Below are 72,089 nucleotides of genomic sequence, written 5' to 3'. Positions count from 1 at the left end.
TATAGTTCCTGGTTGTTAAGTCTCTGTTCTGTTTCTGTCCTAGTTCTCAGGTTTTATATTTTGAGCTCCTTCTGTGTCTCTGTGCCTGTCCTACGTCTCTGTGTTCCCTCTCTGTTGCCATGTCTGTGCATACCTGTTGCATTTCCGGTTTTACTTTGATAGTCCCTGTCCTGTGTGTGTATAGTGTGTGTAGTTTTGTTTCCCCTTGTCTCGGCGATCGTGGCTCAGGAGTTGGGAGTTTGCCTTGTAATCGGAAGGTTGCCTGTTCGAGCCCCGGCTCGGACAGTCTCGGTCGTTGTGTCCTAGGGCAAGACACTTCACCCGTTGCCTACTGGTGGTGGTCAGAGGGCCCGGTGGCGCCAGTGTCCGGCAGCCTCGCCTCTGTCAGTGCGCCCCAGGGTGGCTGTGGCTACAATGTAGCTTGCCATCACCAGTGTGTGAATGGGTGGATGACTGGTTGTGTAAAGCGCTTTGGGGTCCTTAGGGACTAGAAAAGCGCTATACAAATACAGGCCATTTACCATTGTCTTGTCTCGTTTTCCCAGCTGTGTTTCCCTCCCATTCCCTGATTGCTCCTGTGTGCCCTATGTTTTCTCCTGTTTGTGATTGGTACGTTTGTGTAACCTTCGTAAGTTTCTCCCTGCATGTCATTCTGTGAGTTGTGGTTTCGGATTCGTTTGTAGGTTTTCCCAGTTTAAGTTTTCCCATCGCCACTTCAGTCTGTATCCTCACCTTGTGAAAATAAAGTTTGCTCACATCCAAGCCAGTACCTGCGTTTGGGTCCTTCTCTCACAAACTCCACACGTCTGCTACTGCAGCTGTGACAAAATGTGTATTTAGTCATTAAATAATTCTGCCTCTTAATTGTGTAGCACTTCTAATCCTATAGATATTGTTTCTTTTAATAAAAAACACACACATCACGTTTGGTGGAACCCAAAATGCAGACTCACATAATGAAGTGAACAGACAAGAAACAAATCTTTATTTTTGGTGAAAAATTCATCGAAAAGTGGCAGAAACAATATCTAAAAAAATCAAACAGAAAAAACCACAAAGGAAACATGCAGTACAACACAATGATCAACGCATGCAAACAGAGTTTAAATATTGTGGAGACTAATGTGGGGAAAACAACACAGCTGGGGCAAAAGAAGAATTGGTGAAACTACCTAAATGATAACTAGACAGGGGAAATAAAACTTAATACCAAACCCAGGATACAACTATCTAGCAAAGTAAAAACAGAAATGAGTAACAATAACTAAACATGGAACACAGGCACAAAACTAAACTTGACAGAAGGAAGACACGGAAGGAAACAGCAGTGAAGACTAAACAACAGGGACCACAATGGAGAAAGGATTGAATAAAAGTCAGAGAATAAACTATAAAGATAACTACAAACAGAAACAAGAATGCAAAAGGTGATGAAACTAAAACTAAGATACCCTAAAAGTTGTTCTCTATCATATCGAGACTATCTCTCCACTGGGTTACATATTCCATATGTACGGGGTATGACGCCCCCCTTGGTCGTGGCGTGTGGATATTTCTTTAAGACACTCTGGCTAGCCCGGCCACACCCGACAGCTTACGTATAAAACAGCCGTGCAAACATGACACCGGTGATCGTTTGATCTCCACTTGAGTTGAGCGTGTGTGATGTACTGGTACCAACGTATGGCACCGTGTGTCTGGGGTTGTGTGTGCGTTGTGGCAGTGTGTCCATTAGGAGCTTGTTTTGGCAGCCTCCCTGGACGCTGCTTCTCCCCTAGCCCTGATCTCCCTTAGAAAGCTAGTGTCTGTGCTCGAGTGGCTTTGTAGGCTGTGTCGCCCTGGCGTATTGCCTGCATTCGCCAGCTTACATGCCAGTCGGACTTCGCTGTGCTGCTTCTTCATCCGGCAAGTGAAAGTTCTCCAGCCTATTTTAGCCGGGATTTCTGTCTGGCGTATTGCCCGCAGCGCGGGTTAACACGGCCAGCAGGACCCCACTCGTAGCTCAGCGGCTAGAGTGACGTTTAGTGACAACAAGCACATAGTTTCATCTATCAGCACTGTGGACATAAACAGTGAAGGGGGAATTAAGGTGGCAGCTCGTGCCGGCTTACCTGTTAGCTGTTTCCTGGTTAGCACATGGCCCCGCCCCCCTGCTTGGCCAGACGTATGGCAGCCCATACATCCCAAACTTGCTTGGAGTGTGGCATTTCCATGCCGTTAGAAGATGGGCATGAGCAGTGTGTGCTATGCCTGGGCCCGTATCATGCTTTGTTGGCCAGAGAAGCCCGTGACGCTTGGATGAACTGCTTTATCTTGCCAGCACGGACTGCACGGAGAGGCCCATGCTCGTTTTTTTGCATCCAAACGGGACGCCCATCCCCCATCTCATGTTTCTGAGCCCAAAATGAGGAAAATGGCTGCCACCACAGTGGAGGCAGGACATGCAGGCCCATGGGCTGGGTCCCCTCCCATTTCCTGATTTGCCAGGCCCCTCACACAGTGTTCCTTCCCATGGCCCCGCCTCTGAGCTTAAACCAGTGGAGGCTGATTAACAGGGGGAAGACGTTGATGAAGTGTTCGTCCTCTCCTCTGTTGACTGTCCCCTGGACTGCTCCCAGCTGGTTCCCCAGGCACGGTGTCAGGCCAGGTGGGTTTCTATCAGCTCATAGAAAAGGCATCCCGGGTACTTGAGATGCCCCTCCCCGAGGTTCCTGTCTCAGTACCCCCGAGGTTTGATGATGTCATGCAGCCTCAGCGCCTCCTATCGCAGGTGCCGCTGCTGCCTGGTTTTCAGGTGTGCAGGCAATTTGAGGCCCCTGCCGACCTGCTTTGTTGGTCCCCTGCCTGTAAAAAATCTGATGCTATGCATGGCCGGGAGCAGATTGCTGTGGCCCCCTTCCCCCTCCTGGGGAGGGCTGCATGCCCTAACAGGGACATGAGGATGATGGATGCCCAGTTGGCTAAGTTGCACAGGGCTATGGCAACGCAGGCCTGCCTCTCCAATTCTACAGCCATTTTGTCGCTTCATGTACAACACTTGGCCCGTCAGTTGCAGGCGAGCTCGGGGGACCTAGATGGTGTAGGGGAGCTGCTGTCTGCCTCCTCTCTCCTTAGCCTCGTTCTAGGTAGCACATCGCCACCTCTGGCTGTCTCAATCCCAGCTCCAGATGGATGACCACCTGCCTTATGAGGCTGCCGGTTGACCCTACAGCCATGTTGGGCCCAGGAGCGACCCAGCTCCAGCTGCCCCCCTCCCTCCTGACATCTCTTGGAGGCAGGTCACCCAGCCCCCCTCCCTATCTACAGACCAGTGCAGGGTGGCTTGGTCAGCCGTGGGGGTGGATCCTTGGGTTATCACCTGGTTATCGCCACCATGACCCAGGGTTATCACCTGCAGTTTTGCCGCAGATCCCCTGTAACTACCGTCCCGACTTTCACCTCTGTGAGCGACCCAGAGCAGGCCCTGGTGCTGCGGGAGAAACTGGTGACGCTTCTGGCAAAGGGAGCCATACGGGAGGTAGACACTGGGGACAGCCAAGCGGGGTTTTTCTCCCACTGCTTCCTGGTCCCCAAGCAGGACGGGGGTCTTCGTCCCATTCTGGACCTCAGGGGCCTCAGTGGTTATCTCTGGCCCCTGAAGTGCAAGATGCTGATGGTCCCCAAGTGCGTCAGGCCATCAATGCGGGGGATTGGTTTGCCACGATTGATCTGAAGGACGCCTACTTCCAGATCCCTATCTGGCAGGGGCACTGCCGGTTCCTCAAATTTGGGTTTGAGGGGCAGATCTTCGAGTTCCGTGTCCTCCACTTTGGCATCTCCCTGGCACCCCAAACCTTCACCAGGTGTGTAGACGCAGCCTTTGCTGCTATGAGGCGGCGGGACCTCAGAATCTTGAATTAGCTGGTCTGCACCTCCTCAGTAGAACAGTCCCGCAGCCATATTGCCCTCCTGGTCTCCTATGTTCAGGCTCTGGGGCTCTGCCTGAATCCCAGAAAGAGCAGGTTGGAACATCTCAGAGCACCACCTTTCTAGGCATGCCCCTGGACTCCGTCAGGGCCTTAGTGTCCCTCATGCCAGAATGGCAGCGGGTCCTCAGGGTATGCCTGGACCCCTTTGGCCTCCACTCTCGGGTGAGCTGGGGCCTGTGTCTTGATATGCTAGAGAACGTACGGTTACATTGAAACAGCATTTCTGGTGGGTGGCCGCGGGTCTGGCGGCCTGCAGCTCTGGCGGCCTGCAGCTCTGGTGGCCTGCCACGAGTCCAGTGGCAGCAGCATAGCGGCTCAGGAGGCCATGAGTCTGGCAGCAGTGGCGTGCCACCTCCGGCGGCCTGCCACGGGTCCAGTGGCGGCAGTGTTGCAGCTCTGGTGGCCTGCCATGGGTCCAGTGGTGGCGGCGGCACAGCTCCAGTGGCCGCCCATCATGGGGGCGGCTGGGACTTAGGTACTGGCCGTGCTGGACGAGGGCGCCGTGCTGGACAAGGATGTGGATGACGTGCAGGCCCCTCCGGCACGCTGAACTCCTGCTCGGGCAGAGCGGGCTGCTCAGGCAGCGTGGCGACCTCCGGCTCATGCTGAGCAGGTCCGGGTGGCGCCGTAGCTGCAGGTGGTGGAGAGGATGGTGGTGTAGCAGCTGCAGGCAGGTGAGATGATGGTGGCCCAGCAGCTGCAGATGGTGAAGCAGATGACGGCTGGGGCTGTGCAGGGCAGACAGTCTGTTCCAGCCCAGGCAAACAGTCCTCTGTTGGCAGACTGAGCTCCTCTGAGTCTCCAGCAGAGGATAGAAGTGGCTGGGCTACAGGCAGGGCAGCTAACTGTGCTACAGGCTGGGCAGCTTTCCCTGCATCTGTTCCAGTTTCCCTGGTAAAGGCACTTGCCATGCCACGCCGTCTCCGGCCACCGGCCATGCCTCCCGCGGTGTTCCTTCGCCTCCGTCAGTGCCCAGTGGAGCATTGCTGGCCACACGACGGGCCTGAACTGCTCCACCTGCACTGCTTGTCACGTGGCCTCCTGAACTGCTCTGCTGGCACCGCTGGCCACTTGGATTAGTCCCTGTTTTTGGCCGCTGGTGTTAAGTCTGACCCCATGAATTACTTAGCTTCATCTGTTTTTTCCTGGTCAACCTCCCAAGTTTTCAGTTTGCGTGTCAGTCATGCCAGGGACAATGTAAAAGAGTTTTATACCTGATTTTTCTCCTCTGTCTTGCCTGACTTCCCCATTCCATCCTACTTTCATTTATATTAACATGTTACCTAAGGTCTGTGCCTCTCTGTCCTTGTCTGGATCTTGTTCTTGAGTCTACCAGTCCCTAGTTTAGCCATTCATAACAGTACAAGTACAGTCCACTAACCTACCTATTAACAATTCAACAGTAATCAGGCTATCAACTTGATTTTGTTAGGATGCCTGGGTCGTTGACCCAGAGTTTATTATATGATTTATCATTTTGGGGTTTTTTTTGAGTTCTATCTTTTGGTTTATGTCTCGGTGTGATCCTTAGTTGCTGTCTCCCCTGTCTGCTGTATCCCCACGTCCAGTCAGTGTCTGTCTGCCCTGGTCCCATGTCTCTGTTCCCTCTGGTGTAGTGCCTGCATGTGAGTCTGTGTCTTTTGTTCGGTCTGTGTTATGTGCTTCCTGTTTTACTTTGCCTTTGTTTGCCGCCGCTGAAGGGTCCGAGGGGCCCGTCCAGCCTTCTGTTCCCGCTGGGGGTTCTGGAGAACCGCACCAGCCTTTGTTCGTCTCCGCTGGAGGGTCCGAGGGGCCCGTCCAGCCTTCTGTTCCCGCTGGGGTTCTGGAGAACCGCACCAGCCTTTGTTTCCTTTTGCCTCAGCTGGAGGTCCGAGGGGCCCGTCCAGCCTTCTGTTCCCGCTGGGGTTCTGGAGAACCGCACCAGCCTTTGTTCGTCTCAGCTGGAGAGTCCGACGGGCCCGTCGAGCCTTCTGTTCCCGCTGGGGTTCTGGAGAACCGCACCAGTCTTTGTCTGTCTCCGCTGGAGGTCCGAGGGGCCCGTCCAGCCTTCTGTTCCCGCTGGGGGTTCTGGAGAACCGCACCAGCCTTCTGCCTCCGCTGGAGGGTCCGAGGGGCCCGTCCAGCCACCTGCCTCCGCTGGAGGATCCGAGGGGCCCGTCCAGCCTTCGTCGCTGCAGCGCCACCACCTGCGGCTCCCACGCCGTCGCCTGCAGCGCCACCACCTGCGGCTCCCACGCCTGGTCCGGCCTCTGAGTCTTCACCCTCGTCTGGTCCGGCTTCAGCCTCTGCGTCGCCTGGTCCGGCCTCCGTGTCTTCGGCTTCAGCTTCGCCTGGTCCAGCTTCAGCCACGGCTTCAGCTTTGCCTGGTCCTGCCTCACTCTGTCTAGCTTCGTCTGCGCCTGAGGTCTCCATGCCGTCTGGTCCTGCCCGGCCTGCTCGTCTTGCCCGGCCTGCTCGTCTTGCCCGGCCTGCTCGTCCTGTCCGGCCTGCTCATCCTGCATGTCCTGTCCGGCCTGCTCATCCTGCACGTCCTGTCCGGCCATCTTCCAGGCTGTTGGCTGGACATCGTCGTTGTCGTCGCCGGCCTCCTTCCAGGCCTCTGATTGGATGTCCTCGTCCTGTCCGGCCACTTTCCAGGCCAATGGCTGTCATCACCATCATGGACAGCCCCCTGAACTGCGTCGCCGCCGGTGCCTCCCGCCCGGCTGGCCTCCTGACCTGCTCCGTCGCCGCCGGTGCCTTCCACCCGGTCGGCCTCCTGAACTGTTTTCTGGGCTCTTGGGCCGTCAGCCTCCGGGCCGGCCCCCTGAACTTTGTGGACACTGTTTTCCCTGGCCACCTCCGCCTGTCGTGAGCCTGTTTTTGTTCTGTTGTTTTCTGGGCTCCTGTGTTTGCATTTTTTTTTTTTTTTGTTTCAGGCTCCTTGTGGTTGGTTTGTTTTGGTCCCTCCGTCCTGAACCCCCGCCGCCCACCCTGGTTGGGTTGTTTTTGTTTTGTTTTGGTGTTTCGGGTTGGCCTGTCTGGAAGCCAGCCCTTTAGGGTGGGGGTGGGGGGGTACTGTTAGGATGCCTGGGTCGTTGACCCAGTGTTTATTATATGATTTATCATTTCTGGGGTTTTTGAGTTCTATCTTTTGGTTTATGTCTCGGTGTGATCCTTAGTTGCTGTCTCCCCTGTCTGCTGTATCCCCACGTCCAGTCAGTGTCTGTCTGACCTGGTCCCATGTCTCTGTTCCCTCTGGTGTAGTGCCTGCATGTGAGTCTGTGTCTTTTGTTCGGTCTGTGTTATGTGCTTCCTGTTTTACTTTGATGGTCTTTGTCTTATCTCAGTGTGTTCAGTTTACGCTTCCTTGTCTCGTCAGTTCTGATTTGCCCCAGTTGTGTTTCCCTCCTGTTACTCATTCCCTGATTGCTCCCTCTGTGTATTTAAGCCCTGTGTTTCTCCATGTCCGTGTCGCGATCTACCGTTCATTTTGCTGTGTGTTCCGTCTGCCTGTTTCATGTAAGTTTATTTTGTATTTTCTGGGTTTTTGTTACTTTTTGCCATCCAGCATTAAAGCTGAGTTTTTTGAAATACACTTTTGCCTCCGAGCGTCTGCACTTTGGGTCCTCCTTACCACCACTCCTGCCTGCACACAGCCTTAACCTAACAGATTTTAATATTCCTACCTAATTATATTTGGTACTAATGCTGTCTTGAAAGCAATCAACAAATAAAATGTGCTTATACTTCAAGGTCACATTTTGTCTATTAAACTTTATCTATTATATTAATAGATGTTCAAATCTCTTGCATCCCCATTATTTAATTGCAAATTGCACAAAGGTAGCTAGTAATGCAAAAACAAAGAAAATCCTCTCACTGTTGCTATCTTAGCTCAATTTGAATCCGATGCCTGTAATATAATGCCAAAGTTAGGGGAAGGATAACTGTCTCTGGATACGTTGAAATGTCAAAAATCTGGTTCAGCACATATAACATGCAGCTAAATTATAGAAACACATCTCCTAAATGGAATCATTAGTTTCTGTACTGAAACAGAGCTTAACAGAGGATACAGTCATAACAGGTAAATACAGCTACCACTATTTATCCTTATCGCTGTGCTGGTCAGGTACTGCATAACCTGATTTGGTAACGGCCCATGACTATTCAGTGTTTTTAGTGTTCTTTGGGCAGTATGATGGTGGCTGTAGTTCAAAACACTACTCTGTCTCTTGACACATTCTCAGTCATCCAGGTAACATTTCATCACCCAAGTGACTTTTCAGATGACAATTTCAGATCAGTGCAGGTTTCCCCAACCTTATAAACAGTATTTGCATAATAACTTAAACTAGCACCACTGATGAACAATGGGCTGTGAGGTCAGTTTTTTGATCATTAATTTGCAAATTGTCATGACCATTGATCTGTGAAAAATGATCAATGACCATGAATACCATTTACAGAGAGTTGGGGAATGGCTGCAATCACAGCATTGTAAGATGGTGAAAGATGAACTCTTTGGCCCCCTCCTTGATTCAGAGATGGTCTTTCCCTTTTCATGTAAATAGCCTCCTTGACTCCTTTATGTAAAAACACTGTGGAGTTCTGGCCTAACAAGTTAACTCTTCTGTGTTTGCCATCCACTTAGCAAGAGGTTGTTTGGTTTCCCCCATGTATAAATCGCGGCAGTCCTCCTGGTACTTAACAGTGTACATTATATTACTCTGTCCCGGGGGACCCGATCCTTGGGGTAGTCACAGTTTTGGCGCAGCGTCTTTTGGGGGTCTGAAAGGCTATATAAATAAAATCACCCCACTGTCCAGTCTTTGTTACCCTGAAAGATACTGAAAATGGCATTTCATGTATTATTACACTCAATTTGCTCCTCTCAAAATATAAAAAAAGAAAAAAAAAATCACACTCTAGATCTGTTGTTTGATCATTTCAAACCATGAGGTGGTAATGTATTGATGTCACTGAGTTGTTCAGAGAGCGGGCTCAAGAGTGACATATAAATAAACAAAAGTAAAAAAAAAACAAAAACAGTCCTCTTTTACTTCCAGCACGGAGTGAGAAGACACTGCTGGCATGTGGACTGTCTGTCAAATATCTGAGCGAACACTAATGTCAAGGCAACACACTGATCAGTGCGTTTGCCAGTTAGGTAGTTAGCTAATGGTTACAGATAGCCAAAATGCTCACCCTTGTTTTTTTGCTCCTAATGAGGAATTTCTGATGTTTTGCATTGATTTCCTCAGTAATCGCAGTGCTAATGTAAACTTTGAAACCCTTGGTCATCTGCTTTCTGGTTGGCTGACCTTCACAAGTATTCCCTCCACCCCCACCCCCTCCGCTTCTTCTCCGCTTTTCTTGGGTCAAACACTTTGACCGCAAGAAAAGTCAAAGTGGGAAAATTTGTGTATTTGTGACCTTTTTTTTCTCACAGTTCTGAAAAAAAAATTTAAAGACGTCACCTGTTTTGTGCTTATTTTTTCCAGTGGCCCTAATCCACTTCCGGAGAGATTGAACACACCTGGTAACACAGGTGAATTATATTAGACTAATGAGATAGGGGAATCAAAACTGAACGCACACTGGACAAAAAAAGACTATCATAATATTACAGGCAACACGCAAACACAGCGACAGAGACCAAGGTTTAAAACTTACTTGACGCAGGGAAGAAGTAAATAAACACAGAGACATGATTGAAGAGACAAGACAAACTTAACATGACTACAAAGAGATAAACCGGACAGAAACAGGGATGTGACGGGAGAAACAGACAGGGACCCATGGAAACATGAGCTGCCAAAGTTAAGCAGGAAAGAGAAACGCTGACTTGACACTGAGACATAAGTAAACAAATACAGAGTGTAACTGACGCATGACGGACCCGACCACGTTTGAACACTTTTCAGCATTTTTATTTCCGGTTGTCATCTTAGCACACACACACACACACACACACACACACACACACACACACACACACACACACACACACGTTTTTCCTACATCGTGGGGTCCACTGAGTGACAGGTACCTGATGGGATCCACCCTTTCCAAAGGGTGTAAAGACATGATTTTCACTCCTAAATTCATAATAAATTCATCTAAACTTGAAAATGACTTGAAAAGTCAAAAACTCTCAAATAAATTTTAAACCTGAATTTTTGTTTTAATGGGGACCAATCATATTTTGTGTAATTCACAGTGGGGACCAGTCATAACCTATCTACTGATACTGGGGGCCAGTCATACGTCTATGAGCATACAGTCAACAACACTGAACCATGAAATTTAACCTGTGTTGGGCAGAAACCTTACTATCAGATCACATAATGACTGAGACCCTGAATTGGTGTGGATGGATTGCTTTATCAATCTCATCCTGACTGCCAGATACTTATTTAAAAAAATAACGGATTCTAAAATATTATAGTTAGGAAATTATGAAATTACACAAACACTATTTATGAACTCTTTTACTTTGTATGATTGAACATATGCAAATAAAATAATTTTAAATCAGTTCAGTTTGTCAGTTGATTTTCATCAGAGATCTCGCAAAAGTTCAAACTGGTGGGTAACAGATATCTCAGAAAATGTCAGAGCACTTTTGCAAATATGTGATGTCTTGATAAACTGAGCAGATATTTGAAGTTTACACAGCTACATTCTCACCTGAAAATATCTTAAAATTTTATTTTGTGACCCAGAAAGAGTAATATTAAAACTAAGCCTTCGAATTGGCTCGTCATCTGGCCTGGCTCGTCACCTATCCCAGAATTCATAGCGCGGCCCAGCCAATTCCAGTTTACAACAGCGGCAGCTACTTAGGTTTAATATTTCTATACTTTCTGTGTCAGTCTCTGTGACCATGTGTCGTCCTCCGCTCCTCTCTTGTGTGGTGTCCCACAGGGCTCAGTTCTAGGCCCCCTCCTCTTCTCTTTATATCTGCTTCCTCTTGGTTCTGTACTGAGAAAGCACGGCATTGCTTTCCACTTTTATGCTGATGACTGTCAGATCTATGTCCCTCTAAAGAAAAAAGGCAATTACCTTACACAGCCATTACTTCAGTGTCTCGATGACATTAAGGCTTGGATGTCTGTTAACTTTTTAAAATTCAATGAAAAAAAGACCGAGGTGATGGTTTTTGGTAGCCCCAGTATGTTAAACCAGCTGTCACAAACCTGGGGGTCAAAGTGCACTGTGATCTGAAGTTTAATAATCAAATTAAGGCAGTGGTAAAATCAAGCTTCTTTCAGCTCAGGCAGCTGGCAAAAATAAAGCCAATTCTTTCACGGCAGCACTTTGAGACAGTGATCCACGCCTTTGTTAGCACTCGGCTGGATTACTGTAATGCACTTTATATTAGGGTCAGTGCATCATATATTACCCATCTACAGAGGGTGCAAAATGCCGCAGCTTGTCTTTTAACTCGCACACGAAAGTTTGAGCACATTTCCCCTGTTTTAGCTTCACTTCACTGGCTGCCCATTTCTTTTAGGATTCATTTTAAAATTCTTTTATTTGCTTTTAAAGCTCTCCATGGCCTAGCCCCATCTTATCTCTCTGAGCTGCTACAGCCTTATACACCCACCCGCTCTCTCAGGTCAGCTGATCAGCTGCTCCTGAATGTACCCAGGACTGAGCGTAAACTTAGAGGAGATCGTGCTTTTGCTGTAGCAGCTCCAGAACTGTGGAACAAGCTCCCTTTAGAGATTAGACAGGCCACTGCAAAGGCAGAGAACAGACTTGAGCAAGGAACATGCATGACCGGATCAACAATAGATAGAGTCGGAGGCACCAGGCTAGCAATCTTGTCCAGAAAAAAGGTAACAAACTTATTGCACATAGCCTCAGAGGATGGCAAAAGGTCGTAACCCTTCATGTTAAGTACAGAATTTATAGTATTGTATAAAACACGAGCGTCAGGTGAGTTGGCCAAAATAAGTTGAGAAAAGTAGATGTTTATCGTCCGTAACTGCCCTCTGATGAGCTTCTAGGGAGACATGCAACCTATCTTTTTTCCACCGTCTTTCACATCTCCTACATTGTCTTCTAATTGCTCAGGTACGATCAGTTAACCATGGACTAGTCTTGGGATTACGTTTTCTTAGCCTCAAAGGGGCAGCAACATCAAGCACAGGTTTACAAGCAAAGTCAAAATACAAAAGTGGGTCCTCTGCGGTGGATAACTCAGGGGGATAAGACATAAATTTGTGAAATAATATGGAAAACCGTTCGGCAGTATCAGAGCCAAGGGCACGATAACATCGAACAGATACAGCCCGATTTGCCAAAGCGTTAGAATGAGCAATGTCAAATAAGATAGGCATGTGGACAAAGAATACTACATCTTCGACATGTACATTGCAAACAGATACACCATATTATAAATCCAAGTCCGATGTGTGACCACGTTCTTGAATGGCACCATTAACAGACAAAATTAAAAGAGTTCACTAAGTATATTTTGGGGGCCGATAAATAAATGCACACAACAGCGAAGGCAAGTGGGCCAGTTCACACAAACAGAGTTCAAAACTGGTGTAGTGAGACAGTGGGAACAGCTGCTTCAGGTCCAAATGAGCCTTAAAAACAGCAGCAAGCCCTCCTCTGCGACCAGAAGCTCTTGGAACATTAAAAAAGGTACAGCCAGCCGGTACTAGTTGAATGAAGCCACTTAACTCACTGGGAGGAATCCAGGTTTCAGTCAGGAAAAGCAAATGCAGAACATGGGAAAGAAAAAATTCCTTCAACATGAAAGTCTTGTTTGCCACCGACCTGGCATTTATTAGACCCAGCCTGAGAGGAGCTGGGTCCAAAACTTCCGAGGCATTAGCAACCAGATCCACTGGTTGAAGGTTTGTTTGGTCAACTCCACGCTAGCGCAAATGTCGTAAAGGAGGGAGTTTTGCAGGACTACTTTTGGGAGACCCAACAACAGGAACCAACCAGGAGTCCACCGGGTCCAAGGCACGCAAAGGCACCAAAAGTCGCGGACAAGAACGGTGAATGAAGCAGGGCTCATAGGGAAAATAAGAAATCCAGGATTTCAGCTTGACAAGACGACCGTCGCGGTTAACCCATCTCCTGCGTCGCTTCTGCAAATCCGGTGACAGTGGTAGGGAATGCCAGTACGGTGGTACGGTTCCAGATAGGAAACACTTATTTCAATAAGGCCTGGCAATAATAAGACAATATAGGACAGACATAAAGCGCAAAGTTAGCTAAAAACAATAAAACAAAACAAATAAAGGAGAGTGATAGACGGTGTGCCAAACACACAGGCGCCATCTTGAGAAGGACCACAATGTACCCCAAGTCCTCTTCTTTGATGTTCCTAAAATAGAAAAGAAAGTGACTTAATACAGTTGTAATAATTAATTTAAGATAAATTAAGACAAACTAAAAGGGTAGAAACTGCGTTTTTAGGGAAATCACTTTCAAATTTTGCACTGTTTCCTCTCAGCTGTTGAGAGTCCAGTTAAATCATGAATTTTCAGAATGTTAATAAAAGAAATCTGTCAGTGAACTGGCAAATTACACATTAGGTGCTTTATCACAGTTATCTGTGGATACATCCTAGTTCCATGAAACTGCCTACACCTTTCTATCATTTGCATCTTTTCCTTGCTTCTTAGTACCTCCCAAGTAGGATGGAGGATAAATACAAGAAAATGTAAGGAAACATCCATTTCTGACAAGTGAGGTAGCTGATCACAGCTGGATGAGTTGTTAGTCAGCTTTAACACACACACATACACACACAGACACATACACACACAGACACATACACACACAGACACACACACACACACACACCAGCTTTTCAGCAGCGTCCTGCACACAACAACAAAAACCACAACAGGAACCAGTACACACCTTTATGCAGTGGAGGCGTGATGAGCTGATGCCGCTGAGGTGTGTCTGCCTCCCCTGCAGCTACAGACCACACCCCACCACACAGAGAAACAAACTGACTAAAAACAGGGGACCCTAGACCGTGGTCAAATGAGCCGTTATTTGTGAGCCAGCTGCCTTTAATCTGCAGCATAAATTTTCTTGCGCTTCTACACCTGCGCCTGTTCTCCTTCATTCCAGATCAAAAATATAGACTCACACATTGCATTGGGACAGCCTGGTTGCATCATATTCAAAAATTAATTAAAGATCCTCCTTGATAGTTGATGTGAAACTTTGAACACACTCCTCCTCTGGTCCACCTACTCTCTGTTTCATCTCTGTTGGCTGCAATATCCAACAAAAATTAAAAGACAGTTAGAGGACTATGCTCAAATTAATTTAGTAAAAAGGACTAGATGTTACAGTCCCTGATAATGCATTGCTTTATTTCTGTAGCAATAATGGGTGTACCCAGGTACGCTAAAAGCGCTGGGTCCTGCTGGTATGAGGCGCTAACCCACACCAGCCCCGTTAGGGTCTATTCCCTCCTGTCAGCAGTCTTTCCAGGCTGTCATCTGGTCTTTCCCTGACTCTCAGCTGCCCTTTCGCAGCAGTCACTGGATCACTCCAGAGTTCTGATTCTGCTCCACCTACTGTACCTCCGGGCCAAGTTTCATCTGAAACTGCTTTCATACTCCTAAGAAATTAAAGCACAAGTCTGCTCAAATTCAAAAATGTATTAAAAATCATCTGTGATAGCTAACATGAATCTCTCAACAGATTTCTCTTCTTTGACACCCACACTACAGGGAGTGCAGAATTATTAGGCAAATGAGTATTTTGTCCACATCATCCTCTTCATGCATGTTGTCTTACTCCAAGCTGTATAGGCTCGAAAGCCTACTACCAATTAAGCATATTAGGTGATGTGCATCTCTGTAATGAGAAGGGTGTGGTCTAATGACATCAACACCCTATATCAGGTGTGCATAATTATTAGGCAACTTCCTTTCCTTTGGCAAAATGGGTCAAAAGAAGGACTTGACAGGCTCAGAAAAGTCAAAATAGTGAGATATCTTGCAGAGGGATGCAGCAGTCTTAAAATTGCAAAGCTTCTGAAGCGTGATCATCGAACAATCAAGTGTTTCATTCAAAATAGTCAACAGGGTCGCAAGAAGCGTGTGGAAAAACCAAGGCGCAAATAACTGCCCATGAACTGAGAAAAGTCAAGCGTGCAGCTGCCAAGATGCCACTTGCCACCAGTTTGGCCATATTTCAGAGCTGCAACATCACTGGAGTGCCCAAAAGCACAAGGTGTGCAATACTCAGAGACATGGCCAAGGTAAGAAAGGCTGAAAGACGACCACCACTGAACAAGACACACAAGCTGAAACGTCAAGACTGGGCCAAGAAATATCTCAAGACTGATTTTTCTAAGGTTTTATGGACTGATGAAATGAGAGTGAGTCTTGATGGGCCAGATGGATGGGCCCGTGGCTGGATTGGTAAAGGGCAGAGAGCTCCAGTCCCACTCAGACGCCAGCAAGGTGGAGGTGGAGTACTGGTTTGGGCTGGTATCATCAAAGATGAGCTTGTGGGGCCTTTTCGGGTTGAGGATGGAGTCAAGCTCAACTCCCAGTCCTACTGCCAGTTTCTGGAAGACACCTTCTTCAAGCAGTGGTACAGGAAGAAGTCTGCATCCTTCAAGAAAACATGATTTTCATGCAGGACAATGCTCCATCACACGCGTCCAAGTACTCCACAGCGTGGCTGGCAAGAAAGGGTATAAAAGAAGAAAAACTAATGACATGGCCTCCTTGTTCACCTGATCTGAACCCCATTGAGAACCTGTGGTCCATCATCAAATGTGAGATTTACAAGGAGGAAAACAGTACACCTCTCTGAACAGTGTCTGGGAGGCTGTGGTTGCTGCTGCACGCAATGTTGATGGTGAACAGATCAAAACACTGACAGAATCCATGGATGGCAGGCTTTTGAGTGTCCTTGCAAAGAAAGGTGGCTATATTGGTCGCTGATTTGTTTTTGTTTTGTTTTGAATGTCAGAAATGTATATTTGTGAATGTGGAGATGTTATGTTGGTTTCACTGGTAAAATAAATAATTGAAATGGGTATATATTTGTTTTTGTTAAGTTGCCTAATAATTATGCACAGTAATAGTCACCTGCACACACAGATATCCCCTAAAATAGCTAAAACTAAAAACAAACAAAACTACTTCCAAAACATTCAGCTTTGATATTAATGAGTTTTTGGGTTCATTGAGAACATGGTTGTTGTTCAATAATAAAATTATTCCTCAAAAATACAACTTGCCTAATAATTCTGCACTCCCTGTATAAGTGTGCAATTTCATCTCAATCCACCACAGAGTTCTGGAGAAAATAAGATTTTTCTGGTCAAATTCAACATCATCAGTTCATTATAACGTCACATAAAAAATTCATTAAAAAACATGATTTTTAACATGAAATTGTGAGCTGGATACTCCTCTACATGTGTGCCAACTTTCATCACAAAATGCTGCGAGATTCCAGTGAAATGAAAGGACATTTCAACTCAAATTCAACAACGTTATTTTAATTATTAATTACATTTCATTTAATAAATTTAATTATTATTATTTAATTTGATTGTTGACATGAAGTTCTCCACAAATTTGTCTTCTCTGCAACTCACACTACATGTCTGCAAAGTTTCAGCTCCAACCACTGCAATATTTCTCTTTTTTGCCTTTATTGGACCGTGAAGTCCAGACAGCAGGAAAGTGGTGTTGAGCACCCCAATACAGGAAGTATGGGTCGGCTGCCTGTTTATAGACTCCAAATCTCTGATCCTATCGGTCTTATCCAGCAAAAAGTGCAGAGCTTACATGAAGCCAATGTGTGACGGGACTTGGCCAATTGTAACTGCCTGAAAAGCCCTCTAGGGCTGCTTCCTCTGATACAAACCAAAATGTGAGTAGCCTTGCAGGCCCAGCATCTCCCCTGTAGCTCGGTGCACTTGGTAACTAACTGGGCTAAATTTAGTGGCTTGGAAAACAGCCCTAACAGTCTGTTTTAAAGAGCAGTAGTTCTGCAGTGTTTCATCTTTTGAGTATAATATTTCCCAGCACTTCTGAGGGTTGTTATCCATGTTTCTGGTTCTGCAGGATGTGATAAAGGACAGCGGAAGACAGAGAAAATAAATATACACTGGATAATGAGAGGAGAGGCAACAGGTGGTGAAAATTTTGATGTCAACTATCAAGAATGATATTTAATTAATTTTTGAATGCGATTTGATTGTATTGTATTGCCCGTATTCAATTTCAGCATAATTGTCCTTTTGCAGCCAATAGAGATGAAACTTAGACGTAGAGTAGGTGGACCAGAGCAGGAACGTGTTCAGAGTTTCACATCAACTATCAAGGATGATCTTTAATGAAGTTTTGAATATGATGCAACCAGGCTGTCCCAATGCAATGTGTGAGTCTAGCTAAACTCTTTCTGCACTGAAACACTGAAGATGTTCTATCGGATCAGCTGCTCTGTGCTGAAGTCTGGTGGGGAGCATCCTTGTTTCTGACAAGGATGTGGTAGAAAGATGCACACTAAAGACCTTAAAACCATCCTGAACAACTCTGATCTCTTTGTTCTCGTTGTTGTGGAACAGAAAAACCCAGTTCTTCAGTACAAATGGAGATAAGCTATGAATTTCATCTCTAAAATCTATTCTTATTCTTTTATTGTATATAAATGGTAAAGAGATTCAGAAAATTATCTGACCCCAGGCTTTACATATCAGTCATTCAGTTCACACTTACAAATGGCAGATGACAGAGGCGAGGCTGCGGACACTGAATTGACCACCTCTGGGATCGGGTAACATCTATTCTTATTCTTTTTATTGTATATAAGGCATTGTCTTGCAAATTGCTGCATGTTAGACTCCACAGTTAGATTATATGTTATGATATGTGTTGACATGAACTGGAATTTGTGGTTGGAAGCAGGAATTTTCCTTTTAATGCCATTTGGAAGTAATAGAAAAAGTAGCTCATATAGACAAAGTCAAAGGGCTTTTACTCTGAAATGCAAAATCAGACGGACTTGATATTAACAGGATACCACTGTGAGGTTGTGTGGTGTTGATATGCGCTGCAATTAGCCTGTGGAAACAGGAATCTTCCTTTTAACAGCATTCCTAAGTCACTAAAAGAGTAGGTTATATATGGGCAATTTCAAACGGCTTTTATTTTGGAAGGTAAAATCAGACTGACTTGATATTTACATGCAACCATTGTGAAGTTGTATGCTGTAAATATAGACTGCAATTATCCCGTGGAAACATTATTTTTTCTTTTAAAAGCATTCTGAAGTCTTCAAGCGATCACAGGCTAAATAACCGCTGGCGACATGAAGATAAACCTTCAGGGAGTTAAAAGATTACCAGTAAGAGTGAAGAATGCCTCAGATTGACATTCTGAGAAATACAGAGCTGCATATTACATATTGAAATAAGAAATATTGGGAAATACCATGTTAATGTTGTCACGAAAATATTGCAACTTTAATCACTAAACTAGGCCAGGATCTAGATCGCCTTCGCCCACAGGAGAGGCGCGTGGCTGTTTTTAATTTCAATAGTATTTCCACACCGGAACGTTAATGTGTGATCGTCCTTCCCGAGGGAGGAGGGGAGAAAAAGGCAGGCGCGGAGAGTGAGCCGTGAAGTGCATCATGTGAACCACCCGCATCAACACAGACGCAGTCAGACGCTTTGGGAAAGTGACTGAAACACTTGGTGCTGTATTTGCGAAGAGGACGTCCGATTTGTATCCTTCCTTTAAATGAGACATAGATGTCTTTCCTTTTAGAAACGCCGCGTAAAACCGGTTAATTCCTCCTTTTTAAAAGTTTTTTTATTATTATTTTTATTTCTGTTGTCAGGTGGCTCATCAGTGCTCTCTCGATGTGGCTCTCGACAGAAATAGCAGTTATTGCACTTCTTCTGCAGCGCTGTCCCCATGTGAGCAGATATTTAACCCCCGCCCCCACACACACCTTTTAGTTGGATTTTTAAACGCAAAATAGCAGTAATGGCAGTTTTCGTCTCTGCCTTAGGGCATATCCAGCTTTATAGCTCTTTCAGTGTGTTTACAGGTTGAAGCTGTTCGTCCTGAATGCGACCCAAACTACATTTTGCTCCAAGATGAAGTGTCCTGTTTGGAGCTGCTCAACAAGACTTCCATCAGCCAAGGACAACAACAAGGCGAGTAGCACATTTTTTTTCACTCAGCTTGAAAAAAAAACATGTACTTTTTGTTATTACTGAATACATTTGTATTTTGTAAAAGAAAGGCAGGCTATTGTGACTTCTTAAGGGTAGGCAATCTCAAGACAGTATTTTTTCTTCTGTTTATGCAAACTATTTTAGTATCTTTGCAGGAACAAATGTTTGTTCTTTCATATATTTTGCTGCCTGTAAATTTACTGAATTTATTTAGAAGATTTCTTACTGGGAATTACATGGCTTCACATTTGACTTTGCTCATAATAAACCAGAAAAAGGAGCAAAACCAAAAAGTACAAATAGCGAAAGTGAAACTGAGGCTGTTCACTCCAGTAGAATCCAAACTTCAGTTTCACAGCTAGTTTGACAGAATGGTTTAAGATTTTCTTGTTGTCATTGTAGAGGTTTTAGAGCTGAACTGAAGTCTTTTCCCCCACACTGCTTCACTAAGTACAGTCAACTTAGAAAGTAGAATTGGAGATGCTCATCATTTACATTCGAGGCAGTGGAAAGTTACATTGATGAACTAAAACTCTTCTATAACTGTGTATATAAGCAGTGTATTTTTTAATTAATTAAAACTGCCAAACCAGTGAGTATCAGGGGAGAGTAACTTCACTTTGGGCCGCGGAGCAGCCTAAGCAAGAACACCCAGACCTCCACAGCCATCTCCTCCAACTTAACTGCTGGAATACCAATGAATCCCCTGTTCGTGTCAGGGCAGGCAGATCGAGCTCAAGCGCAGACTGTGAATAAACTGAACTGTTTATAATTAAAAAGTTCTTTATTTACAGTCACCAGGTGCAATATATACAAGTGGGGCCGGGTGGGCCCAGGGATCCATGGGACAGTCCAGAGAAAACAGGTTCTTCTCACTTGCACTTCGATCACTGTTCCACACTCTCCACTTCCTGCTCACTCGTTCCGCTCAGGGAAATTCCACTTCTCACTGCCCATACATGCCAAACTGCCAAACACTCACGCTTAGATTTCCAAGATACAGGGGTTACAGGACAGGTCCAGGGAATCTATAAACAAAGAGATGAGATGATCACAACCACAAAAGCAGGAAGAAACTCAGAAAGTCACGAAGCCGGGATTTACACTGACGTGTTTTACTCAATAGTCCAGCGATGAGAAGCTCAGAGCCACGTCCTTAAGAAGTGGCCAGAAAAAGGGTGATGAGCCACAGGTAAGTGATTAGTTGCAGGTGTGTGCACCAAAGCCCGCGGTGAGCTCCGCCCAGGCAGTGATGCGAGAGAGAGAGAGTGAGAGAGAGAGAGAGAGAAAGTGAAACAAAAACAAAAACACGTGGCCTCACTGGGCCGTCCGGGCAGGCACAGGGACCATGACATGATAATTGAGAGAGAGCACCCATTCAGTGAGGGCTGGGCACTCTGAACGGTTGTTTGGCAACCTATTATCCCTACCTATTTTAATCAAGCATCTTGGGGTAAAGAGAGGTGCCATACTGGTATTGGTTACACTGGGAGATCACAGATTTAGATTAAAATGAAGCAATAAATGAATAAATAAATAAAATATATGGAAAACATAGCGACTACAGACTAATATTTTGACACAATATTTTGAGTATAAATTTTACAATATTTTTATGCATCATTTGTTATTGCAAACTAAAATTTAGGGTAATAATTATGGTCAGCCCAGATCAGGTCTACAACTATAGCCAGTGTCCTGAAGGCACAGAATAAAGCTCTGTTTTCTTTGCAACACTGTTGCAAATAAAATAGGAGATTAATGCTGCAGAAAATTGTTGATCTTTTGGTTTTTTACACAGATCTGTAAAATAAACCTTTTAATTCAAGTTAATTATTTTTCACTGAGTACGCTATTGGTGCTGTTGTATATTTAAGGCTGTACATTAGAGCTCTGAAACTTTAGGGTGGATACATTTAAACATTAAATAGTCTTGAGTCAATGAGTCAATGGCTTTAGTTTGTCAGTAGATCAAACGTAAATTAATTTTTTTTATTGAATTGATATTTGTGTTCTATGCTACAAATGTATTCTGTGAATCACATATAAAAACATTTATATATTTTCCAAATCGCCAAATTAATACATGCATATTCTTGTGACAGTGAAGTTCAGTGGTTTAATAAATAAATGAAAACTTCTGGTTACATCTCTTTTATTAGCAGCTGGTTCGTTTGTGCTGCCAGATGTTCATACAGTGCACTTAACTTCTTTATCCAGTATATATGACTCATGTCATGGTCTGGTGCTGTACAACTCTTCATCATGGTTGAGACTCTTTCTCAGATGTCTGCCACTGTGATGGTCACTGGGTCCTGCTCAGGGAGTTTGCTATGGAGGGCGCTTAGATCCACTAGACATTATACATTTTTGTCATGTGTTGCATCCTTCCATATGCTTTTCCAGTATTGCTCCCTCTCCACCCTTGGCAGTGCTGTTGCCATAACATTCCCCTCCAAATCTTTTCTACGGGTAAACTTGGTTTATAGTTAAATAATGTCAGTTAAAGGCTCCTTTACTCCGTGCAAAGACTTCAGTGAAGGAAACCTCTGTGTTTAGATCTTTAAATCAAGGCTTTCCCTATCTATTTAAAACCAAGCTTCCAATCAGCAGCAAGTTTGGAGATGAAAGAAGATTGACAGATTAGATGGTATTGCAATGCTGTATGGTGAACTGCAATGATTTTAACTGAATGTGGTAACTTGAGAAGAAACCCAGCATACTTTTTTCCCATTACTGGAGCAGGTAATAGCATGATCTGTCAGCTAACAGCATTTGCAGTACAAAAAAATCTTGTGTTGCCATGGTTTCCACTCCCAGGTTGGTTCTGGAAACGAGAGTACTGAAGAGAAATTACATTAGCTGTTCTGTTGATAGGTGGATTCATAGCATACACAAGGACATCACACATTTTTAGAGTTCCATAGGGCCAAAGGGCATCATGTAATCTCTAGTAATGAATAACAGACCCATCCTTCATGTTAAATGTTTTTAACAGTAGTCCAGCTCTGCTGTGAGATATCGAAACAAATTGGCATCCCTGGCCTATTCAAAGAATAATACTGTAAACATGGCTGAAAGTTATTTTCGGCTTCTCCGATATGCATATTGAAGTATCCTTGGACTAGCTACTGAATCCTGAGTTGCCTTTGATATGTTCAGAGTTTTTAGCATATGCATGAATGTGTAAACAAGGCAATGAGTAATAGTCTGTTTTACCATTTACCTGTTTACCATAGCAAACATCTTTATGAAAAACATAAAGATGTTTGTGACTGTGATGGGTAGACAATGTAGACAACTTAGTCAAAGCATCATAAAAACTGCAGGCCTTCTGGATGCAAGGTTATTATCGTTCGAAAACTAACAAAATACTTAAAACCAGAAGTAAAAAACATCTGAATAACTGAAAAATTAGGCTTTACAGAAATTTTTTTTTACTGAAACTATATTGAGCATTCACAAAACTAACTAAATTCAACTGAATTTATAGAGAAAATGGGTGGGGTTTTTTTGTTTGTTTGTTAGTCTTTTTTTTTTTGCGGGGGCGGGTGGGGACGGGGAGATCATATATTAATGTAGGGTGAATATGAAGTCCAGTTTTTATTTTGTTTTCTTGCTGTGCTACTTTATGCCAGCAGATGGAAAGTACGTCAGTCACGTCGTCTGTGTTGCCGATCTGTCCACATTGAATGTGGTGGTTCGATCCCAGTCTACTCCAGTCCTCATGCCAGATATCCTTGGACAAGATACTAACCCCATGTTGCTCTCCGATGCATCCATTGGAGTATGAATGCATGTGTGAATGTTAGATGGGAAGCACTTAGTAACAGCGTGGAAAAAGTGCTTGTGCAACTGGGTGTGATTGGGTAAATGAACGTTGTGTATAAGTGCTTTGAGTGCTCAGAGTAGAAAAGCGCTATATAAGAACCAGTCCATTTACTATTTTTCAGATAAAGTGTCATATAGTGGAACAAGATCAAATATGTGGGACATTTCTAAAGGGAAAAAATTCCATGAACCTTAAAGTCCACCTTAAAAGCTTGCACAAAAAGCCTAAGCTGGCTTACCTTGAGAAGATAAGGGAGCATGCCCTACCCTCATCCCCAGAAACAGAAGCTAACCCCAGGTAAGGAAGCATGATACATCCCAAGACAACCCCACAAAAACCATTTTGTAGTACTTTCAACAGCGATCCGATGGATACTGGTTAGTCACATCCCAAGTGAGAGGAATCATTGGTGAATATGTTTATTGAGACGGGGATATCTACACAACTATGTTAGCACTTCACTTGACCCAAAATTCAGAACACCCAGTGCTACAACAGTCAATAGTCTCATAGGGGCTAAGAGAGATACAGCAAAGCAAAAAACCAGAAAGAACTAATAAAAGAAGGAAGCCAACCCTTTGTGTTGATGGCTGAAGCAAAAGGGAATTAACAGGTGTGTTGGCTTGTTGTTACCACCCACCTGGAGGCCAGGCTCACCATGCCCTGCTTAACCTGCATCATTAAAGCTGTACAGCTTCTTCAGAATTGAAGGCAAGGAAAAGATACCAACGTTTCTGAGGATCAGCAAAGAGGTGCTGGGGAGGGCCAAGATGAAATGTGGATGGAATCCGAGTTGGAAAAGTCGGACACAGAGTGTGAGGAAAGTGGAGCTCTCTGTGAGTGTTGTGACAGGAGCAAATACATTGTTGTTGTTTTTTCTTTTTACTTATATAAATCAATGCATAATTCAACAGCATTTGCAGCTATAATGTCAAAGTTCCCTATTGGCTTTTCTGGTGGATATGAATATATAGAGAAGAAATCTACGGTACTTCTTCTCATTTACTGCAGCTATGTTACAGAAAACATATAGAGCGTTTTCCCCCTTCCTGATTTCCTATTTTTTGTATGTTTGTTACACTTAAATGTTTCATATCATCAAACTAATCTAACTATTAAAAACAAGAAGTAAACACAAAATGCCGTTTCTAGGTGTTTATTATTTGGAGGAAAAAACCTACCAAACCTACATGGTATATCACTGAGGTCAAACAAGATATTTAATGAGCCACCTCTGTATCACCCTGAATTTTTAAATTAAATCTGGTGTTGCATAATAACTGACATATACCAAATGTAGTGCTAGTAATAGTGTTTGACAAAACAATTAGCTGAATTATAGAAAAGTGAGATACTTAATAATAAAGCAGTTCTGATTTTGCAATGTCCATTGTTCTGCAAAGTGATGCATATATTTATATTTTACATTTATATTAGTAATTTCATGGGGAATGACACCAATTTATTATTAATAAAAATAATAATTAATATTTAGTTATTAAATGGTTTGACTGAACAGCAGCTTTGAATTTTATATGGTATAATTTGGTAAAGTGTGGAAAAAGTATGTTGTTGAGCATCACTGACCCTTATAAACAGGACACTCATTATTTGTTATTAGTAATAATTGTCCTAATTTATTCTGAGTGTCTGGCTAGAGGTAAGAGAAAGTCTTAGATAGATTTTAATTAGGCAAAAATGTCTACTTTCTGAAACATATGCTGCAAGAGAAGGAGTAGAGTTCTTGATGTATAAATCTTGGCAATCCTCCTGGTACTTAACAGTGTACACTATATTACTCTGTTTGTGCCGGGGGACCTGATTCTTGGGATGGACCAATTTTTTTCAAGTTTCAAGTTTTATTGTCATGCACAGATAAACAGTAATGACATTCTTTGGCTCGTGCTCCTCAGATTTACATGAGCATATAGAAGTGTGCAGTTAAGAAGAAAATAACAGAAAATTGCAGTAATAATAATGATAAAGAGAAAAAAAGAGAAAAAAGTATAAAATATTTAGAGAATTTAAGACAAGTTCGTATTTACATTTTGTGCAAGAGTATTTACAGGTTATGCAAAACTTGTGCAATGAGCATTTAAGTGGCATTAGCTGAAGTGACAGTGTGCAGAGTCCTGTAATTGTAGTGAGTGTGTAATGGTTTGTATAGAATGTCAGCAGTTCAAAAGCCTGATGGCTTGTGGGTAAAAACTGACTCTGTGTCTGGTAGTGCGGGTCCAGATGCTCCTGAACCGCCTGCCGGATGGCAGGAGTGTGAAAAGTCTGTGGCTGGGGTGGCTGGGATCAGAGAGGATCCGCTGCGTCTTCCTCATGCAGCGCTGTCTGTAGAGATCCTGCATGGCTGGCAGTTCAGTCCTGGTGATGCACTGTGCTGATTTCACCACCCTCTGCAGAGCTTTGTGGTCCGGAGTGTTACAGCTGCCGTACCAGGTGGTGATGCAGCCAGTCAGAATACTTTCAGTGGTGCATCTGCAGAAGTTTGTAAGTATGTGACGAACTCAGATCCTCGCTGATGTGGATGCCCAGGAATCTGAAGGAGCTGACTCTCTCCACCTCTGCTCCTTCGATGTGGATGGGGGTGTGGCGAGCTCTCTGCAGTCTCCTGTAATCCACGATGAGCTCCTTGGTTTTGCTGACGTTAAGCAGCAGGTTGTTGTTGGGGCACCATGATGTCAGGGCTCTCACCTCTGCCCTGTATGCCATCTCATCTCCATCAGAAATGCAGCCGATGATGGTGGTGTCATCTGCAAGTTTGATGATGGTGTTGGAGCTGTGTGTTGCTGTACAGTCGTGGGTGAACAGGGTGTACAGCAGGGGGCTGAGCACACATCCCTGGGGTGCACCTGTGCTGAGTGTGAGTGTGGATGAGGTGATGCTGCCGATCCAAACCACCTGAGGTCTGTCTGTCAGAAAGTCCAGGATCCAGCTGCACAGGGAGGAGCTGATGTTCAGGTCACTGAGTTTCATGACTTGTCTGGATGGTATGATGGTGTTGAAGGCGGAGCTATAGTCTATGAACAGCATCCGTACATATGTGTTTTTCTGGTCCAGGTGAGAGAGGGCAGTGTGAAGTGCAACTGCTATTGTGTTGTCTGTAGATCTGTTGGACCTGTAGGCAAACTGGAGCGGATCAAGTGAAGCAGGGAGTAAGGATGTGATGTGAGCTTTGACTATGCACTCTAAGCACTTCATGGCAATGGAGGTGAGTGCTACTGGGCGATAGTCATTTAGGCAGCTCACATTAGTTTTCTTAGGTACAGGTATGATGGTGGTCCTCTTAAAATATTTTGGGACAGCAGACTGGAGCAGGGAAAGGTTAAAAATGTCTTTGAAGACATCTGCCAACTAGGGATGGGTACTGGTATCGTTCTGACATAAATGGTAGTAACCAGACCGAAAAGCAGCGCACATTTCGGTGCTTTATTTTGGTGCTTTTTTTTTCTTGAGATGTCATACACTTTGGATTCTAGCCAATCATTTTACCTTTCCAAGGATAGTAGGCGGGCCCAGGTACGTCACACGGTTCTTTTAGAGCAGAGCTACAGATTAAAAATGCCCAAAGGCGAAGCGATCAAAAGTCTGGCTGTACTTCACAGCAAAAGATGCAAACTCAGCAGCCTGCAACAAGTGCTTTAAGCTGATACTGTGCAAAAGAGGTAACACCTCGAATCTGATGAAACACCTGGCAACGCATAGTGTTTTTTAAAAGCAGAAGGGTTATTTGATAGCTTGCTGCAAGACCTTTACACCGAGCACATCTACTGCGGGTGTGGTGCCTGTTATCGGACCCAGAGTTAGCAATATCCCCAAAAACCCGAAGAGAGAGTCCTGGCCCCTAGCCCTGTCAGTGTAGCAGAAATGATGAGGATGATGATGGCAACAGCAGCCGTTCTCCTCTGCGTGAGTAGCTTCATGTTGTTCGTGTGTAATTTACGTTGAGTAGGCTAACCACGTTATTAAATTAATGCATGTAAGGTGAACTAGCAAACACCATCGTAGTTACATGCGGCTGTCTTCTTGTTTGATAGAGTGATACCATATATGCCCTATAGCTGCAGAAAAGGCTAACATTGTTATCATTTTACAAAAAAAACAGCTAAACATGAGAGGTTTTAGGACAAAGTTTGTGTTTTCCATTGTTTAAGCACCGGTTCCAACCAAAGGAGGTGTGTTGTATCAACAGAAAAGGCTAAGTTGGTTATCATTTTGCAGAAAAAAAGAGACTGCTAAAAATAAAAACATAAGAGGTTTGTGGACAAAGTTTTTGTTCTCCATTCTTTAAGCACCGGTTCGAGCACCGTTTAAGCACCGGCACCGTTTGAAAATATGCTTTGAAAATATGACATGGAATGTTGTCTGATCCAGGAGCTTTCCGAGTGTCTACTTTCCTGAAGTGTTTACACACGACTGCCTGAGATATCTGAGGAGAGCAGCTGTCCTCTTCCAGCAAAAGCTCCTGAGTATTATGTTTATCAAAGCGTGCATAGAAGGTGTTAAGCTCATCAGGTAGAGAAGCAGTTACCGCCCTCACTCTGCCGCTGTTTCCCTTGTAGTCTATGATGGTGTTCAGACCGCTCCACATGTTCCTGGTGTTGGAGTTGCTGTAGCAGAGTTCCACCTTTTCTTTGTACTGTCCCTTGGCCGTCTTTATTGCTTTTCTGAGTGCATACAGGGAAGTTTTGTATTCATCTGGGTCTCCGGATTTAAAGGCTGCAGTCCACGCTCTGAGCACTGCGCTGACCTCTCTGTTAACCGACGGTTTCTGGTTGGGGTAGGTTCGTACAATAGCCCACGGTACGACGTGATTGATGCATTTGTGAATAAAGTCTGTTACATACTCAACATAACTGTTGATGTTGTTGTCAGTGGCAGTCCGGAAGACTTCCCAGTCTGTGGTGCTGAAGCAGTGACGCAGGGCGCTGTCTGATTGGTCGATCCAGCATTGAACTGAACGCCTCAATGGGCTGGTCGCTTTCAGCTTCTGCCCATAGGCTGGCAGCAGCAGAACCGAGGAGTGATCTGATTTGCCGAAGGTTCGTCGGGGGTGGGATTTGTAAGCATGTGCGTACAGAGTGTAAACATGGTCCAAGATGTTCTCACCAGGCGTTGGAAAGTTTACGTGCTGGTAAAACTTCGGCAGAACTTTCTTCATGTTGGCTTTATTGAAGTCGCCAGCCATGATAAAATCAGCCTCCGGGTGTAACGTTTCCTGCCAATCGATAATATAAAACAGTTCATCCAGTGCCCGTGTGGTTTCAGTGTGGGGGGGAATGTAAACAGGGGTATAGAATACCGATGTAAACTCACTGGGCAGATAAAAGGGTCTCCATCTGATCATAAGGTGTTCAAGATCAGGAGAGCACCCCGACAAAACTGTCTGTACGTCAGTGCACCACCGTTTGTTGGTCATTACCCACACGCCACCTCCCCTACATTTACTCGAGTCCTTTGTTCTGTTCCGGCGGTGAATGGAGAATTCCTCAGGGACAATGGCCGCGTCAGGGATGGAAGGGTCTAGCCATGTCTCTGTGAAAGCAAAGACGTTGCAGTTCTTAATCTCCCTTTGGAAAGTTATCCTGGCCCTTAGTTCATCCAGCTTGTTTTCCAAAGACTGGACGTTCACTAGAAGAATGCTGGGAAGGGGGGTGCGATGTTGTCTGTTTCTCAGCCTGACCAGAATCCCGGCTCTTTTTCCTGTTTTTCTCCGGCTTCCCAGAGATTCCCAGGATTCCCAGTCTTTTGGGGTTTGAATAATACTCACTCAGAATACTCAACAACTTCCACCGGATGCAGCATCAAGAGTATTCTGTCTGGATGTATGATGACCTGCTATGGCATTTTTGTGGGGGATCTCAATCTCTTTGACAGCTCTTGTTATGTGCATGATAGTTTATGCCTTAAGAACCTGTGAGAAAGTGTTTTAAAGGCAGAGCATAAAAGTGTTGCATGAATAGATGTGGCTTGAAGTAAAAGGTCCTTATGAGTGCTCAGTTAAGCAACAGACAGTAAGTACCAGTGGATTTATTTTTTTTGCCCATTCTTTAACACAAGAACCTGGATGATGTTCAGATAAGGAACAAATTTAATTAACAGGTGTCTGTACTGTACATATTACACATTTTCCTGACTATTTTTATCCATTACTATTATTATTATCTATCCCTCCATCCATCCATATACTTTTGTCCATCCCTCCAATGGTGGCTTGTGGGGGCAATTCAATTCAATTTTATTTTATTTATACAACGCCAAAGGCAACTGTTATAGTGACTTGGTGGCAGCAGCAGCCTGAGCAGAGAAGCTCAAACCTCATTCTCCCTAGGCCCCTTATCAAACGTATCCCCTGGAGCATCGAGATGTACCATGTCATCAAAGAGATACAATATCTCCATTGTACCCTACGATTACCCTGGGGCCTCCTTCCAGTAGGACACGTTTGGAATGCCTCACATAGGAGGTTCCCAGGAGGCAACCTAGTTGGATGGCCAAACTACCACAAGTGTCTCCTTGCGATGTGTAGGAGCAGTGGCTCTACTCTGAGCCCGTCTCAAATGACCTGCACTGAACTATTCACTCTTCTTTCTGTTTTCTAGAGGAAAGCCCAGCAAAACTTAGGAGAAAATTAATCTCTCCCACTTGTTTTTTGGTCACTATCCAATCCATCTGTCAGTATCCCTCTACCCTCACTCATGAACAAAACCGTGAGATACCCAAACTCCTCCACTTGGAGAAGAAACTCTTCTCTTACACGAAGTGGCTACTCCACCCTTTTCTAGCTGACTGCTATGGACTCAAATCTGCTAATTCTCATTCCCGTTCTCTCACAATAGGCTGCAAATCGCTGCAGTGTGAGCTCGATGCCCCCCGAAACCAACAGGACCACATCATCCACAAAAAAGGACACATGAGATGATGAGGTCACCAGCGTGTAAGCCTTCAGTCACTCAGCTTCACCTAGAAATTCACTGACAAATGGCACCCCACCAGAAATGAATCCCTGTTATTGTTGGCACTGCAGACAAGCTCTTGTCACATTTGTACATGGAGTGAATAGCTTGTCACAACAGGCCCCATAGTCCTTAAGCACCACCTACAGGATACCCCAAGGGATGCTGTTGAATGCCACCTCCAAGTTTACAAAACCTACATAGACTGGATGGGCAAACTCCCATAAACACTTGAAAACGTGTGAGTTTAATAAAGAGCTGGTCCAGCATGAAAACCAAATTGTTCTGTCTGGATTCGAGGTTCGACTAATGGACAAACTTTCTTTTCCTTTACCCTAGCACAAACATTCCCAGGGAGGCTGAGGAGAACCGTCTCCCTCTATTTGGAGCACACCCTCCGGTCCCCCTTCTTAAATATAGAAACTATCACTCAAGTCTCCCATTTCAAAGGCACCACCCCAGATCGCCATGCAACATTTCAGAGGTGTGTCAACAAGACAGTTCCCCCACAACCAGAGTGTTAAGGAACTCAGGGAAAATCTCATCCACTCCAGGGTTCCACCCATCAAACTACCTCAGTGACCTTGACCTCAATGATGTTTGAGTTCTTCTACAGAAAATGTGTCAGTGGGATTAAGAAGGTCATCAAAGTATTCCCTCCACTATCCAACTAGTTGAAGTCAGCAGCGCTCCACCTGCACCAGAATTTCCTCAAGCCAGACCGAAAGTCTTTTTCCATGGCCACACCAAACTCCTCCCACACCCATGTTGTGCTTCAACAATCACCTGAGCTGTAAACGAAGTGAAATTTGATTTTCTTTGAAACGTTTCAATTCATAACTGACTTCTTTCTCTTTTTTTGACAGAATGCAGGGGATGGTGGGACCATGTTAACTGTTGGCCCCATGCTGCAGTTGGAGATGTTGTGTCTCAGCCATGTCCTGGATTTCTACACACCACTGGTCAGTAGTAGGGCCATACAGCTGGAACATAATTTTAAACTGGTAGCTTGGCTATGTTAGTCACATGATCTGATATCCACGTGTTGCTGTAGTTTCTACATCATAATAATAATGTATCGCAACTATCTGAGCGCTCAGTTAGCATTAACCAAGAACTTAGCCAATGTTATTAAAAACAAACATGAACAAACTAACATGAGTTTAACATAACAGCACAACTAATTTCACAATATATTTATTAAATTGTATGAATTAATAAAGAAAATTCTTGAAATGCTTACTATTTGTACCAGAAGAGAGTTTTTTCTATAAGCAAGCACAATTTTTCCCCACATTGCACAGTAATGGCATCACAACAACAAGATTGTTAAGTTGCAATATTGATCCTGGAGCAACACTCCTGATAACAAAGGAACAACAACGACAACACGGAGATGTCAGATACGCCACAGTGGTCAGTCAGATTGCTTTTTGATCCAGACTAATATATTGGATTAAATGTTAGATGACTCTTATGGTCTTACCTTGATGTCCATGGTGAGCTGGGACGAACCTCTTGATTGCAGTTTTAGGATTGTGGTATAATTTGATTCATGCACTCATTGTCTCCAGGGGGTGAACTAGATTAACCTTTATCCTATATATTACAAAAAAACCCTACATTTCTGCTATTGTTTTTTTATGTGTTAACAGTAAAATAAATTGTATATATGTGTGCCATTTCTGTGTAGGGCAAGTTTTCAGGAACTGCACAGAGCTTGGTTGGACCGATCCCTACCCTCCACATGATATAGCATGCGAGTATGGCTTTAATGAAAGCCTTCCTCTAGAAGTAAGCCTCTTCCTTCTTCCTTTCATGCTGTATTGCAGTATTCAGTCACCCATCAAACTAATTGAATTCAGATGTTCCAATCACATCCATGACCACAGGTGTATAAAATCAAGCACATAAGCATGCAGATGACTTCTACAAACATTTGTGAAAGACATTCAGAATTTCCTTGCTAAGTAGCTATTTAGTTCTACTTTCAGAGGTATTATAACAAAGTGGCTAGGAATGACAGCAGTTCAGTCATTAAGTGGTAGAAACGTAAAATCACAGAGCGGATGCTGAGGTGAGCAAAGGTGGCCAACTTTCTGTGGTACTAGTCTGACTACACTGTGCCAAGTGTAAAGTTTGCTTTGGGGGGATTTTGGTGTAGGTTTTTGTTTCTTGGCCCCTTAGTTCCAGAGAAAATAATTCCTAATGCTTAGAGCTGTGTGATATGACCAAACTCTCATATGTCAGCATACCTTTATCATCTACTGACAGGGAGGATGACCCAAGTCATTACACATAGAGCTCAGGATCATAATGCCATCAACACAATGCACCTTGGGATCATTCATCAGGCAAGTTTGCCTGATGTTCATTATTATCAGGTCTAATAATGAACTATATGGTGATAGGTGCTGCTTTTGGGTTTGAAAGATAAATTGTGACACTAAAAATTAATCAGAATGGTGAGCTGCTGTGTTATGAAATGACACAAACACATATATGACCAGAGCTTTTTCTACAGAATGGAGAAACATTTTTGCACTTTCCATCTTGGAAGCAAAAACAAGGAGGTAAGGTCACAGAGCCAACATCATATTGCAGCCATATTTCATATGGTGTGTTCTTTCTCAGCTCTTGATGGAGGCGGTCGCATTTTCTCCTTCTCCCTGTCCCTCATCTTTCCTGCTTGGCTTCTCATGTCTTGTATTGTCTCGCTTATTCTCTAACCCTAAGAGAGTCTCCCAGACTTGTTCTCTAAAAACCTAAAGAAGAATTATGGATTTGATCAACTGGTCCCTTAACAAAATTGACAAACTCCTGGGCTGGGGAGACATTTGCTGCCGGATACGCGATGGTTGGTTGCATTGTGTGTTTGGCGACACTCTCGATGGAGGACATCTACCAATTCGGAACCACGATAACAGAGTTCTGGCTGATTGGAACTGGCTCGGACCTGGCTTATCGAAGAACAAGAAGTGGCTACAGCTGTACAAAATGCCACAAGGCTGGCCAACATGATAGACGATGGGCAGGGCTGTGAGTACTCAGACTGTGTTTATTGAACACAATATGAATAAGCTCTTGGAGAAGCTTATGGCTCTGCAATATGGATAACATCTTGGAGAAGAACAACGGGAATTGAGAGACCTGGTGGAGACCCGCGTTGACCGAAGATTGTTGACTTTTGCCCAACCGAGTGAAGGGACACTTTCTCTTGGCTGAACACGGAACACACACACGCACACATATGCATGTACACCAACACAGACCTACATTCACTTTATACACTTTATAATGCCTAACTTGTCTGATGTATACATGCTCACCAGAAACTGGTTTTGAGAAAATGTCAGGGAACTTGAGCATTTGGGGCTCGTATGAATAAGGTAATCATTCTTTATAATCATATGAATTGACCTGTCCTAAATACCACCCTCTTTCCCTTTTTGTTTGGGTTCTCTCTGTGTCGTATCACACAGTCAATCTTCTCACAGCTCATATGGGTGTTCTTGAAAATTTGTTAGCATGAAGACAGAAGTTTGAATCCAGTTCATTCTTTTGCTTTTAACTTAGTGATTTCTGTCATGTTAGTCTAAAGGCACCAGCATTTTTTAAACAGTACACATCTAAAAAAAACATACAAATAACAGCCATTGACCTAGTTTCTCTCTCTTTCGCTGGTTCCCTGTCGTTAAATCATACACATTACTGTACTAACCTACTCCAGATGAACTTTGCTTTGTACTTCTATGTTCAAATTAAAGAAATGTCTTGAAAACCAGTCTGAATGAATGCATCAGGGTGGGTTATCAAAGAAATGGAAATATTCACCAAACATGGCACAATGCAGTCGGACAAGTACTGTTCTCTGGGCAATTGCCAAACCCCGATTCATCTATCAAATTGCCAGACAAAGAAGCTTGATTCGTCACTCCAAACAACATGTTTCTATTGCTTTAGAGTTCAGTGGTGGTAGGCTTTGCCCCACTGCATCTGATGATTTGTATTGTGCTTAGCAATGTTAGGCTGGGATGCCTGCAAAGTTGGCCATCTTTATGTATTCAGGGAATATATACACACACACACACACACACATATATATATATATATATATATATATATATATATATATATATATATATATATACCCTGCACGCCTCGCCCTGGGCGGTCAATCCTTTCAAGCTTGGGTCCTCTACCAGAGGCCTGGGAGCTTGAGGGTCCTCATGCAGTATCTTGGCTGTTCCCAGGACTGCGCTCTTCTGGACAGAGATCTCCGATGTTGTTCCCGGGATCTGCTGGAGCCACTCGCCTAGCTTGGGAGTCACCGCACCTAGTGCTCCGATTACCACGGGGACCACCGTCACCTTCACCCTCCACATCCTCTCGAGCTCTTCTCTGAGCCCTTGGTATTTCTCCAGCTTCTCATGTTCCTTCTTCCTGATGTTGCTGTCATTGGGAACCGCTACATCGATCACTACGGCCATCTTCTTCTGTTTGTCTACCACCACTATGTCCGGTTGGTTAGCCACCACCATTGTGTCCGTCTGTATCTGGAAGTCCCACAGGATCTTAGCTCGGTCATTCTCCACCACCCTTGGGGGCATCTCCCATTTTGACCTCAGGACTTCCAGGTTATACTCGGCACAGATGTTTCTGTACACTACGCCGGCCACTTGGTTATGGCGCTCCATGTATGCCTTGCCTGCTAGCATCTTGCACCCTGCTGTTATGTACTGGATTGTCTCTGGGGCATCTTTACACAGCCTGCACCTGGGGTCTTGCCTGGTGTGATAGATCCCAGCCTCTATGGATCTTGTGCTCAGTGATTGTTCCTGTGCTGCCATGATTAGAGCCTCTGTGCTGTCTTTCAGTCCAGCTTTGTCCAGCCACTGGTAGGATTTCTGGGTATCAGCCACCTCCTCTATCTGCCGGTGGTACATTCTGTGCAGAGGCCTGTCCTGGACTTTCCTGGACATTGTCTCATCCTGGACTGTGGTGCTGACACTCACCAGTCCCTGGCCTCCTTCCTTCCGCTTAGCGTACAGCCTCAGGGTGCTGGACTTTGGGTGAAACGCTCCATGCATGGTAAGGAGCTTTCTTGTCTTTATGTCAGTGGCTTCTATCTCCTCCTTTGGCCAGCCTATTACCCCAGCAGGGTACCTGATCATAGGTAGGGCGTACGTGTTGATAGCCCGGATCTTGTTCTTAACGTTCAGCTGACTCCTCAGGACTTGCCTGACCCTCTGCAGGTACTTGGTGGTTGCAGCTTTCCTAGCGGCCTCTTCATGGTTCCCATTTGCCTGCGGGATCCCCAGGTACTTGTAACTGTCCTCTATGTCTACAATGTTGCCCTCTGGTAGTTCAATCCCCTCAGTTCTGACTACTTTCACTCCCTTTGTTATCATCCGACTACACTTCTCCAGTCCGAACGACATTCCGATTTCATTGCTGTATATCCTGGTGGTGTTGATCAGTGAATCGATGTCTTGTTCACTCTTGGCATACAGCTTGATGTCATCCATGTACAGGAGGTGGCTGACAACTGTTCCATTCCGTAGTTGGTATCCGTAGCCAGTCTTGTTAATGATCTCACTGAGGGGGTTCAGGCCTATGCAGAACAGCAGTGGGGACAGAGCATCTCCTTGGTAGATCCCGCACTTGATGGTGGCTTGTGCTATGGGCTTGGAGTTGGCCTCCAGTGTTGTCCGCCACATCCCCATTGAGTTCCTGATGAAGGCTCTCAGGGTCCTGTTGATCTTATATAGTTCTAGGCATTCCAGGATCCAGGTGTGGGGCATTGAGTCATAGGCCTTCTTGTAATCAATCCAGGCAGTGCACAGGTTGGTCAGCCTAGTCCTGCAGTCTCGGCTGACTGCTTGGTCTGCCAGTAGCTGGTGTTTTGCACCTCTGGTATTCTTGCCCATCCCTTCCTGTGCCCCACTCATGTATTGAGCCATGTGCCTGTTCATCTTAGCCGCTATAATGCCTGACAGGAGCTTCCACGTGGTGCTGAGGCAGGTTATTGGTCGGTAGTTGGAGGGGACCCGTCCCTTCTGGGGGTCCTTGAGGATCAGGACTGTCCGGCCTTTGGTTAACCATTCTGGGTGTCTCTCGTCAACTAGCAGCTGGTTCATTTGTGCTGCCAGGTGCTCGTGGAGTGCAGTCAGCTTCTTCAGCCAGTAGGCGTGAACCATATCAGGGCCTGGTGCTGTCCAACTCTTCATACTGGAGACCCTTTCTTGGATATCTGCCACTGTGATGGTTACTGGACCCTGTTCAGGGAGGTCGCTGTGGTCTGCCCTCAGATCCACTAGCCACTGAGCATTGCCATTATGGGTTGCGTCCTTCTCCCATATGCTCTTCCAGTATTGCTCCGTCTCCAGCCTTGGTGGTGCTGTTCTCTTATTGTTCTCTTGCCACTGAGAGTACATCTTTGCTGGTTCTGTGGAGAACAGCTGGTTTATTCTCCTGCCTTCTATCTCTCTGGTGTACCTCCTCAAGCGGCTGGCCAAGGCTGTGAGTCATTGCTCGGCAGTTTCCAAGGCCTCAGGTATGGACAGCTTCCTGTACTTCTTAGGCACCTTCTTCATCATGCCTTCCTACAACTCCGATAGTTGGCTAACCTCCCTCCGTGCTACCTTGATCTTAGCCTCTAGCCTCCTTCTCCATGGAGGGTACTGCCCCTTGTGGCTGTTCAACTTGTAGCCAAGCATCTCACTGATCACTGCTGCCATATTGTAGATCAGCTTGTTAGTCTCGGTAATCGTGGCTGTAGGTATCGTCCGTAGTGCTGGTATCTGAGGGTGTGTGTCCATAGTGCTGCATTAACATCATCTAGCAGACCTTCTGAGGGTGTATATATATACATATGTACTGAGCACAAGATCCATAGAGGCTGGGGTCTATCACACCAGGCAAGACCCCAGGTGCAGGCTGTGTAAAGATGCCCCAGAGACAATCCAGCACATAACAGCAGGGTGCAAGATGCTAGCAGGCAGGGCATACATGGAACACCATAACCAAGTGGCCGGCATAGTATACAGGAACATCTGTGCCGAGTATAACCTGGAAGTCCTGAGGTCAAAATGGGAGACGCCCCCAAGGGTGGAGAATGACCGAGCTAAGATCCTGTGGGACTTCCAGATACAGACGGACAAAATGGTGGTGGCTAACCAACCGGACATAGTGGTGGTAGACAAACAGAAGAAGATGGCTGTAGTGATCGATGTAGCGGTTCCCAATGACAGCAACATCAGGAAGAAGGAACATGAGAAGCTGGAGAAATACCAAGGGCTCAGAGAAGAGCTCGAGAGGATGTGGAGGGTGAAGGTGACGGTGGTCCCCGTGGTAATCGGAGCACTAGGTGCAGTGACTCCCAAGCTAAGTGAGTGGCTCCAGCAGATCCCGGGAACAACATCGGAGATCTCTGTCCAGAATAGCGCAGTCCTGGGAACAGCTAAGATACTGCGCAGGACCCTCAAGCTCCCAGGCCTCTGGTAGAGGACCCGAGCTTGAAGGATTGACCGCCCGCAGGGGCAAGCGGGGGATTTTTTTTTTTTTTTATGTAGGCAAATAGATCTCAAAAAGCAATACACTGTGCCAAAATCTAAAGAAAGACACAAGAAACAAAGTCATTGACATCTATCAATCTGATGACATTTACAAAACCATTTCTTAGGCTTTGGGGATTCCAGTGAACCATGGTTAGAGCCATTATCCACAAATGGAGAAAACTTGGAACAGTGGAATGTTTTGGAAAAGTTTGAGTCCTGTTACATCTGGCATAAAACTAACATAACGTTCCATAAAAGGATATCATGCGAATAGTCAAATATGGTGGTCATAGTATTAAAAAGAACGGACCATAATTTTTGTGCCCTGAAGCTCAAGCACATGCAGTAGCACAATGATCCAAATGACACCACTAAGTCCACTTCTGAATGCCTAAAAAAAATGAAAATAAATAAATAAATAAATAAATAAATAAATAAATAAGGTTTTGGAGTGGCCTTGTCAAGGTCTGTTTTGGCATGACAGGCTGTCACTGAAAACCCTCCAGTGTGGTTGTATTAAAACAATTAATTTAAGAGAGGATCTTTCTCAGTGTTCAAAATTTCCACAGTGATGTGAAAGTCTCACTGCCAGTTATTGCAAACACTTGATTCCAATTTGTGCTGCCGAGGGTGGAAAACCAGACAATTAGCGGCCAATACTTTGGGGCCAAGTAAGTTTGGATAGCTTTTGTTCTTTAATAAATAAATTCATTTATTAAGAATGAAATCACGATTGACACAAGAGACAAAGGCCTAGCAAAAATAAAAGGAAGTCACTAACACTTAGACACACTTAGGAATTCAACATGGAGTACTGTGAGTTGATTATTCTTGTGAATTTCTACTGTTGTAAATAAAATTTAAATTAATTTTGTGTCTCCCCTGCAGAAGTAACAAAGTACAAATACTTTGTACTTAAGTACAATTTTCAGGTGTATGTACTTTACCTGAGTAGCACTTTTACTCCCTACATTTTAAAATGAATATCTGTACTTTCTACTCCTTACATTTTCATAACAGGCTCGTTCCTTTTGGTTTAACACATTTGGGTCGGGTTATTATTTCGTCACTGCCAGCCTTCAAACATCAAACCAATTTGGGTCTTAGCTTGTCGACTCTGCCTTACTCTGTGGCTGTGCTGTGGTTAAACAGACACAGAGAGGAGAAAAAATACATCATCATGTATGTTTTAATATGGAACGTGTGAATGAGTGAACCCTACAGATGCAGAGTGAGGGCTGCCAGTACAGTTTTAATTAATCCTGTTTACATGGCAGTGTTATGGGGATTTTCTGATTATGATGAGAGAAAGTTATGATACCAAAAATATCCTTGCCTTTCGTCCAATGAGATAAATAGACACATAGTCATGCAAAAATCTGCTACTGCTGAACTCACTGGATGTATTCATGTTTTCCCCAGGTGCACAGCTCCCAGAGGTACTTCCTGTTTGTGAGAATCATGTACTCTGTGGGTTACAGTGTTTCCCTTGTCTTCCTCATCATGGCTGTTGCTATTCTCTCCCTTCTGAGGTCAGTGATGAGAGAATTAACAAACAACAATATCTCCGTACAACACTGTCTGTTACTTTACCAACTGTGTTATTACGAATTTTATTTGAAAATAGTTATTTGATTTATTGAACATTATAAGCACTATTAGGCCCATGACTAAGTACCCTGTAATTAAATGTAATTTTATTTGAATTTACATGAATTTTAGAAAAAGAAGATAAACTCCTTATATTGTAAGCAATTTGTAAGTAATTTAAAAACATCATATGTATTTTTAAGTGCACCGTAAGTATTGTTAATTACTTCATAATTTCATGGTCATTTCTGGAAAAACAAACAATACTTCCCCATCTTACACTGTAAGTATGCTGTACTGAGGTGCAGGCCGCATAACTTTGAGGTATTTTTCAGGAAAGGAGACACACTTGCACTGCAAGTAATTTTAAGTACAGTGTAAGTAATTTAAGTATAGTGTAAGTATTTTTAACTAATAAAATGACTTATGCTATTTGTCAGTGATGTAAGTATGCTGATTGGTTAGCACTTTTTTTGAAAAAGAGTTTTGAAAACAAGAGCATCAAGTGATTTAGGGAGATCCTTAGCAGCTAACTCTGGTCTTAATTCATCATTTAAACTATGAAGACAGCGTCTTGGAGGTTCCTCTGCTCTCATCACATTTGTCCAGCCAAAATCTAAAAGTCTACAGAAAAAAAAAAGAGAACCTGAATCTGTGGCTGATTTTTTTTCTAATTTTCAACACCACCTGTGCCCACTTTAAAGCTTTCAAGCATAAGAGCTGAACCATGAAAACAATTTTAGGATGTCTGGTATATCAACTGATTCTCATATAGCGCTTTTCTACTCTCCCAGAGAAAAGTGCTTTATACAACATGCCTCATTTACCCATTCACACAAGCACTTTTCCTATGCTTAAGTGCTTTCTATCCAACATTCACACACATTTATACTCTGATGAATGCATCTCTCCTCACCTTTTATGCAACTCACTAGTAAATGCTTCAGGCAAGGGTAGCTCCCTTTCTGGAGGCTCGGGAGGTGGAGGAGGTGAGAGGAAGGCACAGATTTCTGAAGCATTTGTAGAAAAAGAGGGAAGAATTGGCTGAGTAGTAACAGTATTTGAGTCTGCAGGCTTCAACAAACCCTTTAGCTTAGCACAATCATTACAGATCACAGTTATACAGGGTGGGTCATTTATATGGATACACCGTAATAACATGGGAATGGTTGGTGATATTAAAGTCCTGTTTGTGGCACATTAGTATATGTGAGGGGGCAAACTCCTCAAGATGGGTGGTGACCATGGTGGCCATTTAGAAGTCGGCCATCTTGGATACAACTTTTGTTTTTTCAATAGGAAGAGGGCCATGTGACACATCAAACTTATTGGTAATGTCACAAGAAAAACAATGGTGTGCTTGGTTTCAACGTAACTTTATTCTGTCATGAGTTATTTACAAGTTTCTGACCCCTTATAAAATGTGTTCAATGTGCTGCCCATTGTGTTGGATTGTCAATGCAACCCTCTTCTCCCACTCTTCACACACTGATAGCAACACCGCAGGAGAAATGCCAGCACAGGCATCCAGTATCCGTAGTTTCAGGTGCTGCACATCTCGTATCTTCACACCATAGACAATTGCCTTCAGATGACCCCAAAGATAAAAGTCTAAGGGGTCAGATCGGGAGACCAACAGGGGCCATTCAACTGGCCCACGACGACCAATCCACTTTCCAGGAAACTGTTCATCTAGGAATGCTCGGACCTGGCACCCATAATGTGGTGGTGCACCATCTTGCTGGAAAAACTCAGGGAACGTGCCAGCTTCAGTGCATAAAGAGGGAAACACATCATCATGTAGCAATTTCAAATATCCAGTGGCCTTGAGATTACCATTGATGAAGAATGGACCCACTATCACCCCAACCCATATACCACACCAAACCATCACTTTTTGTTGTTCCAACAGTCTTGGAGGGATCCATCCAATGTGGGTTAGTGTCAGACCAATAGCGGTGGACTTTTGTTTGATTTGTTAATAAATTTCACCATTCAATTGAAAAGTTTGCTTCATCACTGAACAACAAAATCATCTGGCGTGAACTGAGTTTTGGTCCTGTTCCACTGAACAAAATCTTCTTTGAACTGTTTTGCCCATTCTGCAAATTCTGTGCGCCGATCTGGGTCATCCTCGCTGAGATGCTGCAGTAGCTGGAGTTTGTAAGGGTGCCATTTGTGAGTAGCTAATATCCGCCCGAAGGATGTTCGACTAATGCCACTCTCCAGTGACATGCGGCGAGTGCTACGCTGTGGGCTCTTGCTGAATGAAGCTAGGACAGCCACTGATGTTTCTTCATTAGTGACAGTTTTCTTGCGTCCACATTTTGGCAAATCCAACACTGAACCAGTTTCACGAAACTTAGCAAGCAGTTTGCTGACTGTAGCATGGGAGATGGGTGGTCTCGTAGGGTGTCTTGCATTGAAATCTGCTACAATGACCCGGTTACTGCGTTCACCAGACATCAACACAATTTCGATCCTCACGTGTTAACCTCTTCGACATGTCAATGGCTGTGAACAAAGAGAAACTTGTAAATAACTCATGAAAGAATAAAGTTACGTTGAAACCAAGCACACCATTGTTTTTCTTGTGACATTACCAATAAGTTTGATGTGTCACATGGCCCTCTTCCTATTGAAAAAACAAAAGTTGTATCCAAGATGGCCAACTTCTAAATGGGCACCATGGTCACCACCCATCTTGAGGAGTTTGCCCCCTCACATATACCAATGTGCCACAAACAGGACTTTAATATCACCAACCATTCCCATTTATTACGGTGTATCCATATAAATGGCCCACCCTGTAGAATCATTAAGTTGTCTATATTTTACAAAAGGTTATGTACTGTAAGAATATATGGCCCAAGTGTTGATGACCCTCATTCTTCCACATTGGTTTTAAGTTCACTCTCTGAACACCTAGATTGCTCACTTGTTCTGTTGGGTTAGGGTAAGGGGTTATTGAAACCCTTCCTGTAAAATACCTGGAAGTTAGGCAAAGTTAATAATATGGCCCATCCCCCGAAAAGTGCAGCACACTTACAATGTAAGATGGGGAATTTTTTTGTGTGTTTCTGGAAATTCCCATGAAATTACATACTTAAAAATGACTTAAGGCAAACTTAAAAATACTTACAATAAAATTTGTATCTCCTTTCCTGTAAAATACCCATAATTTCAGATAAAGATCCTTACTTCCGGCGCCCCCCGTGCGTGGCAGCCTGTTACAGTTGCTCTGCTCATTCTGAGCTTCTTTTTTATCTCCTCTTTACTTTCTCGTAATTTTTAACAAATTTCCCACGTGTGGGACTAATAAAGGTTATCTTATCTTAAAGTACATTAAAATTCCAATTAACACGGGGTACAGGTTAATTTCACCCTTAATCATGGGCTGTATGACTAAGAGTGATATGTCTCGAATCAGGTTTCAAGTCTGTTAGCACGTTTAATCACTCTTAAATCATGATGACCTCAGGTGTCACATTAACCCTCTGAGCTCCGAACCCTAAACTTGACAGCATAAAAGCAAAGAACGTTTGTGGAAAAATGTAAATACTCGATAAGTGTCAGTTAATAATTGTCAATAATTACTGTTTTTTTTCTTTTGATTGTAGTAGAAGTAGAGCCCAATAGTTTACAAACAAAAATGTAACTTTCTGTTATGGTAAGGTTTACCATTGATGATGACTTAGACCTTAGAGGGTTAATTAATATATTATCAATACATAATTTATAGTTTAACATGTATATATTATCACCACTAAATATATGCATGTATATACACATATACATTATCTATGCTATACATGTTATCAAATAATATGAGCGATTATAACATTTGATCCATCTCTGTGTCCTTCAATCTTCAGGAGGCTCCACTGCACACGCAACTTTATCCATGTCCAGCTCTTCCTGTCCTTCATCTTCCGAGCCGTACTCATCTTTATTAGGGATGCAGTTCTGTTCTCAAATGAAGACAGTTTTCACTGTCATATCTATACGGTACTTTCTGTTATTGTCTTAACAAAGAGAGAGAGGGCCCATGCTATGTTGTGTCTTCTTAACGTGAGACGTTCAAAAAGACAAGACATTAAAAGTTAACATGTGGGGACAGAGCGCATTCAGATAATGCTGTGCCACTTTTTTCTTCAAGTAATGAATTATAATATTCATATTTAGGTAAATCCAGCTGAACTTTGTTGATCAATCAAATGCAATTATTGCAAGTGGGTGATACTGACAGTGAGCTTACTGCTTCACAGCATCAACTGTCGAGCCTGTGATCACTGACTGGCTGTGCCTCAGGCCACTCTGTTTGTGTCATAGATAAAAAGTGTTTAACGTAAATAGATTATAGATTCAAGCTGTGCACCAGTAGAGTGACCATTTCTGAATGGTATATCGCTGAAAAGCATTTAATATGAAATTCTTAGATACAAAAATGAAGAAGATGCCATTTTATTGATTTTTTTATGCTGACTGACCAAATATGACAAGTTGTACGGCAAAAACAAAAATACCAGTAGATAGAACAAAATCCTGGAATTTTATAAATCAGAAAATAATTTTGTTAAATCTTTGCGTGTTTTTTAATTCCAATACCTTCAATCTCAAATTTTTAGAATATTTTCTGCTGCACCATCTCTGATCTGAATAAAATTTTACAATTTTGATTATAGAGTATATAATGATTGTTTTTCATTTTAGAATGATATCTAATTGTTTTCAAGATTAAAAACATTTAACAAGGTTTGCACACTTTCACTCTATTTTTTTTAATTGAAATCTGAGGCGGTGTTTGAACATGAATTTTTCAAAAAATATTAAAGATAAATATGGATTTCATGGAGATCAGGAAGAGATCAGGAAAGAGGTACAACAGTCATCTGTAAAACATAGTGGACGCTCTGCCGCGGTTGGTTCATTTCAGTGTTGGGCAAGTTACTTTCAAATAGTAATTCAATTATAGTTACTAGTTACTTCTTCAAAAAAGTAACTGAGTTAGTAACTGAGTTACAATATTCTAAAAGTAATTAATTACTTGGAAAAGTAACTATTGCGTTACTTAAAAAAAAAACAAAAACGTTTAACCCCTGGCGTCCAGGGTATAATTAGCCATTTTTACTACTCTTGATTTTCCCTCCACATTTTACCTTTAAAAACTATTTGCTTTGCCTTGTTTGGTATCATACTTTTTAGAATAACCTCACGTGCCTGAATTTACAGTTATGTTCTCATTTTGTCATACTGTATAACCAGAATTGATCTAAAATCAGACAAAAACATAAAATCACAGTAGAAAAAGTTATTTTACTGTAACAACCACAAACATGTTTAATGAATCATATTTTATAACTTCAAATGCAAATATAAATTGTCAATTTTAAAATCCTATGCACAAGTTTTGCAAACAACAAATTTATTTGCATCCATTTACCTTTTACCCTTTTTTTTTTTAAATAACCATTTCAAACTATTTACAGAACAATCAGCTGTTCTTCAATAAGATGCCACACAAATTATTTGTGCCACTCCAAAAAAATCATTTCTGTCCACTATAAAGGAGAACATCACAGCCTGATACCTGCAGGTCTGACAGCAGCAGGTGTATCACTCCTGTTTTTGGAGACAGCAGTCTCCTCATTGTTCTGACACACAACACAAAACTATCCACAACACTACACACTAACTACACAAGACAACACATTAACTACACACTCCAAACACGCTAAACGTCACAAATCTCACATCTCAAAACTCGCTCTCTCTCTCTCTCTCTTTTCCTGCTCTCTCTCCCTCTCTCTTTCTCTCTCCCTCTTTCTCCCTCTTTCTCCCTCTCCCTCTCTCTTTCTCTCGCCGTCACTCCTAAAACTGTTTTTTTGTTTTGTTTTTTGCTCATAAGCAGAGAGTGCTTGCTAAGAAGCTAACGTGGCGAAACTATTGAGGAAAAAACGCCGCGTATATCTTGTTTATCATGACTCTGGTTTTACGTGGCCTATCAACACAATTTATAAACTAGCACCTTGTTGCTTTGTCTTTAAGTGGTCATGTGATTGACTTACCACGACTACTTTATTCTTCCTCAGTCAAACAGCAGCACTCATGCGATTGTTTTGCCCCTTAGCTCCAGGTGTTGTGCTAGTGATCGTGATTACCGTCCGCGGGAGGCGCAGCTGCTTAAAGCTGTAGCGTCCAGATTACCACAGCTACTTCCGTGCAACTGATATAAACTGCGGTAAGCTGAACACAGCTTCAACTGTTTGTTGAAAAATAGTAACGGACGCGTTACCTTGTTAGTAACTGTAACGGCGTTGTAACGATGGAATAGTAATTAGTTAGACTGTTACTGAAAAAGTGTTGGGGATCTTATTCCCATCACTGTTCATTTCAGACTGTGGTGTTGGGGATCTTGTCAAAATTTAGGGAATTAAGAACTATCCATCATGCCGTTTCCTTCATTCTTTAGCATGACAATGATCTCAAAAACACTACCAGCGCGGTAACATCATACTTGGTTAGAAAAACACACAATGAAAAAATATTATTCACGGGTTAGCCTCCCCAGAGCACAGACCTCAACATTATTGAAGCAGTGTGTGATCATGTTTAGAGAGAATGGAGCAAAAGGCAGAAACATGCAAAGAAGAGCTTTGAATGTCCTTCAAGAATGTCAGTGAGGCTGTTTCTCCCAATCACACTCCCTCCAGATCACACTATCATTTCCCATGTGGGTGTTCCCACAGACTCCCAGCAGAACAGTGGGGTCCATGGATTGGGGACTCTCCTGCACACCACAAAGCCACTCTAAGAAGGCCGGGTACTGTGAACCATCATTTGGCACAGAGGCAAAAACAACATGAGGACCCACTCCCTGACTCTGAGGTGCAGGGAAGCTACCCACTTGTCCACCAGGGAAAACCCCAATATACATGCAGCGAACCCTGGAGAGCCCACCACCTTTCACCTAGGGGATCTTCAGTGGAAATGAGTCCAATCGCTCTCCAGAAACCTTGTTCCACAGCCAGAATTATGCAGTGAGATGAGCCCAGCTATATATAGTCGGTATCTTCCGACCTCACACACCAGCTCAGGCTCCTTCCCCACCAGCGAGGTGATGCTCCATGTGCCACGGGCCAGTTTTGGAAGCTGGGCATCAGAGTGCCAGGACCTCTGCCTCTGACTGCCACCCAATCCACAGAGTATCAAACCCCTACAGCCCCTCCTGTGAGTAGTGGACCCATAGGAGGATGGACACACAGAGCCTGGTCAGGCTATACAGATTAAGGCTCAGTCACCAGATGCTCACTCTGGAGCTTCCACCCCAGGCCAAGCTCCAGGGTAGGGACCTGGTGACCCTGTCCCGGGCAGGGTACACAGTGCAATAAATCAAGCATCTTTGTCTGGCCCTGTCACAGCCAAGGTTTTTGGAGCAAAATATTAAAATAAATGACACTAAGATTAGCAGTACTGATCAGTTTTTCGCCGAGCTTTTTCCTCACCTAAAATGTTTAGAGCTGAGCATCACATATTTCTGGCATGTTTCTGAAGAACAGTTGCACACTCGCCCATCTGTATCACAAGAAAAACCTCTGACAGCAATGATTAGTGTAAGCAGGAGGAGACGAATCCTCAGGAGATGATGCAACAGCTATAACATTAGATTACAGCGGCACAAGTACATAAGTGCTGGAGGAAGAATTCAGATGCAACATATAAATAGACCAGAAGTCCAAGTATTGCAGTGAAGATGTCAGCAAGCTGTACTTCTATAATCCACTGCATATAATATAATCACTATATGTTTATATAATTCCAGCTCAGAATCACCAATTAAAACTAGCATGTATGTCTTTATACAACTGATTCATGTCACCTGTGAGAGATCTAACTGATAATGTAATTTGGGGAGTTTGAATCTGTTACACTGTATTGTATTTTGGGTCCATGTACCACCTAGCATAATGTATGTGGTGGATTAAAATGGGCAATATTCATCTTCCGCCACAGGTCAGAATTCATAATATAACAGAACTCATTTGTGGGTCATTTTTGGTAAGAATCGAGTTTTTGGCCATTTTTAGCAGTTGTTACCAAATGTGTTAATGTTTAAAATACTGTAGAAACACTAATGTATCAGTGAACAATGTTTCAACTGTCAGTTGTTGTTTTTTTAAAATCTATTTTTAGTTTAGTTTCATGTGACCATGATAACGTTGAGTTACACTGTGTGTACTGTGCCGGGCACCTGCTTACCTTCTCTCTGCTCTCTGCTGCCCCCTGAAGGTCAGTTGTAAATTTGCCACTGTGCTGTCTAACTACTGCATCATGGCCAACTACAGCTGGCTGCTGGCTGAGGGCTACTACCTGTACAAACTTGTCAGCGCCTCGTTGTTCTCTCAGAGGAAACACTTGTCGTGGTACATCATCCTTGGCTGGGGTATGACAGCTCAGTAGCAGTCACTGTCACTGTTACTATTCTTTCTTATTATTGTTTCACTCTGTTTATTTGGATGTCAGTATTTTGCTGATCTATATAGTCCTCTTATTGATAATAGCAGAACGCTAACGTTTCGCTCGTCTTCCAGGTTCTCCAGTGATTATTATGAGTGGCTGGAGTTTTGCTAAATACCTCCATGAAGATGAAGGGTGAGCTCAGCACAAACAGTACACATGGCCACATGTTTTTGGACATTAAAGGAATGCTTATAAATGTAAAATGATTACTTGCTGGGAATAAACACCCCCCTTTTCTTCTGATTCCTAGGATTTCTCTTCATTTCAAATATCAAACTATTAGTTAAAGTACAGGAGTTTATGGCCATATTAAGTGCTGTCATTAGCAACTTTGAGTGAGATGGTGATCAAATTCAGAATGAAGATTGTTACGTGACCCATCTCTCTTGTACGAAGGAATATTAGCACCACGTCAACAAAAATATTTGGTAGTACTTTCTATTACAGCTCGGTAATAAAGGGGTAATGGTAGGGTAACAAGGAGAAACAAGAATGTAATAATGTGGTAATTTCCAAGTTGTTACCATGCAATTACCAAAGTATTAACCACTTAATACCCAAGTAAAATCATGGTAGCAACAGTGGTTACAGTTGAGTAATATTACCCTGAAATGTATGTATTAGGATAATAAGAGCCCCAAAACTGGGAGCTATAATATGGAAAGGCAGCTCTGTAATAAAGAGGTAATAGTAGGATAACGTCTTGATGCATTCTCAATCATCCAGGAAAGTAAATCTCCAAAAGTTGAATCTGTTCATCTGGACGTAGCGTTTTGTGGGAGAAACGTTTCGTCACTCATCCAAGTGACTTCTTCAGTCTCAGCTGACTGCAGGTTTCCCCAAACCTTATAAACAGTACATTTGCATAGTGACTGAAACCAGCCCACTGAAGGAACAATGGGCTGTGAGGTCAGTTCCTTAATCATAATTATGCAAATTCCCATGACCATTGATCAACAATCACTGACCAAAACCCACTGATCAAAGACCACTGATCAATGGCCATGAGTCCCATTCACAGAGAGTTGGGGAATGGCTGCAATCACAGCATTGTAAGATGGTGAAAGATGTACCCATAGGCCCCCCTCCTCGATTCAGAGATGGTCTTTCCCTTTTTACGTAAATGGCCTCCTTGACTCCGGCGCTCAAACCAGCGTTCCTCCCTGTCCAGGATGTGTACATCCTCATCATTGAAAGAGTGTCCACTGGCCTGTAGGTGTTAATAGACTGCAGAGTCCTGGCCTGATGAGGTTGCTCTTCTGTGTTGTGCCATCCGCTTCGCTAGAGGTTGTTTGGTTTCCCGATGTATAAATCCTGGCAATCCTCCTGGCACTTAACAGCGTACACTATGTTACTCTGTTTGTGTCGGGGACCCGATCCTTGGGTGGACCAGTTTTTGGTGCAGCGTGTTTTGGGGTTTAAAAGCCACAGAGACCGGTGTTTAGAAAAAATGCGTCTCAACTGTTCGATACTCCTGACACATATGGGATCACTACAGGTTTTGCCTGGGCAGCGGTTGTCCTTCTCTCCTGGATCGGCTGGAGCTTTCTTTAGGTGCCTTCCCAGCTTTGACAAAAGTCCAGCTGGGATAACCACATTTACTCAGGGCCTTCTTGATGTGCTGTTCTTCTGCCTCCCTGGCTGCTGTGTCAGTGGGGATGGTGTTCGCTCTGTGTTGTAGCGTCCTGATGACACCCAGTTTATGCTCCAGTGGATGATGAGAGTCAAACCTTAGATACTGATCCGTATGTCGTAGGTTTACGGTACACGACAGCTTTAGATGTCCCCCATTACTGATGGAAATCTCACAGTCTAAGAAGGCCAACCTGCCTTTTCATTTCCTCCCTGCTGAATTTGATGTGTCGGTCCACCGAGTTAATGTGATCCGTGAAATGTAGTACGTCCTGAGATTTGATTTTCACCCAGGTGTCATCCACATATCTGAACCAATGGCTTGGTGGTGTTCCAGGGTAGGATAGCAAAGCCCTCTTTCCACTTCTTCCATGTACAAATTGGCCACGATGGGTGAAACTGGGGAGCCCATGGCACACCCATGTTTCTGCCTGTAGAACTGACCCTTGTATGTGAAGTAGGTGGAATGAAGACACAGTTCAAAAGCAAACACACTTGGTCGATGCTGAGAGTGATCCTGTTGCTGAGGTTGGTGTCATCCTGTAATCTCTTACGGACTACCTCCAACGCTTCCGTGACTGGGATGCAAGTGAAAGTAGATGTAACGTGACGAGACCATGGTTTCATCTGCCTCCATAATGACCCTCTCACCTTCTCAACAAAATCCAGGGTGTTCTGGATGTGGTGTTCAGAGCTGCCCACCAGCGGGTTGAGGATCGACGCCAGAAACTTGGAGATGTTATAGGTGACAGAGTTGATCATGCAGACAATAGGTCTTAAAGGTGCACCCTGCTTATGTATTTTCGGTAAACCATACAGACTTGGTGTAAACTCCCTGGGTACAGCCTGTGGTATGAGGGTCGGTCAATAGCCTTGTCTTGTTCCAACTGCTTCAGACAGTCTATCACCCTCTTCCTGTAACCACTTCCTGGGTCTCGTTTCAGGGGCTCATAAGTATTTTCATCACTGAGTAGTGACAAAATCTTCTCATGATAGTCTTTCTGGTTAAGCAATACTGTGCACCTACCCTTGTCTGCCGGAAGGATGATAATGTTGTTGTCATCACTAATGATGTGGTGCCTTCCTCTCCTCCATGGTGATGTTGGATGCTGGGGCTTTGCATTGCTGAGACAGGCGAAACTTTCGTCTGTAGTTGCTCTGCTTCCACTTCTGCAATATTGTTGTTGCGAATTGCTGTTTCTGTGGCTGTGATCAGCTCCACTAGAGGGATTTGTCTCGGTGTGACGGCAAAATTCAACCCTTTAGCAAGGATGTTTTTCTCTGTTTGGGTGAGCTGTCTGTCAGACAAATTCTTCACCCATTCTTCACCCACTAGTAGGATAACAAGAAGAAACAAGAATCTAATAATGTGGCAATTTCTAAGTTGTTACCACTCAGTTACCTGTGGTAGTTTCTGTGTAACAAGCAGGAAACAGAGCTGCAAAATACAAAACTGGCTGTTTTTATTTAATAACATATTAATAACATGATAATCTTTGAAAACAAACATAAAGAATACTAATAGTAAACCATCCAAAGATCCAGCTTCTCCTGCAGCAAGTAGCACCAAGCCGCCCACTTACTGAAAAATGTTAAAGCAAGCGTGATGTAATTGTAGATCTTTGAGCAACAATGTCACAGATACAGACTGTCCTATTGGAAAAATGCACCGTCATAATTTGTGTATAAAGTAAAATCATTAATTCATCTTTTCCTTTTTCTGCCCAATATAACACATTGGAATATTTCATGTCTATCATTAGAAATAAACCACTACAAAATTTACTGTGGGTGCATAGCTGTACTCTGAGTACACCAAACCTCGAACCTCCTCATCTAAACTGTTGAAAACTGGAGTGCTCAATTTTTGGGGGGAATATATATATAACTGCTAAAAGAGGAATAATTTCCCTTCTTGTTTCTAAAACTGATTATAAAGTAAAATTTTACTACCTCACAGTGTATAGCAACCATGGCAGTTTGTCTTGAAACAACTGTAATCTCTATTTTTCAACCTTTTTCTTGAAATACAATTTCAACTTTTTTCTCATAAGAGATTTTTGATTTTAATCTCAAAATTTTGAGTTAATTCTCAAAATGATCTTTTTTTTTTCTTAATGTGGCCCTAATACTCCATCGTACTTCTGAGACAGGATGTATCTGTGTCAGCAACAGAATAAATTGGAAGACCAGAAGCTTTATAAAAAAAGTGGATGAGTAGAAAAGCTTCAGTGTTTGTAAAATTATGGAAATTATCTATGACTAATTTATGGTCAGCATAGTGTACAGTGCTGGGGGAGCGGCATTGGAGCTGATGACATCAAGAGACTGAAAAAACGACTGTCTCTCGCAGTCTCATCTGCCAGATTATTACTATTATTATTATTATAGTAGTAGTAGTAGTAGTAGTAGTAGTAGTAGTAGTAGTAGTAGTAGTATTATTATTATATCCATGTAAAAGCAGGATACTTAATTTTATTCTCCACAGTTAGGGATTGGGGTTTGGGAATGTTCAGCTCTACCAAATATAGGTCGGTGGGATCGACTGTAAATATTTTGTGTCTAGATATTTTTGGCCATATAATAAATTCAGTAGCTTGAAATCCCGACCAATTACTGTGACTAGCTACTATCACTGACATCGTGTTTGTTTATGTTTCCTCTCTTAAGTTGCTGGGAGATGAGAAGGAGTGAATGGATCTGGTGGATTCTCAGACTTCCTGTTCTACTCTTCATTGTAGTCAGTTCCTCCTTATGTTGATCATTCTGTAAAACATGACTGCATGCTCCGAAAGCCTCCTTGTGATTGCTTTGGACACTAGCAGGTTGCTATGGTTACCAGTAGTTTGCATCTTCCATGCAAACTACTGGTGACCATAGTACAAAGACTTACTACTGACCAAATGGTATTGAAAGTGCAAAGAGTGCAACACAAACCAGAAATGAAGAAGAACATTCGCCCTCAAAGTACAAGTCGTATCTTTGAAATGTGTTGGTCACAAACTTCAGGTGCAATTTGTACTTTGAAGAAGAGATTTCAGGGTTTCTGGTTTGGATCACACTTTTTCAAGTTTCACTGTAATTCCATGAAGATGGAATGGCCAGACAAGTCAGCTTCATCCTTGTATGAGGAGAATTTTGTTCCAGCTGATTTCCCCAAGCAACAGCCAGCAGTCTCCAGGAATGGAGAAGACTTGACAGCCATTCATAGAATAGCTCTGTCCAAAACTGTCAGTTCTGGAAAGTTGTGGTGGATCTTTAGTATTAAAATCTCTGTATTACTGTAAACTCTGTATACTTAATCTTTCATGATAAGCATAGACACAGTTTCACTTCAAGACATTATTAAAACTGTGGGTTACAATATAATTAACTATCGGGCCAGTGATATAATGGTTCCAGAAATGTTTCTGTTTGAGCCCAACAGGAAACAGTCACATCAAAAACAGCAAAGCAGAGATCAAATAAAGAGTGTTTACACTGTAGCAAGGCAGGAGTTTCTAATAATTGTGTGAAAGCATCATTCATCCCAGGGAGCAGCGCCTGAAGCTGAAGCTCTGCCTGATTTGTTTTCCAGGTGAACTTGTTGTTCTTCCTGTGTATCCTAAAAATACTGGTGGCCAAGCTAAGGACACAAGACATGCCCGGCAATGAATTCAGTCACTATAGGTGAGATTTACTTCAGCTTTCTATTCCATAGAATTGTGAAATATTCCCAGTCAAAGCTAAGCTGGAATTTCAGTTATTATGTGAAAGAGACTCTTAAGTGCATTGAGGCAATTGTTATTGTGATTTGGCACTATATGAATATAACAAAACTGAACTGAATTAAAGATGCTTGGGTGGCTTTCTGTGGTGCAAAACGCAAAAAGAAATGAGACAGAAGACACAAACAGTGTGTGGCTTCTTTACTGATGTGTTGAAGGCAGACAAGTTGTGGTGATGCATTTGATGAGTGTATAAAGATAAATCTGGCTTTTAGGTGGAAGAAGTAATTGGTTTCAGCTCATCTAGCAGAAAATAAGAAAAGCCTCTTTTATTGAAAAAATTGCTCATCATTCAGTAACATTGATTAAACAGGTCTAGTGTTAGGATCACTACCCAAAGAAAAGGATGAAATATTACTCATACTTTTTAAATTTGCATTTGTAGAAAGTATTTTATGAATCATTACATTACCTTTACTTTGTAACAGTATCTGTGTAGTTGCAGTTAACAGTGTAACACTAAAATTTTCAAATGCTCACAAATCTTTTTCTTTTTAGTACCGTATATCTTAGTAATACCATAAAACTGTCACCTAAGTCAGAACGCTTAGAAAAGCCTTATGGTGACAAGAGGAAATGCAATTACATCTAAGCCTGTTCTAGGTGGGAAAATAGCAAATGGACTGATACTTGGAGAGAAATGTTTACTACAGGTGTCATTCACCCATCCACACACATATTTGTACAATACTTTATTCTGTGGCTTTAACTGTTTTCTAACTATCTGTGCAACTGCAGATGAACACAAAAGCAACAGCAGCACTTTTTCATTAGTAACTATAATGTGATTCCTTAATTTAGTATGTGTTATATTATTACATTGGAGACAAATGCAATGTGATTACAGTAATGCATTACTTTGAGGGTTTATACACCACATAGTAATCCCTCCATAAAAGGTGAGCTACTTCCCCACATAGATCTAATTACATTTACTGTTCAGCTGCATGTGTGTAAGATAATCATTCAGGTCCTACTTGACCATGTAGGGTTTCTGTAGTAATGGACGAAGTGTTTGAAAGACATAAGTTAGCCGTTGGATTCCTTCATACTCCTGTCACAGTAATAACAGTGGCGCTTTGTTTTTTTCTTTAAAGTGGGACTGATCGAGAAAATTTAAATCCAAAAGTTCCTAATTTTAAGTCATATATCTGACCAACATGAACATGAACTTTATCCACTGGATCAGATCGTATTGTAAGTGTTGGTGTCGGGGTTGAGGTGGAGGTGTGACTCTGTGACTCTTAACATAATCAGATCAAGCTGCTGAGGTGAATTTGTGCAGTTACGCCCTGTGTTGTGATTTGCAGCTAGATTATGTCTTATTTTATTTAGCCTGGAGAACAGAACACATGTGCAGTCCGCGCTGCATTGGTATACGTTCACCTTTAACATTTGGGATGAAATGGTGTTGCTGAGTTTCTATGCGACTCAACCATTTGATCAAAATTTTAAAAAATATTAGTTTACATTCTAAAAATGAGTAATGGGCTGACATCTGCTTCAATTTTGATTTGAGGTCCATTTGTGTTTAAGTTTGCTCTTTATGATCACAGGCTGCTTTGTTTTTATTTTTTTCTTTATATCCCAGTGGTCTGTGTATAATTATTCTTCTGATATTTTCAAAGAGGTTTGTAGACTTTCTCTCTTTAACTCTAATTGCTCATACACTGTTATTCTTCAAACAACAGGAAACTTGCCAAGTCATCCTTCCTCCTGGTGTCGCTCTTTGGCTTACACTACATTCTCTTTGCTTTCCTTCCACACAAAGTCCGTGGCAGGACCTACGAAATCTGGAACTTTATTGAGCTGGCTTTTGCTTCTACTCAGGTACAGTAAGGCCAACTGTAAGCTATTGTCTAATCACCACCTGTAATTTCCTCCTAACACAGAAGTCTATTTGTACACGGCAGGAACATTGGTGTGCATTTGTTCCTGCAGTGAAGAAAGTGTTCTTTAAAGAATCATTTGCTGCATTCAGCAGCTTCATTGTATGAGCGACTAGAACAGGAAGCTTCTAAAAATATCCACATGCACTGACAGCAGCCTTTCAATCATGTTTCTGTACGTGTTGTTTCAGGGATTTGTCGTAGCGCTCTTGTACTGTTTCCTGAACGGGGAGGTGAGGTTTATTTTTCCCTTTATACCCATGAAACTTTATGTTGTCATTTCTAGATGTAAGCTTACTGTTCACTTGCAAAATTACAGAAAATGAACTTTTCAAAATCTAATTAGCAGTGCGGTGGTTGTACCATCCATCCTGCATTTATTGTTTATACTGTTGTCTTTTTTAAAATCTTATTTATTTATTTTTGTATTTTCTTTATCACAGAGGGCACCACTGCAATTTTTTTATGTTCTAGCAACATAATGACAATAAATAAATCTTGAATCTCATACTCGCACAATAAAACAAAAATGCTGCATGCCCGAGTCCTAAAACCTAGAAATAGTCAGGCTGTCATCAGGGTTTTTTGTATAACTTTTATAGAATTTGATCAGTGCCGGGCAACTTTATTATAACAGACACGTGACATTAGTGACAGTAACGCTGTGACGTCAAACTAGCTGTTTTATTCATGACTTTCTTTACATTTCAAACATCATAAAAGTTGCATTAATTTGTGAAGTTTATCTTTTTGAATAGAACACAGTGTATCATCAGTTGAAATAAATATGGCTGTGCAACTTTAAAAATGACTGAACACATTAGGTAAACAGCTGCCACAGAAACAAACTGTTTTATATTTAATTGCAAACGATCCCAAGAAGAAAGCACTTTGATTTATTCAGTACAGACCAAATAAACAGTCTTCCAAGTTTTTTGTAATGAGCCTACACGAAGGCAGGGCAGGCCCAGATTAACATGTACAATAACAATATATGAGATCTTCACCATTTCTAACAACTGTCACATTGACTGGAACTACTGCATGTGTGGACTGCAGGCATCATAATATTTTTCTAAAAGCCTGCTTTTAGAAAAATAAGAATTAAAAACTAAAGTTGCCAAAACTGGCCGTTTAATAAAGAATCACAAGGTTAAGGTTCTTTGATAGTCCTAGTTCCAGTATTAATTTTTCTCAGGCTCATATAACGTCTTTCCCCATGTACACCCAGGAGTTTTTACAGTTTAAATTCAACTTGTTGTTGAACCTCCTGGAGTTTTGGCACTTTTACACCAATCAGTACACAAGACATGGCTGACATGGTTAGTTCTTGAAAAATCAAATGGAAAATAATAATAACGATGATAATAATAATAATAATGATAAACCATATAGTAATTAATATGCAATATCTGAGAAAGTAACACTTGGCCTTTAATTTTATGGCCAAGAAGTGAGGATCTGGTACAATTTAAAAGTTTAAATCCACAGAAAACATTTCTTCTTTATCTATTCTATTCTGACTGTGTTTAATCTAAAAATGTAACTGCGAGCCAACTTTTCCTCAGTGTAGTAATAATTTATATGTCATGAGCACTTGAAATTGTTCTCCAGGTGCAGAACGAGATCCAGAGGAGGTGGCGGAGGTGGAAGATGAAGCACCATGTGCAGTTGGAGCACAGGAGAAAGTGCGGCAGCATGAGCCAGAGCGGCGGTGGCCCCACCAACATCACTCTTCTATTTAAATCAGCCTCCACGCCTGAGTCTGCTCTGGTGTAGCATGATACTAGGCTCCTCAGAGAGAGAAATGCAAGATGATGTCTTCTCCAATATAGACCAAATGTGTCCAAAGAAGGCAGAGCAACAAAACTAAGTACACTTTTCCAAATGTATCTTTCCAAATGTATATATGAATATATTATATTTCAGATATATATATATATATATATATATAAACAATATATAAACATTCTCATACACTCACATGTTAAAAAATCCAGGTAAATGCCACTGAAAGGGATGTTTGCATCACGATACAACAAATGTAGTACTATACATATATAGTTTCCCCATTCATAACAACTGTACAGTGTGTAAATTGTGAAACATCATTATTTGAATATTGATAAGTATCAAAATAATTTTCTTCAGTGTCAGCCAGTTTCTGTTGGCTCGCCCTCACCTCTGCTAAAGCAAGACACTGAGTGGACCTCTCCTGTTTGCTGTTTGAAAATTTTAATTGAATTATCTGATGAATGATAATGCTGCTGTGCGGTGTGAATATGAAGTAGGTTCTGTGGTTTTAGGAAGTAGAATTCTAGTATTTTATAAGGTTCTTTCTTAGCACTAGTTATGTATAATATGTTGCAAAATTCAAGATCTTGTTAATGTCATGTCAGAATTTGCAAAATAAAATGTGAGAATGTGTAAAACATGTTGAAAAAATTAAATGTTAACTTGTAAAAGTGTTACATTTACAGAATTACAGAAAAAACATTTTGCAAAGGTGTTGATTGATATGTGCACAAATATACTGAAAGCTGCAAAGTTCTAATTTTACTGAATTTTTTGCAACTTTAAACCTTAGCTCTATGATTACAACCTTTCAGTTCAGTGAATACAACCATTCAACATCTCCAGCTTGCACAGTCTGCAGCAGTGTTTAGCTTCTAGGATGAAATTTGGCACCCCCAGTCTGAGATGGAAAAAGGTAGAGTGCACTCGCCAAGTTGGAAATTACCTAGTTATTTTCAAATATCTAAGTATCTTAAGTATCTTGGGATTCAATGCCATTTTATTTATATAGCGCAAAGCACAACAACAGCTGATTAAGGCGCTTTATATTGTAAGGTAAAGACCCCACAATATCACAAAGAAAACAGAGAAACCCCCAACAACCTATGACCAATTGCTTTGGTGACAGTGGGAAGGAAAACTCCCCTTTAACTGGAAGAAACGTCCAGCAGAACCAGACTCAGGGAGGGGCGGGGCCATCTAACAAATTGATATTATTCACAAGTGAAGGGAGAGTGGAGCAGGACAGATGAAGTGATGTGTCCGAGTCTGTGGTGGTGAACAGAGAGTTAATCATTGAAGTAAATCTACATTCCTACCCTCACATATGGCCACAAGCAGTAGGTAGTAAAATGTTCCAGCCATGTCCTACTGGAAGCAGACCCATGACATTACAACTTGATATGAGATTACAACTCTTGGATGGCTTGGGAACTCACTGAGAGAGTAAAGTTTGGGTATCTCTGCTTAGACAGCTACCCTTGCAGCTATGCAGCCCATTTAATTAAAAACTTAAAGTCTTATAACCATTTCACTATGAAATAACGACTTATTTCATAGAGTAAACTTCATGTGCTTTATCTATAACGGCTCTCCTCTCGGATATGAGATTGCGGATACAAGCGGCGGGAATGGGCTTCCTCTGAAGGGTGGCTGGCCTCCCCCTTAGAGATAGGGTGAGAAGTTCAGTCATCTGGGAGGGAGTAGAGCCGCTGCTCCTCCACATCTAAAGGAGCCAGTTGAGGTGGTTCGGGCATCTGACAAGGATGCCTCCTGGGCGAGGTGTTCCGGGCATGTCCCACTGGGAGGAGGCCCCGGGGCAGACCCCGGACACGCTGGAGGGATTATATCTCTTGGCTGGCCTGGGAACGCCTTGGTGTTACCCCGGATAAGCTGGAGGAGGTGGCTGGGGAGAGGGAGGTCTGGGCTTCTCTGCTCAGGCTGCTCCCTCCGTGACCCGGCCCAGGATAAGCGGAAGAAGATGGATGGATGGATGGACTCTCTTCTGAATTACCTGCTGATTATATTCACACTATTTGTTCACTGCGAATATACAGAAGAAACACTTCTTTAGGGATTTGCTACCTTAGCTTAGTTCATAGCCAACTCGCTAGCAAGATGGCCTCATCGCCTGTCTCCCCTGCATCTTCCAGTTCAGTTTGGCAGATGTTTAGCTACTCTTGGGCCTCCTTTTGTAATTGTGATGGCAAGCCACACATGGTAAGCTCCACACCTCACCACCATTTGATTCACTTTACTTTACTCTGCAGTCACTACTTTGAATATATCCTACTTATTGTTCAGTATTGTTTCTTTATTAAATTTATTTATTTTTCCATCACACCTTCCAATGTTTATATGGCGTGCACACATATTAACACTGCAAGGTCAAAGTTCTGTTTTATGTTCTATTAATACATCTTTCTTTGTTTGAGTTACCGGGGGTGTGGCTTCTCCTTCCTGTCTGGCAAAAGGTGTGGCAAAGGGCTGGGAGAGCTAAAGTACCACTGACAGCCTAATTGGATGATACCACATGCTTCATTGCCTGGGGGGTGTTTCAAGTTTGTTTAATTGTTTTGTATTAGTTGGTTATATGGCAGCCATTTTGTTTTCCCCCTTGTGTGTCATTTCAGCAGGTCAGTTTGTCTTATGTTTGGTTGAGGTTTCTTTAATTGTTATCTTGAATTTAGTTGATTGAGTTGACCTCTTTTATTGGTCTGCCTGTTTAAGGTTTTTGGCTTTGTTAAATATCTTTTCATATTTTTGGGTCAATAAAAATCCTTTTTTTGAATTAAACACGTGTCCTTTATGCGTTACTGCTTGGTCCCTGACAGTAATAATGTAATAAATGTACCATTTTTACAGTTCTGCTCACTGAATTGGAGACCTGGCTCCCCACCCTTGAAAATACTGTAGCTTATCAGGCCCCTGTTGTCAGTTTGGACAAAGGTAGTTTAGCCACCATTAGCTTCCCCCCCAGCAGATTGTCCCAAGCAGCCAGGATGCATAGTCCTAAACAGAAGCCCCTGGTACACCACCAATCCATTCATATCTCTAATAAAAAGGAGAATACTTTGGTTATCTGCGATTCTGTTTTGAGTCTTATCAAGTTAGCCATACAGTATGGCTTGTGTAAGGGGCGAGAGCAGGCAAGACTGAACAGAATTACAATTCACATTTTCAGTAATGACATCCGGTTTCATCAATCAGAGTTTGCTAAAATTGATCATAATCAGTGTGTGTAACACTTGTCAGTTTCCATGGGGTCACAGCCAAAGGTGGGAAGTAATGAAGTACAAATACTTCGTTATTGTATTTAAGTAGAATTTTCAGGTATCTGTATTTTACTTGAGTAGTTTTTTTCTGCCAACTCTTTACAATTACTCCCTACATTTTTACGCAAATATTTGTACATTTGGTTTAATGCATCTGAGGGGAGTTATTATTTCAACATTCAAACCTCAGAGTGATTTGATGATGCATGAAAAGAGATGAAAGAGGCAAAACTGTGCCCTAGTCAGTCAGTTTCCATCAGCTCAACAAACATCAGCAAACACACAAACTTTTTATGTGCAGTTGGTCACACAATGTGTTGCAGCTAAAGGTCCAGCTGCTGTATTATTAAAAAGAGCTAATTTCACTCAGAGATGGAGAAAGATAAGAAAGACAAAACAGGAGAGGAAGAAGAGAGCTTAGATTTAAAGGGAAGGATGCTCAGTGGGGTTTGAAAAACTGGAAATTTGAAGCTTACATATAAGTCCTTAAATCAAATATTGGGTCTGCACATGAAACATTATGTTTTTTTATATTGTGAAACACGGTGCAAAACAATCTCAGCTAGACTAACTGTGTTAATTAAAGGTTGCATGAAAAGGTTAGTGCAGGATAAACAGGTCAGTTTGCTGCGCAGTGATGGATTTACAGTAAAGAACAGTGTGTGACTGTTTCATGGTGAGAGTCAAGTCACATCAAGTCTTGCAGAGATTAATTTGAAGTTAGGCTGATGATGCTTAGTTTAATTCATTGAATACCACCTTCACACCAACTGTATACTGTTCCATATAAAGACAGCATAAACAGTGTTGTCAGTGTAGAGGATGGAAATCCGCCAGGACAACTCGTGAAACACCTGCTGACATCTGGTTTTATTCAGGTGTGTGAATGAAAGAGCAGCAGGTCAGCTGATCACAGCCTGTACATTAAGAAAATCAACTCTCAATAGAAATTATTCTGAACTGTGATTTATTTCCCCGCGCTGAGCCACAACACCAGGTTTCAGGGTTTCCCCACCAGCTGAATCCCACTCTAACCCTTTCCCCACTCATTTTCCTGTTTAGAGGCAACGGCACAGTCTACAGTGTAGGCAACAGAAAATAGAGCTATTTTTTATTTTCCTGATGCTCGTTTTCTACTTAAGTGAGTACCTTTAATTAGAAACAGTATTTAGAGTGAAAATAAGGTTTGCATTCCTATCTACAATATTATTTTATTTTTACATTAATATAGCTCAAGCTTCAGTTAGGTTTGCATAGAAATAGGTGGTAGAAATGTTCAACAATGAGCTGTTTCTTACTTTCTTACTTTGAGTACATTTCAAAGCCAGTACTTCAACTTTTACTAGAGTATTTTTAACACTAGTATCTGTACTTCTGTGTGTGCTGTGACCAGAGGTGGCAAAAGTAAAGACATTCTGTACAGTGCTCCCTCGCCATAATGCGGTTCGCCTTTCACGGCCTCGTGGAATTTTTATTGTGCAATTTTGCACAATTTTTTTTTACAGCGCATTGTGTTCTGCGTCCTGATTGGCTGTAGACCATTGTCAATTAATCTCGTGCCGTGTCTCCTGTACAGCACAGAATGTGTTCAGCGTGTCAGATTTACATAAATCTCCGATCCCTAGCAGTGTGACTCTGAAGTGCTGCACTGTATGTTTGTAAGTTTTCTCCCCAACAAACACAACAATGTCGCTGAAATGTTTTGCCCCGTCAAAGGCAGCTGTGGTGGCTCCCAAAAGGCAGAGGAAGATGCTAACCATGGCACAAAAAGTTGGACTTCTGGAGATGCTAAAGGAAGACAGAAGTTACCTATTTTCCAGATTATAAGGTGCATTAAGCAAAACAAAACAGTCAGATAAGTCAAACTTTACTCAGCTCATTCTTCTTGCTTCCTCCACTTCCGTACCAGTGATTCATTAATGATTCATTAATGTTGAATTCTCTGGCAGCTGCTCTATTCCCATGTTCTGGACCTGAAAACAGGGTTTGATCTTTGGTTTCGTTCTATAATACTGGACTTATTTTTCTACCAAGGTTTGAACTTTGAGAGTTTAAACACGAGAGAAAAGTGTGAAAATGTTCATGCCTGTCTGAGAAAAGTGTATAAAGTGTGTAGTGAGGAGTTTTACAGCCTTAAAGCATCTATAATAATTGTAAAAAATAAAGTTTGCTACTTCACGGATTTCACCTATCGTGGGTTATTTTTAGGACATAACTCCCACGATAAAATAGGGACCACTGTACTTAAGCAGAAGTACATGAATAACTCAAGTCACATGTCTGCATTTACGGTGCTTTTCAAGCGTTAACGTCCACAGTGGCAGCTCCAGCCATCCTGCTGCCTCTGTTCCCAGCACGTTACTGATAGGAGGCAGGAATAGACAATTATATTCAGCTTTTTCCACCAGCCTCCCCTAGCACTGCCCCTGAACCCACTGCACCAACCCTCCCCTGCAGCTGAGCCACAGTCCAGCCACAGCCCAGGCCAAGCCACATATCTCCATCGCCTGACTTGGGAACTATCTAGCTGAACATGATGAATCTGTACAAACCACACGAAGTGCAACCCTAACCCTTGGAGCAGCAACATTCGATCTCTGGTGTTATGTAAGATAGTTATCACAAAGGAGCGAGGATGAATTTGGGACCAACTCATCTCTATCATTGACCAAGCTCAGCAGCTCACAGTCTCTCTCCATGCTCTGAGGATGTTAGGGTGGTATATTTGTGTGGCTTCTCCCCTTTCCGACTGCACCTTTTCTTAGTCAACTTTCCCCACTTGCCATGTTACCACAAGGATCCTTGCCATGTATTGAACTGGACCGGTTATACTGGTGAAAAGGATCAGGCGCTGAGCGAGTTCTAGGGCCTGGAGCAAATTCTCCCATGATTCTCCCCAAGCTTTGCCGAGCTTGGATCTTCCTCACAGTAGGTCCAACTGTGGCTTTGAACTGGATGAGAGCGGTTATATCTCCTCACTCAAAAGGTGGCTTTTTTTGGCTCCCAAGTGGATCTTCAGATTTTTGTTTCTTAAATAAATGTTTTACCAACATAAAATAAAATTATGTGTAAAGTGAATTACAAACAAATACCTATTTCAATTTGATAAAAAAAAAAAGCTGCCAGTGGCTGTCTGTTGCCTCTGGCTCTGAAGCTCTTGTCCACTGGCCATGGGCGCTCCATCTGGGACTTCCCACCCTCCTGCTGGGTCATGTGTTCAGTCTACTCGGATGATCTCTGTCTTTCTCTGTCTGCCTCTGGCTCGTGGGAGGCATTGCTGCGGCTTTCACCTTCATTATCAAGTACATTTTATGACAAAGACACGTCATGTAGTTGACCAATCACATGTAACTTGAACAGGAAAAAAAGAACAGAGGGAATAAAAGTAAAGAAAAGCATCTCTGGGTCCCAGGCAGGAACCAGAGGTGGCTCTACAAACCGTTTTGTTCCCAACTGACACATCGTTAATTGTGTGTCTTGATGTCTTTGGGCCCGAATCTATATCTGCCCATTGCATAAGAGGACCCATGCAGTCGGCAGTCCTCTTCAAGTGTCTCTGTGTCAGACCTGTACACATCAAGGTCATTGAGTCAGATTATCCAGATTTAAAAATGCATAAAAAGGTTTATGGTGAATCGAGAACCAGTGAAGTACATACACCCTAATAGGGATCTTCCAAACTCACATGAGGTGCACACATTTTTGGTTGAGGTCACAACCATTGTGAACGACTGACCACTTGTGTCTGTGTCATGGGATCCTACAGATTCACACCTGCTTCACACCTGCTTCATTGCTGTGAAGGTTCTCATCAGCGAAGTAGATCCAGCTCACCCGAAACCCTGCACCCGCTTTCACACCTTGGCGCATGTGATTCCAGTCCTTTGTCCCTCCTTGGGGATACTCCCAGAAATCTGGGTTTGACCTTAGAACTGAAGCCATGAAACGTCTTTAAACTTAAAGAAGTCCAAAAGTGTCTTTGAGGGTCCAAAACTTGTCTCCTACATCCTGCAACAGATGATGGAAACTGCAAATCTGTCCCTGTTCTATAATGTCATCAGAGATTATTACCTTGTTCCTCTTCTTAGTTCTTCTTCACCACAGCCATTAAATTTTTTTCACAAAGACACCACATCCTGTCATTCTGCATTTCTGTGTAGACGACTGTTATCCTTTATTTATCCAGGTAAAAGTTTCATTGAGATTAAAATTGTTTTCATACCAAAACACACAGATAAGAAGGAAACAGTCGAAGTAGAGTTTTATACATATAAAAAACAACCAATGGGGAAGTCTCTGGATACGCAAAGATGGCCACTTAGCAACAGGACACACAACAGTGGTTTACATTCCAGTCAGTAATAAAATGTAAGGCATGAATTGTTATTAAATTGTTAACTTTACAATAATAGATTACACAGCAAATGTCTTTCTGAAAGTGCTGTAACTAATTAGAACTAATGCTAAACCACATCCAAGTCTTTATGGCCTCTAAATTTCTGCTTCTACTTTCAGCTAAAACTGAGGTTATTGTACTCGGCCCAGGATGGTATCTAATTAGATTCCTGCTCTGATGGCATTACCTCGGGTTACTTCTAGGCTGTAATTTGTAATTATCGGCATGTCCTAAAAATCTCCTTCATCTCCGATATTTGGCTTCTCTTCATTGGCTCCCTGTTAAATCCAGGAACAAATTTGAAATCCTTCCCATTACATAATAATAATAATAACGACAATAATAATAATCAGGCTCCATAACTTTATAATACCTTATCACCACATTAGAGCAGCTCACTCTTAGACCGGAGGCTTACTTAAGGTTTGGGTATTTCAATGTAGAATGGGAGGCAGAGCCTTCTCTCTGGCTCTCTTCCACGCCATGCCTTCATCTCGTCTTCCTCCACTCAGCCCAACCGGTCGCCAAGCCTGGTTCTGCTGGAGGTTTTTAGGGGGGTTTCCGTCCCATTGACGCCAAAGCGCTTGCTCATGACGGGGTTTTCTGTTTTCTTTGCAATATAAAGTGCTTTGAGGCAACTGTTGTTGTGATTTGGTGCCATATAAATAAAATTATATTGAACTGAACAAATACTTTTAAAAAAGTTGAAGATCTAAAATCACACTTTAAGATGAGTTTTTTATTGAAATGACAGGACTTTCTGCAGAAACACATGAATACTGAAACTTGATATATACACAATTTAAATGTGTCCATCAGCAGCTACTTGGGTCAGTTTCTAGGACTAGAAGCAATCCACCAGGTGTTCACATGTGAGCTGTTTACAGACACACTTGTTGAGTTTTAAGGCGTTTTAACTGTGCAGGCATGGAGACTGGTGCCAGTCACAGTCCATGGAGCAGATTTCCTGGCCAGTTGGTTGCCATCATGCCACATTATATTCCATATTTCTGCTTTAGCTCCTCCACCAGGCTGATGTACTCGTTCATGGCGTTCTCTTTGCTCTTACCTGACAGAGAAATTAAAAATGCGTTATAGAGGAAAAAGACAGACAGACCAACTTTATGAACAAGCTAGTCCTGCTTTTACTTTCAGAGACTCTTTTTCATAGTTTGTTGACATGAGGACTCAAAGCCCTGCTTGACAAACTTTACACTGCAACAACTCATAGAGTCCTGAAAGGAAACTGCACGTGGCTGAGTACAATATGCAATAATCCAATTTACTACAAACGATGAGGAATGCATCAGTCCAACTTTTTTAAATCAAATAAGCTGTACTCCTAACTCTGCAGAAATCATCCTTTATGTTTAAGGTAACATCAACTTATTCAGCCTTTATGCAATAAAATGTATTTATTAGTAAAATAATAAATGACAACAAGAAAACAAAAAATTAACACATTTGTAAATCATTTTTAATTACATTTTAAATTAATGAATATAAATAAACTTAAAATTATTTTTTTTTTAAAGTGTTAAAAATTAATTTTAGGTTTATTTGTATTAGTTCATGTTTTTTAGAAGTACAGCTGAATATATTTCAAGTAAGCATTCACTTTAAACGGTGATTGTTGCTAATTTGCTTGTTAATTTATACATGAAGTCAGTGCCACTTCCAAGTACACTCTAATGCACCTTTTTATGTGTCACTAAAATAAACTAAATCTAACCAAACTGATCTTTCTTTACTGAACTCTATGTGCAGCAAAGGTGGAAGGACTGCAGTGTTCGTTAATGAAAGGTGTGGCTATCCAGGAACGTGTCTGCTCGCCGCACATTGAACTTTTAGTCGGGAATATACGCCCATATCATTTACCGCGGGAATTCTTCTCCGTTATATTGACATGTATTTACGTACCACCATCAGCTCATGGGGCAGCGATATATGACACCAAACACGCGACTGTCCTTAATGTACAGCATTAGCACCCAGAGGCATTCATCGCCATCACTGGTGAATTTATCATCAACTTTTAAACATTAGTACTGGAGCCCCTGTTGCCCCTCTTCACACAACAACAATCTTAACACCTCCTCAACCAATAAATAATTCACCACGACACAACAAGTGTTCAGAACCCCCTCATTCCTTCTATACATGACTATGTCAGCTGGCCAGGCGCGACTACATCAAGGCAAAGCTGCAGATCCTGATCACATCAGTCCCAGGGTCCTGAAATCCTGTGGTGCACATCTGAGTGGCACCCCGTAGTATTTCTTTAACCTGGTACCAGTAAGACATGTTTACTGGGGGTACCAAAGACAGCCACCCCTTCTGGCCTTCTGACTTCAGACCAGCTGCCCTGATGTCACGCCATGACGATGCTGGAGATACTGGCTCTTGTCCAGGTTAGCTTGCAGGTGAAACCTGCTCTCAACCCTCTTCAGTTTGGTTATCCGCCTCTTGTAGGGATGATGCTGTGATCTACCTGTTGCAGCGTGCTCACTCTCACCTGGATGGAACTGGTGGCACTAAGAGAATCATGTTTTTTCTGCTGAGTGAGAAGCTCCTCGGGATGGGTGTCACCACTTCTACTGTCTCATGGATTGCTTACTATTACTATTATTGCTTACTCAGGCAGGCCTCAGTTTGTACTACGGTACTTGGTGGAATGTTCCAGAAAAAAATCACCTCCTAAATGTCAGCAATACAAGACAGATGGTAGGTGACTTCTGGAGGAAAAAACAACTGACTGACCCCATCGACATCATAGGTGAGGAGGTGGAAACGGTGGAAAGCTACAGGTAGCTGTGCGTTCACCTGAATGACAGATTGGATCAAGGACCAACAGTGATGCTGTGTGCAAGAAGAGGAAGAGCAGTCTCTACTTTCTCAGCAAGCTTGGATGCTATACAGCTACTAATGTGTGCAGCAACATGATGGAGACCTTCTACCAGTCTGTGGTAGTGACTACCATCTATTTTTGCTGTGCCAGAGATGGCAGAAGGATCAACACACTAATCCGCAAGGCTGGAAGCATCATTGGTCAGAATTTGGATCTGTCTGAGTCAGTGAGGGACAACAGGTCACCGAACAAACGGACAGCCCATCACGCTCCACTCCTGTCGAGTGTTCTGTTCTGAACCTTCTCTCTCAGACTGATTTAACCCCGCTGCCATGAAGAACGCTCTCTATAAAGCTGTAGAATAACTCTTCATTGTGGGACAGGTGAGCACACCTGTCAGGCAGAAGATACCTTCATGCAGCTGATTTTCTAACACATATGGTACATATTATTTATGCAATTTGCATTCATCTCTTATACAATGTCAGTCTTAATTTTACTGTTTTTAACTAACTTCATTTTTACTTTTCTTGGTTTTTTTCATCACTGCTGTAAAATTACATACATTCCTGCACTCTCTCAGTATAAGACCCTTACCGGGCACCTGTGGGACTTTATCATACTGCTGTAACACAACAGTTTCCCTTGTGGGATCAATAAAGTGTCTCTCTGTCTCTCTTCATCCTTAAAACTACACAATCCCATTTGTTCAAATTGTGGAGCATTTAACGCAGACTTCATAGCCTAGGTATCTTTAAAACATACTTGCAGTAAAACGGCCACTGTAAGCTTTAAAAAATAAAAATCGTCTCCCAATATTTCATACATAAGACCGTATTTATAAAATGTTTCCTCAAAATATTCAATTGCTAATTGAATATTTTAAAATGTGCATATTAACTTTTCAAGATCTGTATTTCTTGTATGATAATTCTTCATAATTAAAGTAGTCTGAAGTCGTGTATTCATTATGAAGGTGTAGTTTGAAGTACACTACTTTTTATTCTGATTTTCCAAACACATTGAGTTTTTGTACAAAGTACCAGTATCGCTGATGCCAGCCTTGGTCTCAGATCAGCAAGGAAATCAGTGGTATAGCACATCACTGCTATGAAGATAATTTCGTATGTAGTTCAAAAGCCTCCAACACATCATAATGCAAGCAAACCAATCCTGCTCAAAATGGAAACAACTTGTTTTGCCACTTGAGTCTGAGTGCGATGAGGTTATGAAGACACACTAAGAAGCGACACAAGCTGCTGGTGATATGCAACCCAGAATGAAACAAATGCTCAACCACGCATTGCTGGAGCACTTGCTAATTATGCTTCATTTGATTTTCTTATTGGAGGGTCTTTACCTTAAAAGAGGCGCCTTGAGTTAACTGGTGTTGTGATTTGGTGCTATATAAAGAAAGCTGAACTGAACTGTGTGCACAGCTTATAATATATCAGTGCTGGGTGACAGATTTAAACAGAGCCCACAGCATTAATATTTTGCACATGCTGTTTGTTATAGTATGTGTAATATATTACTCAAATCCAGGACAAAATATAAATGGTAAATAGGCTGGTTCTTATATAGCACTGTTCTGCTCTCACTCAAAGCACTTTAATATACAAATACAATGACATACATACAGTGAGATATGCATGTCATAAAATATTAAGACTTATTTCATCCATTTCCTTCCATTTATCCAGGGACCTGACCCAGACCTCCCTCTCCCCAGCCACCACCTCTAGCTTGCCCACGGGAAAACCGAGGCGTTCCCGGCCAGCCGAGTTTTATATGATTTGCAGACAAATCCACATTCTTACTCACCCTTCTGCTTCTCCCAGGCATCCCATTTAGCTTTTCCAGTGAAATCAAACATCCCTGGACGAGCTTCAAAGACAAACAAAGCAAATTAAACAATCTAGTGGAATCCCATGTACTGCAGGTGGAATGAATATAGGACAAATTCATTAAGGCCCAGTAAAGAGCAAAGGTGCTGCATTTAACATTACAACACAAAAACATAAGAAACACTACTGATAATTATGTAGAATATTTACTTTTACAGGAAATCTGAAAGTGAAACCACGTTACACAAGAGCAAATCTAGCTCCTCAGAGAGCCTGTAGTACAGGTGTACGTCATGAACAGGTGCATTTCAGTGCACACCTGCGTGTGCCAGTGGTTCTTCTAGGGTGCATGTTCAACGTAGCCAGTGTCAGACTCTTATCAACAGTTTGTGTGACAGCAGTGCTGAGCGCACTATAATTTGTCATTTCTCACATGTGTTCACATCACCCACGGTGGCCTGCTTGAACAGCGAGTAGATCTGCAACATCTCCTCATCAGTCGGCTTCGCCTTCAGCTGCTTGACCTCTGCTGCTGCTTCATCAAACTTAGTCTGTAGAAGACATGATGACAGCGTCATGACGGTACTACATGCACAAGGTAGAGTTTTTTTATCCTGCTGTTGTTGGGGGAAAACCAGAGGAAGGAGTTCTTCTTTTCCACACATCCCTGTTTTACATTGGGTGCTTATACTATTTTAATTTGCACACAGAAACAAAAAACTAAATCTACCAGGGTCAAAATTATTAGACCTCTTGTGCTGAGAGACAAAGCGACTGCCCAGCCCCAGTCTGCTGCTGACTGCTTGAGTTTTTTTTTTTCAAAATCTTCATGTCCTTCATTCTTAATGATTCCTTCTGCCTGGAAGAGATTGTACCAGTTCCATCCCCACAGCACAAGACTGCCATCAAAGTGTTTGACTGTGGGAATGGGGTTCTTTAGGGTTGTACACTGCCCTTCTTTCACAAAACATCTCTATGGTCAAAAGGGCTCTAGCTTAATCCCAAAGGATGTGTTTCCAGTATAATCTTACTCCAGATTGCCCATGGCATACTTCAGTCTGGACTGAAGGTGAAGTTTTTAATACTGTGAGTAAACCGAAGATAAAACTCTGTTATAAAGTGGGCATGAAACACTTCCTGTATGAAGGCTAATTTACCCACAGAGCCTTGCTCCTCGACACAGTTTTCATTCATAAAGCTTTACAAAACCGAATTTCTCGGCTAACAGGTGGATTTTCCTGTGTCAGTGCAGCTCGCCAAACCACAAAGAACCTCTTACTGCTTAAGAGAGAGAGTGGAAGTCGACTGTATATCCTTAAATTCTGTAGATAAAACTGATTGCTACAGCTCGGGGAAGTACAAAAGTGACCCCCCCCTTAGTCTCGTTGTTTTTCCCTGAGTTACGGTTACACAGTTTTCGAGAGCACATGGTGTAAATGAGCCTTTACACATGAAGTGCTTCATGTTCAATTTAACTTGATTTGAGTATTACAAAGCACATCAGTGAACACCAATGTTTTGTTCTAGGGCTTAATAAAAAGTTCCGTTTTTGTGGGCTGATCTGGTCATTTTTTTTCTGAAATAATTTTTAATGTGTTCAAAAGAAAACTGGGATGTTTATAAATGATATTTAGGAAACCCTTCACTTCCTCCTCTGCATAAAAGTAAAATCAAGGCAGAGAATCGGTCTAGTCCAACCAGACAGTGAACAACTGTTTTACACCTCGCAATTAATCAGTGCAATAAAGAACCGTTTTACTCTAGCTTGCATCACCTGTGCCGTTACCCAGGTTGCGACATTAGAGCTGCTCCATTCTTTGCTAAGTGGGCTGAAGGGCAGACTGAAGAAGATGTCATAAATACCCAGTGGGGTGATTTTTCTGAAGTCGTACTCCAGATCAGCTTCAGTCTGCTTCCTGCACGACAAACACTACAGACATGGATATGAACAAAAGCTGCATCGGGACAATAGCTCTCCCGCAGCCATTGTTACACACCGACTTTTTCTGCGCCCTCGGGCTGTATGAGCTGCTCTGTAGCTGCTAACTAGTCGTTCAACAAAGACTTCATATACACGGCCTGCAGCTAAACCGCTACATCAGCTAACGGTCCTCCTTAACAGAAGGCGGCGGAATATAAACCAGCAATTTTATTCTTATATACAGACCTGGAGCTCAGCCATGCTTGCTTAGTAGAAAATTATAAGCCTTGCACATGCACACAGACTGTCAAACCATTTCCTCGTAATACAACGGCCCCGGATGGCCTTCACGCCCTCCTTCCTATTGGCTAAACCAATAACGTACCTCGGTCGTTCAATGGATGACGTGATCACAATTGGAACCAATCATGTACTTACAACCAGAGCTGTCGTGTCAGCGGGGTTCAGGACTCACGCTGTCACGTGATACACGGAGACTTATGCCAAAAAGTGATCGTCTAACAACACATGATTTCCAATGTTTCTGTGTTTTTTAATGTGTAATGTCTTTACATATATTGGTAAATAGACTTTACTCAACAGAATAGAATAGAATACAATGCCAGTCCGGTTTAAATTGTAGACTATAATAGAATTGAATACAATGAGATAGAACAGAGCATCTCACTACTCAATGAGTGCAAACATGCAAACATGGGGGGGTGCAGTTCTGCAGTGCTATGTACATATTGACAGTATTAACAGAGGGAAAAATATATATAAAATGTACAATATACAAGCTGGTTTTAAAAGTAATGTGTAATAAATAGTGTTGTGTATATACAGTTGGGTTATTGCACATAGAATTGGTATTGCACAGTGGTGGTTCATAGAGGAAATGGGAAGAATAAAATGTTATCGGTGCATGTGTGAGTTCAGGGTGGTTATCGCTTTGGGGAAGAAACTGTTTTTGAGTCTGTGGGTTTTTGTGTTGATGCACCTGTAGCGCTTCCCTGAGGGAAGCAGGCTGAACATGTTGAAGCCAGGGTGGGAGCTGTCCTTGATGATGTTTGCTGCTCTGCTGAGGCAG

General features: G+C 42.5%; 2 protein-coding genes across 3 annotated transcripts; one reads left to right on the top strand and one right to left on the bottom strand.

Moving 5' to 3' along the window:
- Positions 1-18,636: 18,636 nt before the first annotated feature.
- Positions 18,637-56,786, top strand: LOC116332028 (secretin receptor). Its single transcript, XM_039599877.1, has 13 exons — positions 18,637-18,900; positions 19,035-19,143; positions 30,828-30,923; positions 31,655-31,755; positions 38,943-39,052; positions 42,986-43,118; positions 47,400-47,553; positions 47,702-47,762; positions 51,933-52,002; positions 52,840-52,931; positions 54,721-54,859; positions 55,110-55,151; positions 56,533-56,786. Exons 1-13 carry the CDS (start codon positions 18,844-18,846, stop codon positions 56,695-56,697), a joined length of 1,329 nt encoding a protein of 442 aa, XP_039455811.1. The 5' UTR covers positions 18,637-18,843; the 3' UTR covers positions 56,698-56,786.
- Positions 56,787-65,101: 8,315 nt separating this feature from the next.
- On the bottom strand, positions 65,102-71,386 carry dbi (diazepam binding inhibitor (GABA receptor modulator, acyl-CoA binding protein)). Of its 2 annotated transcripts, XM_039599882.1 has the most exons (5): positions 71,246-71,373; positions 70,853-71,008; positions 69,512-69,629; positions 69,056-69,118; positions 65,102-65,452 (listed from the first exon to the last, which is right to left on the bottom strand). In XM_039599882.1, exons 1-5 carry the CDS (start codon positions 71,258-71,260, stop codon positions 65,379-65,381), a joined length of 426 nt encoding a protein of 141 aa, XP_039455816.1. In that variant the 5' UTR covers positions 71,261-71,373; the 3' UTR covers positions 65,102-65,378. The 2 variants fall into 2 exon arrangements, with proteins under 2 accessions (XP_039455816.1, XP_031610747.1); XM_031754887.2 differs by lacking the exon at positions 70,853-71,008 and having other exon boundaries at positions 71,246-71,386.
- Positions 71,387-72,089: the final 703 nt, after the last annotated feature.

This window comes from Oreochromis aureus, linkage group 16 (assembly GCF_013358895.1).
Source record: "Oreochromis aureus strain Israel breed Guangdong linkage group 16, ZZ_aureus, whole genome shotgun sequence".
Lineage (NCBI taxonomy): Eukaryota > Metazoa > Chordata > Actinopteri > Cichliformes > Cichlidae > Oreochromis > Oreochromis aureus.
The sequence above is the reverse complement of the archived record's forward strand: the minus strand, read 5'-3'. Positions and strand labels throughout refer to the sequence as shown.

Excerpts from the sequence above, each read along its gene's own strand:
- LOC116332028 (XM_039599877.1), top strand. The coding sequence starts at position 18,844 with ATGTGGCTCTCGACAGAAATAGCAGTTATTGCACTTCTTCTGCAGCGC. Across the intron at positions 47,554-47,701 it reads GTACATCATCCTTGGCTGGG|GTTCTCCAGTGATTATTATG; the intron begins GTATGACAGCTC and ends CTCGTCTTCCAG. Across the intron at positions 47,763-51,932 it reads TACCTCCATGAAGATGAAGG|TTGCTGGGAGATGAGAAGGA; the intron begins GTGAGCTCAGCA and ends TCCTCTCTTAAG.
- dbi (XM_039599882.1), bottom strand. Across the intron at positions 69,630-70,852 it reads CAACCTGGGTAACGGCACAG|ACTAAGTTTGATGAAGCAGC; the intron begins GTGATGCAAGCT and ends TGTCTTCTACAG. Across the intron at positions 69,119-69,511 it reads CGTGGGTGATGTGAACACAT|CTCGTCCAGGGATGTTTGAT; the intron begins GTGAGAAATGAC and ends TTGTCTTTGAAG.